This window comes from Mercurialis annua, linkage group LG1-X (genome assembly GCF_937616625.2).
Source record: "Mercurialis annua linkage group LG1-X, ddMerAnnu1.2, whole genome shotgun sequence".
Taxonomy (NCBI): Eukaryota; Viridiplantae; Streptophyta; class Magnoliopsida; order Malpighiales; family Euphorbiaceae; genus Mercurialis; species Mercurialis annua.
Genome location: NC_065570.1, coordinates 62,794,219 through 62,845,919, shown reverse-complemented (window position 1 = coordinate 62,845,919; position 51,701 = coordinate 62,794,219). Strand labels below are relative to the sequence as shown.

The window sequence follows — 51,701 nt, the reverse complement described above, 5'->3', positions numbered from 1 at the left end:
TTTATTTTCTGAGCCCAAAATGGTTAAAGCCGATATATTGTGTTTTATTGGCAAAACAAATCATAACATCTCACTTTTTGCGATTTAAGCCTAATGTTTAAAATGTTACAAAACAAATCTTAACCTTTTTAATTTTTTATTTTGTAGCCCAAATTGTTTTTCGCCATTTTTTGCATATGTGACAGCCATATTATTGACATATTAAATCCGAACGTTTAAAAAAATTACAAATAAAATTCAAACCTTTCATATTTTGGCACTTTGTAGCATAAAAAAGACAAAATAGCTGAAATTATAGACGAGGCTACAAACTGCAAAAATTGAAAAATTGGAATTTATTTCGTAAAATTTTAAACGTTAGGTTTAAATCGCTAAAAAGGTGAAATGTTAGGATTTATTTTACCAAGATCCCATATTTATTATCATAAGCATAGTATATATGAGAAATTACAGAAGAAGTATAGAATTGATCATTTTTTAAACAATTTTTTTTTGTTTTCTACGCTTCATGTTTTCACTTAATATCTAAAATTTTTTTACTTTTAAGTTTTATATAAGAGATGTATCGATGTATTAGTGATATATTGATGTAACAAATATGTATCGATATATGTTTTTAAAGACAAATATGTATCGATATATTTTTTATAGGCGAAAATAAAAATATATATTTTTTAATTTTTATGCGACTATGAATTTTTAAGCTTAAAGCGTATATTTGAACGGTTCTTGTGGGTAGTTTTGTGGTTTTTCCTAGTATATAAGTTTGTAAGTAAGTTTCAAAGAAAAAGTTTGTAAGTAAGTATTTCAATGTAAGTTTGCTATTTCAGTTTGGAACTGTGTGATCTATAAACTTGGAATCCTTTGGGTTCTCCCTCACTCTTTCGAAGATTTTTTTTGTTCAATGGATAATACTAATTTATTATAATGCCCATAAAAATTAGAGATGGTAATGGGGAGGGGATTCCCCAATCCCCATGGGCACTCGCCCCTAGTGGAGCGGAAATTTTTTACCAATTACCCTTACGGATACAGAGATATGGGGAAAGATTATTCCTCATCTACGGGGATGGGACGGGGGATGTAGTCCCCATCACATGGAGATCTCCATCTCCGTCTCCATGGAATTTGGTTTATTTTTATATAATTTATATTACAATTTTTAATATATTATTCACAATTTTAATAATTCAATTTAATTATTTAAGAGAAAATAATTACTTTTTTGTTTGAAAAATACTTTTTATTACTTACGAAACGAGATAAAAAAATTTAGAGAATTTTTTATTTTATTTTGATTACTTTTTAATATTTAAAATTACTGAATATTTTAGATGATTATTTAATTTTTGAGATAATTTAATTTTATAATATTTTATATTATTGATATTAAATAGTTCATATTTGTTTTTTCAAATGTTTCATAAATATAATAAAAATATTTAAATATTTATATTAAAATTATACAGGAATGTGAGGATCCTTATGAGATGGGAAATTCACGGAAATGGGGTTGAAAATGGATTAATCTCCATTAAATAAATGAAAATGGAGATGAGGATTCTCCATAAAAACAGGGACGGGAATGGGGATAGTTTTCTCATTCCCACCCCACCCCATTGCCATCCCTAATAAAAAAAATTGGTATATTTTATGGGACGAAATCAGCTGGGCAATTTGAAAGAGTCGTAACACCCGAATCTTTAATTAAAAAGCTACGTCATTTATAGATTTGGTCTAAAGAAGTTTCATTAAAATGGATTTTGTTTACAAGAGTTTATATAGTACCTTTTTTTATTCGGGTTCCGATTTCTTTTTGATTTCAGGTTGTATTCTTTTTGTAAGACTTTTGTAATGTTTTGTTTCCTCACCCTGAAACTCATAGTCGATTGTGCATAACCTTTCAATTGTGTTGGTTTGTCATTACTTATGGCGTTTTAATATAATCATTATCCATCAAAAAAAAATTATATACTTCATTTGTTATAATCTAATTAACATAATTATATTGGATATTATATAATGATAATAATTTTTTTATGTAATTTATTTACTCTCTTCAATTACTATCTTTTGTTAGAAATCTTCATTTAATGTAACATGAAAATATGAAATTAGCATTATTTTTTAGTATATTAGGTGAGAGAAGAATTTGTGTCAAGTAGAAGAATTAGAAAAATAATAAAAACAGTTAAAATGGAATTTAAAGTGTCATATTCATTGATCCATTTTTAATGGTTAATTTTAACAAGGAGAAAGACTTTTAACAACTTGCTAGAAGCAACATACTTATCAAACACTCTTGCACTCTATTTAGTTGCATTTAATAGTATATAATAAGATAATAATATCGCTGACTTTACTTGATTTGATTTATAGACATTGTCTAGTTGCATCATAACATTGCATTATTATATATTTTCTATTTTTAATGCTCATTATTTACTAACTTCACATACTCAAAATAAAAATGGAGCACATGCAACTAGTAGTTGGGATGTCAATATTTAACAATTGATTATAATTGTTTCAACAGAATGTAAATATAATTAAGGCTTAATTCCTTAAAAAAACCCCACCTTGCATTTTTTTTTCGTTTATACCCTGACCTTGTAAAAACACCATTTGTACCCAATTTTGAGTTTTTATGTTTCATCTCTACCCAAAAGCATTAAATTGTACTCTTTTCATTTGAAAAAAAGTTTAAAACAATCCTTCATTTTTAACTTATATACTAATTAGATATTAATATTATTAATAATACAAAAATACCATCTTTTTCAAAAAAATTAAAAAATAATAATAATTTTTTTTAATTTTTTTAAAAAATATTTCGAGTTTTTTTTTAATTTTTTTAAAAATATTTCCGACAAAAAATTAAAAATAATAATAATTTTTTTTATTTTTTTTTATTTTATCAAATTAAAAAAAATTAATTAATTATTTGGATGTATTTGATTATTTTTTAAGTTTAAGGATTTATTTGTATATTTTAAAATAGAAAAAAGTATGTTTTAAACTCTTTTCCAAATGAAAAAAATACAATTTAATGCTTTTGGGTAGAGATGAAACATAAAAACCCAAAATTTGGTACAAATGGTGTTTTTACAAGGTCAGGGTATAAACGAAGAAAAAGTGTAAGGTGAGGGTTTTTTAAGGAATTAAGCCTATAATTAAAAACTAGATTTTGAAATCAAAAGTAAGATTAATGCTATTTAATTATTTTCATATCATCTTATTAAAACCTTTGATACATTATTTTACTTATCTAAATTGTACACTTTAAAAAAATAATAATATACTACATCAATCAGGAATAATATTATCAAAATAAATAACATTTTCATATATAAATGAAGAAGACAAATAAAAGGAAAAAATATACTTTTAGAGTTGATCTTCTAGCTAGCTAGTTCATATGTTGATTGGGAGTGTTGATCTGCATAAAACTATCAAAATAACTTTATTTTATTTATTTGGATGTCTTCTAATCTTTTAATAATGATGATTAACAAATTAAGCCATGCTATTAGCCAGATTTTAGCTGTTCTAGGGATTTAAATTGTACGTCTAATCGGCCCTTAGTTTAAGGAAATGGTTTGCTGTTTAGGAGTATAGTCTAATACCAAAGGAAAAAAATACACCAGTGGTTGTTAATTGTTTTACTAACCAATTGCTAGCACCAGTCCAAGAAATAGTTATTGGACTCAGAATGTGACACAGACAATGACTTGATAAAAAATAAAAATGAATGAGCTCATCTGAAATTTCAGCTTAATAAGAACTATATTTATTTTTAGTCCTTTTATTTATTTATTTTTTAAATAAGAGATTGAATCTCATTAGGATTAGAATTTGTAATTAAGGTTGTTCTCTATAAGTTGTTAGGACCATTGTATTTTTATCAACTCATCATTAGTCAAAAACTAAAACTCAAACTTGTTATCCTCGAAGATTGAATTTTAGTTTACGAGTAGAATTGACATTAATCTCACTTGAATTTTGGGATTTCCAGATTAATACTGTTAGTTAAATCGAACGGCGGTAACGTCATTCACAATTTGGGTTACGTCACTCAGATTCGGGTTACCTCATCCAGAATCTAGATACGCCATTCAGATCATGTTTACCTCATCCAGAATCACCCCGGTTACAGCATCAGTACCTAAACTTATCCAATTATAAATTCAAAGATTCGAGCGTCAATGAAAACCTCGCGAATATCTTTTGGCGACTCCACTGGAGACAATTTATGGTCAGCACAAAAACCGAAATTTTTCAGGACGATTACAGGAAAACTCGGTCTCAAAGCCGAGCTAAGTTGGAAAGGAAGGTTGAGTTAGCAAAACATTTCAACCCGAATAGCATAGCAGTCATGGCCAAAGGCGATAAGCAACATCAACCAGCGAAAGGAGTCCAAAACACTCACACTGATGGAATTGTATCTAGCACCAAGTCTAAGGAAGATGACATTAATATCGAAAAGGAATTTGACGATTACTTACGAGAAGTCCCACCAACTAGCCCATCGCTATCTAAAGCCGATTTTTTTCGCTATGAGAGACGAAATAGCTCAGGAGAATCGGCACATGTTCGATGGGGCGATGCAACATATGTCCAATGCCATCAAGGGAATTTTGGCCGATCAGACCATCGTACAACAATCGATAATGAAAAAACTAAACAATTTGACGGACTCAATGTATAATTTAGGTAAACTCTTTTCCGGACAATCTATGGCCGATTAGAGTTACCGAAGGACCGCTTATACCTCAACATCAAATAAGTTTGGCGTCACCGGCAGTTCAGCCGAAACAGCGATCAAAATATTATATACATTTTATATATATTAATTGTATTCTTTATCATAGCAGTAAGGTATTTCTATCATTATCTGAAGATTAATCTTACCATCTCCTTTTTTTTTTTGTAATTTCTCAACATTCACAACCCACATTTCTATTAAATTTTCTTATATTAGTATAAGAAAAAATTATTAAATGAAAACTTCAGAACTATGTGTAGCTAACATTTATCGCTTGCCTTACTGATCATAAAGTTGTGTTTATAAGAGGAGGAATTGGTAGGTCTATAGACTAAATTTATTTTGTGAGGGACCAACACTTCACTGTCATGCTCATGCTCATGCCATTGCCTCTCTATATGTATTAGTCTCTAGCTATGTCACACTATATATACTTATGAGTGTGCAATATTGGATGAAAAATTAAATTCACCGTATGAAACTAAATCAAATTGATCTATAAAATTTCATTTAATTTAATGTTAAGTTTTAAATATTTAGTATTTAGTTTAATTTATTGAACTGATCAGAATATTATATACATTTTATATAAATAATATATATCAATTGTATTTTTATCATAATGGTAAGGTATTTCTATCATTATCTGAAAATTAATCTTACCATCTCTCTTTTTCTTTTTTGTAATTTCTCACATATACTATGTTTACGAAAAAAAAGAAATATATAGACACAATACATCAGCTTTAAGCTTTTAATCATAGCCCAAAAAGAAAGCCAAACTCTTAAAAAAACATAAAAATTTAAACTTTTTAATTTTATCCAAATTTGTTTTGAAACACATGATTTCGTTTCAATTATATCCAACTCCAAATTGGCACACAATTTTACTTATATGGTGTCTATGTGACGCTGATATAGCATATGCCACACATATGCCATCATGGCAAATATTAATTAGGTAAAAAGTGCAAATTAATTTTTAGAAAGTGTATGTTAAATTTTGAGGGTATAAATATTTTTTTAAAAAAATCTAATTTATTTATATTTTTTACCTAAAATTTGCCATGTTTGCATATGTGTGGCATGCCACGTTAGCGTCACATAAGCAAAATCGCGTGCCATTTTAGAGTTGGACATTATTAGAAAGAATTTATGTATTTCAAAATAAATTGGATAAAATTGAAAAAATTGAATTTTTATAAAAATGTGGCTTTCTTTTAATCATTTAGCCTTAATCTTACCATCACCTTTTTCATTGTTTTACTATTTCTTTCATTGTTTTCTTACAATACTAGAAATAATTTATTTTTTAGAACCAATATAAATAATAATAAACTTTGCAGCCATGAGACTAACCATGGGAGTAAGGAGATTTATTTGTGCATTTATCAATAGATCATAAATGTACTTGACAAAATGTTCTTTTATATACACAATCTCAGCCATTTTATTAAATATATTTTTAAATATTAATTTGAACATTCCGATATGCCAATTTTATAAATTAAAACAAATATATAAAAATTATCAATTTAAATTTATTTTCAAACACATAATATCCATTTGAAACCAAAATAGCTCTTTGTAAACTAGTATTAAAGATAAATTATGTAAACTAGTATTTATAGAATAAAAAATTTATAAAAATAAATCTAAAAAATAAATATTATTTGGTGTCTAATATTTTTAGCAAAAACTGCAATAATAGTATCCCACCAGTAATATAAATTGGAAGATTAAGTATCAATCTCACAGAGATAATGAACTTAACACATCGATTTCGTTTATTTCTTTTATCGGTTAGCAAATAGAGATTTTGAATGTTTTTGTAACGGAAATTAAACAACTAAATAGAATCAAACTGTCAAGCATGAAATCACGTCTTTCCTCAGATTAGTGAATGTCTCGAACGAGACATTAGATGTCTCAAACGAAACCTTAGATGTCTCGAACAAAACCTGTACAATTTTGGCAATGTTTCGAATCACCCAAATCCAAAAATTCTCGTCGGAAGGTCTTGTTTGAGACCTATCAAATTTTTTTACATCTTTAATGAGAAGGGTTGTCTCAAGCGAGACACTCTTTTTTACTTATGCATTTACTAATTTCAAAACTTCACAATTCAATGTAGAAATCTCTAAATGCGTTGGTTTTTGATGCCTTGAAAAATTTTAAATGTCTACTTTATTTCTTATAAGGAACACAAATTTGTTAAAAGTCTCTAAGTACAAGTCGACCCTCTGATAATTAATACACATGGTGGATCAAAATTTTATTAATTATTAGAATTATTAATTTATTAAATTTATATAAAAAAAATTATAAAAGATATTTTAAAGCATCTACATTAATAAACCTAATATTAATATTATATTATAAAAAAACTAACTAAATACACTACAATCACTCAATTTAAAATAAATAATTTTATATTCAATTTAAAAAATATCAATTGATATCAAACTAAAAAATAATTATTAAGAAGTTGTATTAATAGAGTCAAATAATTTTTAATATTTTTTATACTAGAGATACTTTACTTACTTTAATTTGTTTCTCTAATAACTTCTTTTAAAATTTCTTAAAAGAATAAGAAAGTCATAATTTGATGATATTTTAACTTCCACTTTATGAATTAAGGTTAATATTGCCTCAAATAAATCATCAATTGTTATATATTTCTTTAAAAAATCTCTCTAATAATTAATATTTATGTAGAATACATTTTAAATTTTATTAATTATTAAATAATAGAATTATTAATTATCCGACGTGGAACGAAGTTGGTTCTCTCAATTTTCTATTAATTATTAGAATTATTAATTTATAGAATATTAACTATTAGAGGGTCGACTGTATACCAAATTTATAAATTATGCAGCGGGGTCAGATTCTCATATATGCAAATGTGCTTTCCGCGTCTCTTTATTTCGGAAACCTTTAGAATTCTCAAATTAAACCCAAAACTTATCGATTTTCATGAATTTAACATAAAACACTTAAACACAACAATAAGACCCGGAATAAATCAATTATAATAATAAAGGCACATTAAAGAGACCAAAACCGACATAGAAAATAGGAGTAATTCTACTCATATCAAATATAGTTATCCAATTCATAAAATTGGCAGACCAAAATATTCAGTTTTAAAAATATATTTGACAAAATGGCCAAAACTATGGATAAAAAATCATTTTTCTATTTTATTTATATAATTGAGTAAAAACTCCATTGTTTACAAATTTTTAATTTCAATAATTGTATTCTAATCTTAAAAAGGGATTCTTTATATAATACTCTACTTTTGAACCTTAAGTTCATGTATCTGATTTTTTTGACCCATTTACATTTTATATTTTTTTTTTATTTTAAAAATACTGTTTTTGCATGTCTTGATCGAGACAGGACAATGTCTCGATTGAGACATATTTTATAGTGTATTTTAATAATGTATTTATGGTGTATTTTTTGTGTTTTAAATTAAGACATTTCTCAATCGAGACATGCCTGTTCTCGATGGAGACATGAGTTAAAAGGAGTTATTTTTGAAATTATTTTCCAAAATTGGATATTTGGTAAAATTAGCAAGGAAAAAATTTTGTAATTAAGTTTCAAAAGTCGGATAGTTTTGAAATTATCCCTTTTAAAAATTGACAACAATTTTTTTAATGTTAATAATTATAGAATTTGATATATATTATTAGTATTTTAAATGATGAATTTAAAAAATTATATTATATTATATATATATATATATATATATATATATATATATATATATATATATATATAAACTGCATTATTTTATTATTTTTACATATACAATTTCTAAAAACTAGCTATTTAATGCACACTTTTGTATATCAATTAATAATTTTTTAAAATTAGGCTAAAATCATTGGAATTCAAAGGTTTAGTTAAATTGGTAAATTCAAAAAAGTAAAAAAATTCAGCCAAACCTTTATAATATATATAAATTACATATTTACTATTAAGATAGTAGCTCAATTTTACTGAACTTATCTAATTTTTTAATTCGGTTGTTTGATATTTAAATTTGTTTAGTAAGTAGTTGTTTTAGTTTGTAGTTGTTGTTTTAGTTTGTGAACCAAACCGATTGATGCTCACTCTTAGATACACCCTCAAGGCCCCATGTTTACCTTCCCTAAACACCAATTATTGTGACCCTATAAATTTACAAAAATACCCTTAAAAAGTCTTCTTATTTTTGCTTATTTAATAATTGTTACTTGGCCTTTATATTATTAAGCCAAGGCATGAAATCTAAAGGCAACCCCATGTTCATCTCACAAAGCTGAGTTGCTTCTCTTTAGACCAGACCAGGTCTCAACTTTATCTATTCCTTTTTTTATTTTTATTTTTTTATTATGTGAATGAACTGTCAAAAGAACTAATGATTAAATAAACAAATCCTTTTTTCAATAATAATAATTAAAAAAAATCTTGAAAATTTCTACTTCAATCTTCTTATTCTTTTTTTAGTGATATATTTTATAAGAATGAGATGCATATTTTATCTTTACTAATTTTCTTTTCATAATCTGCCAAAACTCCAAATCTTTAGATCTCTCTCATTTCTTGTTCTTTCTTCTCTCTTTCCATTTCTTTTGTCCATATTCAAGAAACCCAATTTATTTTCAGTTATACAAATCAAGATTTCAAGAACTGAAGTTGTTCTTTGAATAAATTAAAATGAGAGATATAGTTTCTTGTTTTAGTGAAAATGCAATACAAATATCTAACCCTTCTTGTTCTAGCTATTCAAATAATATTTGCATATCTCCAAATTTAATCCCATCAATTCAAAATGCAGTTACTTGTTTATATAAAATCATTCTCTCAACTCAGAAACAGCTCTTGATTACTGTTACTTGGTGCAAAAACAACACAATTCAAGGACTTAACATAAATTTTGGTACTGATCCTTCAACTTCTTTCAAACTCAACACCAACACAGGCTTATTCAGGAAGAAGAAAGGTAGCAAAATCGTTGTCGAATTGGAAAATTCGAAGATTGAAGTCTTTTGGGATCTTTCTTCTGCTAAATATGACGTCGGACCTGCGCCTGTAGACGGGTTCTATGTTTTGGTCATCGTTGATTCAGAAATAGGTCTTGTTCTCGGAGATATTGGAGGTGAAACTATAAGCAAGAAGCTTAAAATTAGCACTCCGGCGGCGAAAACGAGTCTTATTTCCCGGAAAGAACATTGTTCGGGTAATACTTTATATGCCACGAAAGCACAGTTTTGTGATACGGGAATTCAACACGAGATTTTGATAAAGTGCAGCGGAGAAAATGAAGGGCTAAAGTATCCGGTTTTATCAGTATGCATTGATAAGAAGACGGTGATTCGTGTTAAGAGACTGCAATGGAATTTTCGAGGGAATCAAACGATTTTTGTTGATGGTTTGCTTGTTGATCTTATGTGGGATGTTCATGACTGGTTTTACAATTCCGATTCTTCTGGTTCAGCCGTGTTCATGTTCAGGACGAGAAGCGGAATGGATAGCAGATTATGGTTAGAAGAGAAATTGACGCAGAAAGATCAAGAAAGAGTTGAATTCTCTCTATTGATTTATGCCTGTAAGAGTCCTTGAAATCAAGAATTAAAAAAAAAAACTAACTTTATATTCATTTTCTTGTTCTTGAGATCTTGTTCATTTTTCAATCTCTGTTTGATTTTTTTTTAGTTATTTCCTTAATTGTTAACTTTGAAATTGTTTTAAACACTTAGCAATCATATTTCTTAGTTGCTTAGTGCTGTTATGTTAATTGAGATATATACAAGAATATTGTATTCTGTTATTAATTTTGATGCTTATGTATTTTTTCTCAAGATCAACAATTGCATTGATTTTTCTAAAGTTATATTATATAGCTAGGGTTAAAAAAATTACAGTTATTACTATAGTTTTTTTTACAAAACGGTTATACCATCGCTTTATTTATGATATATTAATAATTTAACTTTGGTTTTTACATTAATGAGAGGCTACCATCGCAATGCAAGTCAAAAATTGCTTATGTGGCAACGAGAATTTGTATAGTTATCCAACATATTTGTCGCCGGATAAGCAATTTTTGACTTGAATTGTTGTAGTAACTTTATGTTGCTCTAATTATAAGAATTAGTTATTAAAATATAAAAAATAAACGATAGTAACCCGTTTTGTAAAAAAATTAAAGTTTAATAACCGGAGAAAGCTTTAACCCTATTACAGTATATGTATCTACATGAGTTTGAATTATTGAGGAGGTTCAAAATTGTATAAAAAGGTGAAAAAACAGATAGGCAAGTGAGCTTTTAGGGGAATTTTGAAGAATATCAATGAAGATTTGCTAAAAGGGCACTAAGAAGATGTTGAAAGATATCACTGAAGATTGCTTTTGGTCTTACAAGGACAAAATAAAGTTGAATTACATGAGAATACAATGCATTGTGAGTATAATATAAATTTTTGCTAAATTTACTCTAAGTTCATCTCATTCTATTTCTATTATTAGTACTTAAAATTTAGAATTTAGATTTATGACGACTTTAATCAAATTTTGAAATAGTTGCTATAGAATGTAGGGTTGATTACAATTGTTCCTTGAAATTTAGCATGCTTAGCAGTTTTTAATTTGAACTTTTACTTTGACACTTTAAAATACGAATTACAAATTTTTTGCTATTCATAATTCCCCTTTCAATAAAAATTATTGATGTTGATGTCGGAATATGGTTTTTTTATCAAACGAATTGTTTGCTGTTCCAAATTATAAAAAATATAATTTTATATTTTAATTTTTTGGAAAATTCGCATTTATACCTGCAAAATTTATCTCATGAGAAAAATTTTGAGTTGAATTTTTTTAGACGAATCGAGTTCAGCGTGTAATGTTTATAAATTTTTTAGTGCAATTATTAAGTTCACAAAAAAGTTTATCTCATTGGAGCAATTAAAGCTAGGAGATGCCCTCTAATTTAACCAAGTTTGAGGAAGCTTGTGAACTTTGGTCCCTTGGATATGACACAAGACAATTTCAATTTAATTCAATGAGCCTTTCATTAATTTTTGTTCAATGTCTTTGTTGTCTTCACTGAGAGGTAATTTGGATGCACCAATTATGTCTCCTTGTACAGTAATGGTCCCCCAAGTTTTTATTTTGTCATTTGGACCACAAATAAATGGCAAAATTGCAGTTAATCAACTGTAGATTTGTACTTAAAAACTTGTAGACAATTTGTACTCTTTAACTCTGTTCACAAAGGCACAAGATTCTGTCTATTATGGGGTTTCTCTTTACACATTGTATTTATTTGGGTTTCTCTTTTTGGTTTATTGACCTACAATGTCATTATCTTAACACCAAAACATAATTGGCATCTTGAAGAAATGGACAACATTTGCACCTATGATGCTTGAGCTTTCTTAAATTTACTTTTTCAGTGCTTCAATTTTATTCTTTCAAATTGGTATTTCAACTTTTAAAAGGCGAAATTGTTTTTAATTATCCTCAATTTTGACTATTTTATCAAATATATTCCTAAAAACTAATTTAAACATTCTTGCCGGTCAACTTTTTTTGTTTTGATAAATATACAACCTTCAATTTAAACCTACTTTTAAACTCATAATTCTCATTTTAAACCCATATAACTCCTTTTAAACTAAAATAAAAGATTAATTATATAAAACAGTCATGGAATAAAATAAGCTACAAATATAAATATAATTTAGAGTTTGGATATAATTGTTTCAATTTGCAATATTGACGGATCAAAATATTCAATTATTTTTAAAAATATATTTATAAAATGATCAAAGTTATATAAAATTATTTTGCCCTTTTAATCTATGAAATAAGAGTATTTATACATTTTTGGTCACTAGTACAAAAATAAATAGTTTAGATAATATAGTTATAATTTCAAAATACTATAGATACTAAAATATCATATTAAAAATAGTTTAAAAGCCATTGATATAATTTCTTTAAAATATAAAAAAGATCTTACAGAGGTCGAGATCAAGGGTAATTCGCGAAAGAGTTCAGATTTTTCTTTTAATCATTAGAGGTTTATAAAAAGAGATATATTTGTATTTAATTGTATAATAAAGAATGGGATAAATTCATTTTATTGACCCGCGATTTTAAATTTTTATACAAAGAGTCATGTGGAATTTCTTCACATCATAAAGAGTCATGTTGTATGAAATTTCATCAAAAAATATCTAATTTTTATAATAATTTATATATCTTCTAATAAAATATACTTACTGATATAAATAAAATAAATTTTAGTCACTTAATTTATTTCAGTCTAAATATAAATATAAATATAAAAAAACTACAAAGACAAACTATAATTTTTATTGTTGAATTATTAAAAATAATATAATTTATTAATATATAATAGAATTGGACATGTTTTACTAAAATTTCATACCGCAAGACGCTTTGTGATGTAAAAACTTTCATATAATTTTTTGTGTCAAAAGTTAAAATTACCGGGTAGTTAAATGAACTTAACCATTAATAAATTGACGGATTTAAATAAAGATGAGTAGAATAATTTAATAGAAAATCAAATTTGTAGAGGAATGGTATTGGTACTTGAAGTTTTAATCTTTGCAAGGACAGTCAAGTCTGATGATACTTGTGGACCATCTCTAGTTGAATGTAAATGGAATTTGAACAATTGTGTTTCATTTCATTGACAAGCCAAATATCTCTTCCATAGGGGAAATTTAACTAACTATTTCTAACTGTCATGATATTTTTTTCTGGTTAAGAATTGAAAGTGAAATCTGGTTACATTGGCCTAAATAGTTTATAACAATTTTAATTTTCCTTACATGAAATAATGAAAAAGAATATATTAATAAAAAGTGAGTTTTTTCTTTTATTTCATACCATAACTTGTTATTGCTTTTGCTATTATAAGTAGAGAGGTGTGCGCAGTCAGTAATTTTGGTTGGATAGTAGAAATATTTAAACAGACTGATTTAAAAAAAAATCGAGTTAAAAGATAAAATTCAGTTTGGTACAATTTGATAAAAATATAAGAATAATAATTTTTTTATTTTAAAGATAAAAATATTAAATTTAGAAATTAAATCTAAGCTAAGTTTTTTTTATGATTAATCTAAGCAAATTTATAATAAATTATATTGTGAGTGGAGGATGTGCCTACTGAAAGAGCCCGGTTCACTTAGAATATGGTCACATGGCTGTTTAAATTGGAACCTCGAGTCACCACCTAGTCAAACTATTAAATCCTTTTTTTTATTGACTGAGCGTCTCACTTGCTTATTGATGTATAAGACGCCGTGCATCGGACCAAAAGACCAAATTTGTATTTGATTTATTTATTTTATTAATTTAGCATGTATATCCCAAATAGTTAAATCCAAGTTATACATGTAATAACAATCTCATCAAATAAAACGACTAGAAATAAGTGTTGGAAATAAATAACTGGATATAACTGCGGAAATAAATGTAGACATGCATTACATTCATGAATGACATCTAACTTTAGAGGTTTCTAACACATATTCCCTCAAGTTCATAATATTTGTCGCATTTGGCCATTTCACATGGATTAAAAAAACAATAAATGTGTCTTGATATGTATGTATTTTTACTGAATTGTCCATATTTATTTATATTATTTTTATGTTTGACTAGTCTTTTTTAGTTTTATTAAGGTATTTATTGTTAAAGATAAATTTGGAAAAACAACAATAAATACTCTCTTGTTATCCTAATGTGACAAATATTATGGACCAAAACAATTTTTCAAATGCGACAAATATTATGAACCGGAGGGAGTAACAGACAAAAGTGAATTTTATTCCAATCACATGCACAAAACCTAAACCATATATAAAAGTGAGATTGTTTGTAAAAATTTACCATCTTCAATATTTATATAACCACTAATTACAGATTTCATGGCATTCCTAAAGTTTTTATGTGTTTCATTAGTTTTGAATAATGTGATTATTTGATTAATCCTGCTAATATTGAATTTGGACATATACATTCAAAGTAATAAACACATTTTACATGCTCAATACAATAATTAATATACATATAAGATTAAAAATACTTTTAAACCTTGTTATGGAACGTTTGATAGTTATATTTTATTATTTTTTTATCAATAAAGGAAGATTCAGGATCTAATCAAAACATGAAAGTTATTCCTCTTGTCGATATGAGTTCACCACTTCAAATGAGGGTCAATTCAGAATACAGACAAAGCGGGAAAACGTCAAATCAAATTTCTGGATAGAGAACTCGCATCGACACATGGCGCCATAAGTGATGTGGCGCCATGACCATATGTGGCGGCAGCAAGAAGTTGACTAGACGGGATGAAGGTGACTATACGAGCTAAGATGGATTGGCGGCAAGGCCAATATAACTGACATCTAGAGGATGAACATGCATCGATGCTAGTTCAAATTGGCATCGACGTTGGTTCTCCTCTGTTCCTTGGAAATTCGATTTTTCACTTAAAAACACGTAAGTATTTGAGACTAATATATGATTAATAAAACTTATAAAAATCATTAAAAGCACGTAAATGTTGATTTAGGAGAAAAATCAATGGAAATCATGGCAAGACATTTAAGAATACAAAAATTCTAAACATGCATTTTAATGGATTAAAATTGAATTCATATGCAAAATATAGATATTTTTGTGTATAGGACTGTTTGGATCCTTAAAAATACCGTTCTCAGATATAGGGTCTTTTTCTAGTGATCCAAAATGCATAATCCATTATACAATACTATAAAGCGATTGATTCTTGAAAAACCGGAGCGTGAAAGCTTGATTTGATTGAACTTGTATGTATAATGATGGATGAAAATAGTGGTGGTGGATGAAATTTTAGTTTTTTTTTTTAATATCAATAATTTTTTTTTATTTAATCTGGTGTATTAATTGTCCACCCCTTTATTATATACATATAAGGTGGTATTATAGATTTTAAGCTAAGATTATTAGCTAGGTTTCAGGCTAGGTTAAAACACTTATTTTAGGTTAATTAAAATTAATTTTAGATTAATTAGTGTATGTCATGAAAATGGTGGCAAATAGTCCATTTTAGTCTCTAAATTGACCAAAAGGGTCTTCAAAGTCACTAAGGTTAGAATTTAGACAATTTGATCTATCAAACTTACAAATTGGCCTATAAATTTATAAAACATTGTAATTAATCAAATTGTTTTGACTTTTATAACAAGATCTTTGGATTTTTATGGGTTATTTTGGACAAATATACTTACATCCTTTAATTTAACTGATATACATCAATCTAGTCCACTTAAATTCTAACGAGCGGATCGTTAGCTCGTCATCTGGACGGTGTCTCTGAATCTTATCATCGGACGCTTCAACCCCTTATTATTTTTCTACCTGTTCAAAAAAGAGGTGCCTATATATATATATTTATATATTTTAATTATTTGAACACATAAAAAAATCTATTATTTTAAGGATATATATATTTTTCCAGTCTTCTAAAATTAAAATCAATCGAATAAACTAATTATTTTAATTTATTTTGGTTCAATTTTTTGTTTGGTTTGGAAAACTTCCCTAATATGAGACATGGAATTTTTTTGTAAGTTTGATTCCTGTTGAATTTTTGGAATTGAACTTTAATCTAACCTTAGGCATATTAATAGGAAAACGTCAATAAAATGTACCAAAATAGAAGCTTCATCATTCAAGCATGTCATAAAAAAAAGTCATGGTTAGGTCTTTTAGCACAAGCATAGAAAGTGTGAAGCAATTCAAAGTCCTTTTACCAAAATTTATAATTTTATTCAATATATTGAAAAACAAGTGAAATAATTCATGGGTTACTATAAAAAAGGGCAAAAAGAGAAATTATGAAAAGTGAACTTGAATGAACGTGCTCATTTGGTTGAATAATTAAGAGCATGCTCTTTTTTTTTCCCTTTGATTTTGCTCATTCTAGTTGACAAGTGGTGGTGCCGTTCAATCCATGGCAATGTACATTTGTTATATTTTTTAGTGGCATTGTACATTTGTTGTCTCATGTCCTTAGCTTATAAACTTGAGGAGTACTTGATACCTAGAGGTGCATTCCGTCGATTCGATCAAAAACAAATTATTTTTTCTAACATCAAATTAATTGATCGATTGAATGTTTAAAATCGAAACAATCGAATATGAATTTTGAACTAAATTTAAACCGACATAAATCCAAAATTTGAAAATTTCTAAACCAACCTGGACCAAATAGATCGGTAATTCAGTCAGTTCGATTAAACCGACAGTGATGATAGACTTTGAAAAAAAATTGAAATTTGAAAGGTTAACAATGGCAGTTAATGGAAGAAAGAAGAAAATGATGAGAAATAAGGGGAAGAAAAAACGACAAGCTACATGTGTTGATCTCTCTAAAAAAAAACTAAAACAAACCGACACGTGTAAGGCATAGATGTATAACATGTAAAAAATTTATGTTATTAGCTAATAAATGTAAACCTTTAATTAGTATTGATGAAAGAAAATTAAAAATTTAGCATTTTCGTAATAAAAATCCGCATTAAGCTCAATTTTGTAATTTTTCCAATATTTTTTTTTCGTTCGAGCCCAACGCACACCCGAATCGTCAACTCTACGAATCAACAAATTTTATAAAAATTACTAATTTGTAAACCCTAAACACTTAATTAGAAACTTGAAATATTTAAATCGCTTCATATAGAAAAAATGTTCGCTAGTTTAATATTTCAACTATAGTATATGTGGAAATAATTTGCCAAGTATTACCTTGGAAACAAAAGTTGATGCTAACTAGTTGATTTCTTCACATCCATATCCTGATCTACGACTCCATCAACAAGTACATTTCAGTTGAAATGTTGAAATTTTCAATTAGAGAAATTTGACTAACTCTTAATGATTAGGTATCAATTTGGGAAGAAGCACAATGAATATAGGGTTAAATCCACATTGTAAGGCAAGCCAACAACGTGTGGGACTTAACTGACTTCTTGTAAGCACTTTTTTTTTTTTATCCACTTGTAAGCAGTTGAATGATGAGAATTTAGTTCAGTTTTTTTAAATACAAAACCAGTGCGACTACTGATTTATGATTTGTATTGGTTTATTTAGTTCCACAACTGGTTCAATAAATAAAATGAAAAATAAGGATATTTAGTATATGTACTAAAAAAACTATTAAATGAACCACACTCTAATTAATGATAACTATTTGTGTGATTCAAATTCGACAAACATGGGATCTAAATTTAAACATTATGTACTTTCTCTTTTCTCCAATTTGAAAACTTTAACCATCAAGAGTGTTTTTTTTTTTGCTCCGACTGTCGTTAATGGTTTATTTTTACCGTTAGCGGTAGTCATTTTTTCATTACTCTACAATAAAATAAATAACCGTCTCCTTTTCATTTTTTTTGTTTTTGTTGGCAAATCTGTCGACGAGGCGCATCAATTTTAATATATATACAAATCAAAAATCAGAGATAGATCAAGACTTTTCAAGTCTGAAGATGAAATCGTTTATAGGTTATATTAGTTTTTTTATATCTTTATTACATCGATTGTCTTTTTTTACGAAATTTTTGATGTTCCTTTTCTATGAAAGATTTGTTTGTCTTTTTTATGAAGGATTGGTTGGACTTTCTAGTAGACATAGAAGAATTAGATCTTATCGTCATAGAGCAGTTATGTAATTTTTATTTTTATTGTAAGACGATCTACAAATTAAGATTTTACATCTTGTTCTGTGTCAAGTCATTAAAAACGGTCATACCCAGCTTTTTAAATTTTTACACTTATAACTGTTTAATATTAATGGAAGATTATTGGGTTATCAACAAAATTCGACAAATAGACTATTTTATAGGTTTAGTAGTTTTGGTTTTTGCAATTTTTTCGGTTCAAAAAAGTTGAACTACATTTACAGCTTTTATAAAAAAAATACCAAACTAACCTAACTTTGGATATGCTATTAATTTGGTTGAACTGATAAGTCCAGTTCTTAAAACGTTATATGTAAAGTCATAATTTTTATTCTCCGGACCCGAGGGGCACTTGAGTCAGCAGCCGGCGCCCGACTGCATCTTGACCCCTATCCAATTTTTAGGCCAATTCCTTCTTTATACTACCAAAAATTGAGATTCTTGCCGAATCCGAGTTTGCTGCTCCAACCATTACCAAACTAATACCTATTCCGTTTAGCACTTCAGGTACTTCTGTTGCGTATAATGTAAATCCCATAGCGGATCAATTCCAACAAGCCCTAAATTCTCTCACTTGTCTGGTCCATACACCGGTAGTAGGACTGGTCGTTAAGGTCTTCCTGTCGTCTAGGAATAGGCGTGTGAGTTCTCATAGCAAGTGAAATAGCTAGCGATCTATGTTGGTAAGGCGTCTGAAGAATTCCCTTCCCGTCTTGAAGAATGGGACCTCTCAATAGAAGGAAGGAAAGACTAAGGCTAGCTAACTACCCCTTTTTTTGCTTGGTTCCCTTCCTTGCCTATAGGGTGACATGGGCTCTGTAAGACGTCCTATGTTGCACACTAACTCGAAATCTCCCACATCCATTCCCGCATCATATTGCCAAAAAGCTTTTTCACTAGAAAACTGGAACATTTCACCTAGACATAGAAAATAAAATGTTCAGAGAGATGAAAATAATTAATTACCTCTTACTCTGCAATTTATTTAATTTGTAAATAGATTTATTTTATAATACATTTAGATTAAATATAATAAATTCTCTAAAATTTAAAAATAAAATTTCAATAAAATACAGCACATTTACAAAATATGATTTATAAAATTTTAAACAAAATATTAAGGTTTGGAGTTTAAATTTGTTTTCTTGGCAATAACATGTCTATGATTGCTTTGGGAAATGGGCTGGACTATCTTATTTGATGAGACCCACTAGTTCTAAGTCTTTTCAAGGCATGGGCCTGAGCTATTTGGTTCATAACATGTTTTTGCGCTGTTTAAAACGAGCATGAAGACTCAACAGAGTTTCTAAATTTAATAAGCACAAAGATACCCCTAAACAATTCATGATTTATCCAAATACATAGAAGTTCAAATTATAACATTTCTACTTAAGCACGCTTAAAATTTATATTTTATATCAATCCACTAAAAAACACACATGAAACACACAAATAATAAAGTGTCAAAAATGGGTCAAAACGCGTCAAAACACGTCAGCAACACGTCTAGAAAACGTATCAGAAAAACGCGTCAGTTACACATTAGCGTGTCTTGGCATGTCAAAAATATTTAAATAAAAATTATATGTATCATCAATGGCGGATCTATACATTTTATATAATGGAGTCTATATAAATATAATTTTTTAATTATATAATATTAAAATAATAAAATAAATTTATTGTAATAATTCTCGAAAAAATTATACTATAATCTTTTAAATTTTAAATTATATAATATTCAAAAAATAAAATATTATAATTATTTCGATGATTTTTTTGTCTTAAAAATATTAAATAATTACATTGTTATCACACTATTAAATACACATGTATGTTATTAAGTCAATTATTAATAAACATACACTTTTAAAATATAATAGCAATTGATAAACAAAATAGATGAACCAATATGTGTAATTAATTTTCTAAAATATTTATATTATACATATAAATTAAAATTAAGATTTAAATTTAATAAAAACTATATATTAAACACTAAGTATATTGAATTTTTTATTCTTACCAGTTAGAATTTTAATTTGCATTTAATTACTTTTATTTTTAAATCAATAAAACATATATGTAGGTTTTAAATACATGTCTTTTGAAAGAAAATTCAATATCTTAAAGGTTTATTAAGTTTTTAATGGATATATAAACGTTTCCGTGCTACGTAGCAGTCTCGGTTAATGGTTGCCCTTCAGAGAACTTTTTCATGGAAAGAGGGATTAGGCAGGGAGATTCCCTTTCTCATACGCTGTTTGTTATTTTTTTTATTTGCTAAACATAACAATATATAAATGTATAAGAAGAAAGGTCATCTCCTGAAGATGACGAGCCATTCTTAAACAAGAAAAATAAAAGTGGACTTTGCGGCTACTAATTGAGCCATCAAAATACACATTCGTTTAACAAATTAAAATACGAATACGTGAATAATTTGTTAAACGAACGGTAACAAATTATAGAGTTATAAAACTTTTTAAATAAAAATTACTTACCATTGACAGCGACTAAAATAATATAAATATTACCTTATTTTTATAGAACGCAAATCCCCTTTCTCCTATGTTGTTTTTTATTGCAGTTGAAGTTTTGAGATCTCTTTTTGTCAAGGCGACTACAAAAGGTCTCTTGAATGGAATTTCAGTGGAAGGTTATAGCACTCCGATCTCTATTTTGCAATTTGCTGATGATACTCTCCTCTTTGTTCCCAATGATCTAGAACAAGTTAGAAATATTTTAAGAATTCTAAGGTGTTTTGAGCTAGTATCGGGTCTTCAAATTAATTTTCAAAAATCTTCTTTAATTGGGATTAATGTTGACAGAGTTTCTTTAGACAGTGCGGTTGCTATCCTGAAATGCCAAATTGAAAATTTGCCTATTACATACTTAGGGATGCTTTTATCGTTATGGGAACTGGTGATTCGCAATTTTTCTTCTCAATTATGTACTTGGCGAGGTAATCTTTTATCTCCTGCAGGAAGGCTTATATTGATAAAATCTGTAGTGCTCACTTAATATCCCTCATTCGGATGTTTTGTGCCCGAAAAAATATATGAAACGTTTTTTTTTGTTTGGGGGGGGGGGGGGTTGCTTACGTTTAGCGGAGGGTGGATTAAATATTAAATATTTCGAATCTGCAGATCACCAAATATGTTAGTGAGTGATGCTTTTGATTGGCAGAATCAAGCTTTTACTATCAGCAGCTGGGCCCGTCGTCCTCGGGTGGGAGAAGCTGCAGACTTAGCCCGTTTGCAGCAGCAAATCTCAGTTGTTTCTCTTGTTCATGGGCAATCAGGCCGGTTTTGTTGGATGAAGTCTCAATATTATACCTCTTCTTCTATGTCCAAGCTGTTGCGTGAAAATGGAGATTCTACTGCTCTAATAGGTTTAAACATGGAATTACATTTCGTTCGATTGATTTGGAGAACCAAACTTCCCCCTAAAATTCAATTTTTTTTCTGGCTTTTGGCTCATGATAGAATTTCTTGTTAATCGGTTTTAGCTCGTAGGGGAATCATTCTTCGTGAAAATAGTGGTTGTTTATTATGCTTGCAAGAAGAGACGACTGCTCATATTTTCATGCATTGCAATTTTGCTTGGAGAATTTGGTCTCATATATATGATGAATTTAAGCAACCAGATTTTGGCCGTTCCTAGTACAGTCGATTATTTCTACTATTTTTGGTCTAACCTTTCGAAGAAAGGTCATAGAATCCTTTGGAACTTGATTTGGTTCTTCACATTTTGAAATATTTGGAAAATAAGAAATAGACGAGTCTTCAAGTTCAAGACATCTAAGATTGATAATCTTGTTTTCATGAGCGTTACTCAGTCGGTTCTATTTTATTAGTCATTCCATCCGACTTTTACTTATTTTTGCTTAGACGTTTTTAGAAGTTTGGATTTGTTCTTTAGCCATTCTTGATTGTAGTAGTTTTTTTGCCTTCCATTTTTTGTAGTTGTGCTTATACAAATATTTTTTATCAAAAACAAAATACAGACTATACAAAATTACAAATGTTTAATCCACTTTATAGTTTAGCATTTTATGTCGTTTGTTTCTTAGCTATAATGTATAGTATAATACTAGTGCTACGGTGCTGTTTTGCCTAATGTTGGAAAATATTTAATAATGGTGAAAAGTTCACATAATTATTTTTCATTTGAAGCTTAATTTGGTGAGATCCTCTTTGAGAAAGTATCAGATTTTGGTGTTTTTCCATTTTTAAAATGATTAAAACGTGAATGAGAATTAGTAATAAAAAAATCACTAGCGCAAACAACGAAGAAGTTTTTGCCCCATATTAGCTAGAAAATTTGGTTTCAAATGGTTGTCATTGATTTACAACTTATTTTTAAGAGTTGGTTCTGTTTTTGTTTGTATTTTTATTTTCAATTCAAGGATCTTATGATACATGAGCAAAGTGAGAGAGAATAATGAGACAAAACACGAAGTATATATATATATATATATATATATATATATATATATACATGTCATATGACGATCAGATCTAATACCAACTATCATCTTCGCAGTAAATTAACGTTTATATTTATTTTTTCTTTCACTTTTCTTTCCCCGTCTTATAGTTCCGTCGTTGTTATTTTTAAAGTAATGCTAATTAGACTACTCATCCAGCATTAACGCATCAGATTCGACAAAAACTCTGAAATTGAATGCGCATGAACAAGAACAATAATAGGATGGACGACGTCCTGGAAAATCGTTGCGTTACATCTCTTCTAAAAATATAAAACATTAGCGCAAGTGATGTTGAAATTCCATAGAGTTTAAAAGGAAATAGCCAACAATAAGTATCAAATAATAGTACATTGATGGACTCACATCACAAGTAACATTCAAATACCATTCAAATACTATATGTTACAGATCATGCAGATGGAGTTGGTTTAATCTGAACGGCTGAGAAACAAAGAACCAGAATTTTCTCAATAGCAGCTGAAAAAGTAGCAGAATATTCAACATGATTAGGGTGGGTTTGAAATGCAGCGTAGTCTTCTTTCTTGTCAAATGTCATTGAGAAAGAATGAGTGTAGCCTTGTGTCAGCATTTCTGGGCCTTCCATATCCTGTCCCCTGTTTATCAATTTCACCGAATAATATTTTATCAATATCTTTATACGAGATCAGCTCGATAAAATTTCGAGATTTGGTTCAAATTTCTTTGAATCGAGCTTGATCTCGAGCTTAATCTCGAACCTGAGTTTGACTATCAAATAAAGAAAAAGTTTGCAAGTGTTGGATTCGAACTTATAACTCGCGTCGAGAGTTTGAGTAGCTCGGATTTCATTTGGAGTTCGAACTCCGACATAAAAGTTTAAATTCATTCGATTTTGGATGACATTTTTAAACTCTAGCTCGAGCTTAGCAAATCGAATGTTCCTTTACGCCCTTGATTTCTCGGTTCTATTTTTGTATAAACCTCATTATTTAGCACGAAAACGCAAACATCGAAATAGAAAATACTGAAATCTAAGATGTGTGTAGTTCTTTTTTATTATCGTACAACTTTATGTTATTCGTAAAATAAAAACAAAAATACTAAAATAAAAAAATGCGGAAATAGAAAACATCGAAACATATCGATCATAGCGTGGATTATTAGAAGAAGGTAGCTCAAGATTGAAGTAAAGATGAACTCACCATTCAAAAGATTTGACAAGATCAACATCAGCAACAAGTTTCTCCATTCCTTTAATGATATCATCCACAGCAGAACCTTCCTTAAACTTAACAGTCACCAAGTGCTTGAACCCTGCCATGGCTTGCTATTACAAAATAAAACCCTAATATCATATATATATATATATATAGACAATTTACTGTTCATGTGTCAACTTCAATAATACTATCTGTCTACTGTCACTGTCCCATGACACATTTCACGCAACCCTAACCTACATTTGAACAAGAGTAAAGGGTTAATTATTTTATGAACATAGGGTTAACGCGACTCTCAAATTTGTGTACCGAAATCAAATATATATATTTTAGTTTTTTTAAATCAATTACATCTTTAAGTTTATATTTTGTAATCAAATAAATCATTTAGTCAATTAGGTTTTCAAATTTGTATCTCGGAATCAAATATTAATAAAATATACAATTTTGGAATTATTTGACAAAAAAAGAGAAATTTCGAAAATAATTAGCTCATAAATTAAAAAGGGTTAATTGCAAATTAAATCACAAACTTTATCCTGATTTGCAATTAACACGAACTTTGAAATTTGGCAACATCGGTAACCAATTTTTACTTTTTGGCAAATTAGTACACAAAATAAAAACAACATTAACATGGACTTTGTAATATACAGTCGCATGTTATTGCATTATTACTCGGTGTACCAAAAATAAAAGTTAGTTACTGACATTGACAAGTTTCAAATTTTTTGTATAATTATCAAAAAAATGTGTTATAATTGCAAATCACGTTAAAATTTATGATTTAATTTGCAATTAACTCAATTAAAATGACATTTTTGAACCAAAAATACAAGTTTAGGGATGTAAATAACTCAAAAAGAGAAGTTGAAATATACTTATTTGATCCCGAGACACAGGCCGAGTTGACCTTTTATTCATTATTTTATATTCAACCATATAATGTTTACATAACTATTATCGGTATTTAATTGGTCAAATTATCTTTCGAATTTAAATCTTTGCGTTTTTTTATTAATTATGATCAAATTTCTTCATTTTCACGATTATATACAATTTAAAGACGAATTTTACTTATGTTCAAAGGCAGAAACAGGAAGAATTTATGTTGGTTAATTGCCTACTTTGTTATTCTTGAGAGTTTGAAAAAATATTAATATTTAATTTTATATTACAGTAAACTTATAGCATTATTCATCTTAAAATATATATTTGTCAAGTTTGCACGTCTCACAAACTTTCAGTGCAGTCTTATTGACTTTATAAAAAAAAGGTCTGCTACTGCTTATGTCGTAATTCATCGATCACGTAAAACATTCACAATTTGTCAACCATATATATAATATTGACCTGGTTGATTGTGCAATTTTTTTAAAATAAATCGATTTTGTTATTAAAATAAAACAAATGATATTTCATAACGATTTTATAAAAATATTATAGTTGAAGAATTACATAATTATTTAACCCTAAAAGCTTTTTTTATATATATAGTGAATATATAAAAGTATATTAAAATCTACAAAAAGTAGATAAAACTCCTCTATTCAAGAGTCTACGAATAATGAAGGAAACAACTCTGAGATAAGAGAATATAAAAGTCGAGATAATATAATGCAATCCAAATTTCTATAAAAATCAAAACAAGAATAAGAATATGAATTACAAAAGCATTTATAAACAAATTCAGCGGATATTAAATTCCTTGAGTTGCTGAGTTATTTATAAATTATAAAAAAATATTGAATTAATTTTCATTAAAAAGGGATACTTATTTATGATTTGATTACAACTGGAGGTTACTGTTGTAAAAAAATGTCACTAAATTTATCGTGAATTATAAAAAAAGGTATTGAGTTATATCTCTTGTTAAAAAAAATGATACCAAATTATACCTCATTTTGAAATTTTGGCATGACACGTAAGCAAAAACAATGTGTTTTAAGCATTTTTCGACGACAGTGATTTCCGTTAAAACTATAACCGAGTGACCTTTTTGTAACGAAAGTTAACTCGGTATTTTATTTGTAATTTGTGGATAATTCAGTAATTCAGGGACTTTAATATCCCAAATCCAGCTCTAATAAAACTATTGTAGACCAAATTTGTCGATGTAGTACATTTCTGATCAAAATTCCATCTGTTATGACTCTTAAATTTTTCAAATTAGCTCATTCTGCAAAACTTACCAATGTCTTTTTTTATGACCGCTATAAGAAAATAAACTCGGCCATTGAGCATAAAACTCTTCCAAATGAAAACAAATACAAATAAAATAATGAATATGTATTAGTAAAATGTATTTTATAATTTAAGCAGGATTTAACTTTTAATTTTTATAATTTAAAATATATATGTTTTTATAATTCGAATCGCTGATTAAAAATTTAAGCGATCGGTACTAATTTGAACGATGTAATCCATTTTATCATAATTTTCATTTTTAGATTATAATGTTTTACATTTATGTCAATAGATCAAATTTTCCAATCGGTTGTTTGAATTATATAGAAAAGGATTCTAAACTTTTAAGAATTGTAATGATCAACAAAAAAAAAAATTTAAGAATTATTTAAATTTAAAATTGAATTATAGTTCATAATTTTATTTTGTATGGAGGCTTGTAAACAATTCTAGGAAAGTAAAATATATGGAATGGTGCAATGGCTTAATATATAGTTTGACTCCTGAACTTGTACCCTTTTACCCATCTAATCCCTAAATTTAACATCTCACCTATCGAACATCTGAAGTTATTAAATAATCCGATTTAACCCCTGAACTTGATAAATATGTAAGTATTGAACTCTTCGTGTCCACCTGTTACTTGAAACGTTCTAGAAGAAATTGTGTACGGAGGGGTTAAATGTTTACGTATTTATCAAGTTCGGGGATCAAATCGGGTTATTTAACAAGTTTAGGGGTTCGATAGGTGAGACGTTAAGTTTGAAGGTTAGATGGGTAAAAGGGTACAAGTTTAGGAGTCAAATTATGTATTCAGCCATGGTGCAATTATAGTGCATAGTGTATTGACCCACTAGTCAGCAACTTCTTTGCTCCACCTTACAGCAAAATTTGTCCCCCATCAATATTATAGTCTTTCTAACTTTTGCTTTTGCACATGAAATGGGGTCCTTAATGTGTTGGTGCATCCTACATTTTCTTGAAATTTGAATTCCATAGGTTATCATAGCATGACAGACATTTTATATTTTAATCAATAAATACATAAGTTGAATTTCTTTTTTTAATAGAATTTAGAGTGAAAAAATCAAACGAGCATCTCAATTATTGATGGAAACCAATTCCACATGAATCTTAGTGTGCCCAGTCCCATGGAATCCATCCAACTGAAGTGAACTTCATAGTGTTGGAAATTTTTAATTCCGATTTATTCATTATGGACTTCGTTAGTGTTTATTAAATCCGTGTGATCAAATAAAGAAAGACTAGGCTTTAATATGTGTGTGGAGGATAAAGTGTGGGTTGGAGTTAACGGATTTTAATGGGAGTCCGTTCAACTCCTTGACCAATATAAATAGGTAGGGCATTTCTTAATTTTATAAGAAGCATTCTCTAATTTTTTTATAAAGTTCAAAGAAAATATAAGGTATACAGAATAGGGTCATTTTCTGATTGAGATCGTAAGAAAGAAGAGCATAGCTTCTGATCCAAATGGCATCAAGGGATCAAGAACTATACGTTTTCATATCAGATTTTGTTTTTTGATCTCATATCCAATTCAATTGTTTTATGTGTTTTAAGTAGCATGCATATTGATCCGGCTAAATTAAAATGTTAGATTTCTAACACATAGGACTTGCCAAATCGCCATATAAGGATTGAGACTCATTGGACTCGTCCATGAAGGACCGAGTCCTATGGATCTGCCCAACAAGAAAATCGAATCTCAAAGAACTCGGTACGCGTTGACACTCCAAAATATCAGGATAAAAGATCTAAGTTCAAACACAAATTTCATCCAAACTTTAAAAATCTAATCCAAATACAACACCGACAATATAGAAGATTCTACACTCATTTAGAAGATTTAAACCTTCTAAAAGACGACTATGAAAATTGTATTTCCATTATGAATTCTTTTCCTATTCGTACTCTATTATGTATGAGCTACTATATAAAGAGTTTAAGATATACTTAAAAGTTAAAACATTACATTGTATTCACTACAATTACACTAAGGCTAGTAATATTATGATAATGTTATGGCACTGCTATGAAAATGTTATCTACTTTACATGAATTATTTAAAATATTTTATGTAAAAAGTTATACACCAATTTATGATAAAATTATGAAAAAAGTATAATATAAATAATAAATAATAATTTATTATTAGTATAATATATATATAATTAGCATGTGTTTTATAAATAAATTTTATTTAATTTTAAGTATTTAATTCAGTTTATATAATTTTGTAAATATATTATATTTTAAATTTATTAGAAAAGTTTGATAATATTTAAACAAATGAAAAAGAAATGTTAAATTTATTGGTAATATGCACATTTGTTAATTTAAAGAATTGAAAAAAAAAGGAATAAAGAAAACAGAGTAGTAGAGAAAAGAAGTTCAAAGTTAGAAGTAGGCACGTGCACAGTGTGTGTGTGTATATATATATATATATAGAGAGAGAGAGAGAGAGATAACAAATTAAAACAATAATAAAGTAAAAACTATGATATTTGTAAATTTTCTGTGCTGATGTATTATTTACAAATATAATTTTATTTTAGGTTAATTTTTAACTCTCTTTTATAAATTGGACTATTTTCCATTCAAAAAAATCCTTATAAATGACTTATTTAAACTTTTTTCCATTTAAAAAATTCAAAATAACGACTTATTTAAATTTTTTTAATGAAAAGGGATCAATTTAGTACTTGTGACTACAATTGAAAGTGAAAGGTGTGTATTTGCGTACAATTGGCGATTTTACAATGTCGGGATGAAATTGAAAAGGGAAGGTCGAAGTTTTCTGGGACATTAGACCAATTCAAATCTGAAAGTTTCCAACTCAAATCATCTCTTATAATCGAAATTAAAAACATTTATATTCAACATTGCACAAATCAAATCCTATTAAAAGAAATTAAATTAATAATAGCATATTTCAAAGTTTAAAATCTTCAGATTACGAACACTTCAATTTTAAATACTGCAAAACATTTAAACTAGATAATATACCTTGTTTTAAAGAAAATGTGACAAAAATATTTATACCAACCCAGTGCTATTTAATGATAAAAGAAACCGGGTTTCTGGGGTGATTAAGATCATTATACCTCATAACACAAGTTCTCTATACGTTCTGCTTGACTGCATTTTAAATTGTGCTGTTGAGACTTCTGAATACGAGAAATTCGTTTTCGATGCCCACGGCCCTGTTTGTGTTGTTCCCACTCGTGAGCTCCTCTTAGTACTCTATCTCCACACGCCTGCCAATGGACAAAGTTGCACGCGCACAAATTTTAGAGGAAAAAAAGTAATTTTCGAGTAAAAAGAATCGGAAACAATAGTGTTTGACAAAGTAATTACAGCAGTGTGTAGTGCTGACCTTGCATACGTATTGGTTCCACAAATTCCTTTCAATAAGTCTTATTCGAGCACTATCAGAAGCATCAGAAGCTACCTCTGAGCACTCCTCTCCACTTAAAAAAGATCTGATGATTTCCACAGCTGGTCGGACCACTTGTGCCTCCCAAGATTCATCTGATTTGCCTGAAATATATACAGTTATGCAATGTAATTCAGAAAATAGGCCAAATGCTTTTCCCTTCTAACAAGAGCAGAGACAAACGAAAGTTAGTACATAATATGGATTCTGTTGCATCAACGTAATGGATGTTCCATCCGAATAATGTTGTAAGCCGAGTTAACATCCTCTTCTGTAAAATAACAACATAACGAGACAAGCATTTTAAATAAGAATTCTGTCTATCAAATGTGTATATCATACATAGTTATTAACGTGCGTGTACACTCACAAACATATAAAAGAAATGACAGAAAGAACTTACTTGTCGACGAACAAGTCTACGAGTATTCAATTTCACTTTGTCAATGGCTTCAGCTAAAAGAATTTTGGCTTTGTCATCATCAGAAAAACAAAGGATCTCCTTGGTATATTCTTTCAGCATCTTGTTCTTGTTTGGGGACACCAGGAAGAGAGATTCGTCCTTTGAATGGCTTGCTTTGTCAATCATGTCTTCCAAAAGGTAAGCTTTCAAAAAATCATCAAACTCACGCACACCAATGGCTTGCCGCAAGCCTCGAGAATAATTTGCATGAGGATTGTAAACGTCATAAACTTCGCCAAGTAATCCAGCATCAATCATGCAATCTACTCTTTGCCCCACATACTGGTCGATCACGGGGATAGCAGCATCAACACAAATGAAACAGCAATCATATCTACAATCATCAATACGGCCCCAGTTCTGCCCTGCCACATTAAAAATGTTACTAAAACTTGGGATTTGGGAAACCTTTATCATCAGTTCAATAAAAAAATGGTCTTTAATAGGTGCAGAAGTTTGGAGCAGATCATGATCATCACGATTCGCATATATTGCATTAAAATTCTTCTTTGTGCTTATGCAATGTGCAGAAAGTTTGTGTGTCAATGGTAATTATACAGTTTAAACCAGTCTTTAATATGACTACAGCCCTAGCAAGAAATTTAATACGAAGATACACAGTTAAGTGATGCATAATATTCTTCTTCGGAGAACGATTCACTAAAACGAGCAGATTGCCAGAATTACAATTTTCAGTTTGTAAAATAAGATAATGTCCTAGCAAATAGAATAAGCAACATCAAGGATTACCAACCTCTGCAGCCTTTTCCTGATAAAGTTTGCTAGGAAGAATACCACAGCGAGCATGCAAACTAAGATACTGACTAATCTGCAAAAAGAGATCCAGTTTCAATAAAATGTAAGGGATGAAAAAATAAGAACTGTCCACTAAATTTTGAGTTATTTCAGACTTAGATATGAACAAGATTACTGTGTCTGCTGCATGTATAAATTATTAGAGTTGAAATCTTGATCAGGCACGATTATTTAAACAAGCTATGCGTGATAGAACCAGCATAATGCTATGAAACAAAACATGCATTTAGTTATACTAAAATGATCAACCTTTGTGAAAGACAAGCTCCGAAAGAAGCTGAATGAATGATAAATAGATGGAGAAAAAAATTACTGTAAAACGTAGGAACAAAGTTATAAGTCGTTCCAGGCTAGGAAGAGAGAATGTAGCATAATGATTTAATCAAAAATGGTAAAAAAAAAATCACACACATAGCACAACTTATGTCTATCAAAACAAGTATAAAAAATGCACATTTTAACATAAACGGCAAGGACTAAAATAAGGTCCTGACCCCTTTCCCTTACCCTTCTGTGGTTATTTGGATGGACTCGGTTAGCTGCAACAGGATCAAGCTGTTTAAGATAATCATAGCTATTAAAACCATTTCTTTGAAACTCAGACCCCTCATCGTTCTGCTCGTCTCCTGTAAAACCATAGACGATATCAATATCGTAAAGTTGTGACTGTGAAAACTAAATTTGACAGTAGTAGTAGTAGTTGTTGTCACATACCAGAAGGTGGCTCGTTTTGTAAGCTATCATTGAAATCTTCCGCTGTATCAATTAATAAGAAAGGACTTACAAGAGCCTGCAAAAAACAAGCAATTAAACAAGAGTGTAAAACACAAGCCAAACATTGCTAAAACAGAATGTTTACAAGTATGATTGAATTATTCATTGTTGTACCTGAATATAGTAATTAGTACCGCCAACAATAACTGGCAAGCAGTCCCGCGACAGAATTCCGTCAATAATCTAAAATACAAAAGTCATTCCACACTGGAATTAAAGAAACTTTATCAAATTAAGTGTCTTGAAGTGAAGAAACTCACAGGAATAGCAGAATCCCGGAACTCTTTAGCTGTGAATTCTACGCTGGGACTTACAGTTCCAAGAAGATGGTGAGGAATTCCTGAAAGAGCATACAATACAAGGGGGAAAAATCATTCAAAAAAAAGACTAAAAAAGTGAGATAGAAGATGCAGTGTAAGAAACAAAGAGTACCCTTTTGTTCATGAAGAGGGACTTTGTTGGTGAGAACATCAAGGCCGTGGTAGACTTGCATTGAATCAGCGTTGATTATTTCAATATTAGGGCAATGAGTTGCTAAATCAATGGCTAGTTTTGATTTTCCCGAACAAGTAGGACCCATTATCACCACCACCTTCCCCTTCTTCTTCATCTTCTCGCCGATTCTTAATTCTTCTTCGTTTGTTCTTGTTCCGTAATTAGGGTTTCGCACTTATAATTGATTTTCACTGCCAATTTCCAATTTTTGTTGCCATTTGATTTCACTCGGCTCTGTGTTTCGTCCCATTCATTTTTTGAATGACGTGGCCTTTGCCACCTCTGTACCTACGCTTCCGCCTATATGCCAGCTCAGAGGACTTTACATGTGACACATCATCAACAAAGCCCAGGTAGGGAGTAATTATCCCATGCATTGGTTGTGGCATGTCATACTTACAACAAGCTAATGAGCATTTGCGATAGGAAATTTTTTTATTATTGTTTCATTTTTTTATCATTAATTTTTTTATATGGTTAACGCATCATTGATTTGTTGCACGGATGACATGGCACATCGGTTGCGTACAATAATTTTTTCAGGTAGGACATGTACTGTCAATTTTGCTGACACGAGTTGTGCTAGATCATCACCATTTACATGTTGCAAACCATTTACCAATCTTCCGATGACATATCATGGGACGGCTAATATATCATATAATACAACAGCTAATAATCATTCATGGCCCCTCATTTTATAGCCCCTTTATAAGCAATCCTTAAATTTCAAAAACTGTTACGAAATCCCTTAAAGTTTATGTTGACGCTCGAACCAAAATATGACTGAAATACCTCTAAAAATCTAAAATAAAAAATAAAAATTCTAACCAAACCAAACTCAATCCAACCAAATCTGAAACCACCCACTCAGCCCCCTATTCGGCATTCACCCACCCGCTGCACACCCACCGGAAACCTTTGTCGTCGCCACTGTATGAGGAGGAGCATATCTGCCCTACTCGCTTGCTCCTCCTTGGATGGTGGCAGTAGTAGGTATCAGAGGCGGCGGCAGTTAGAGTTAGGTGTCGCTACGAGTTAGGGGTTGGGTGGGTGGTTTTAGATTTGGTAAGATAGGGTCAAACTCATTATTATCAAAATGATTTGAACTTTTTCAAAGACTCAACATGCATGGTTTGGTTTGTTCATATTTTTTAATTATAGATATTTAGAGGTATTTTAGTCATATTTTAAACTAAAGGGGTTTTGCTGGCGCCGACATAAAATTTAGGGGGTTATATGGCCGTTTTTAAAGTTTAAAGGTTTCTTATAGGAGACTCTAAAGTGAAAGATCATGGGTGATTATTAGCCGTCATGTCACACATTATCATTTAGGCAAACCACATTTTCTAATTCCACAATCAAACTTTTTTGAATTAGGTCCTTTTATTACAACTAGTATCTTTACGTGTTTCACACATGACTCATAGTATAATTTGTCGAAAAATGATAATTATATTTATTATGAATAAAGATAATTATATTCATGTTTAATTAATAATTACTTTTATAATTATAAATTATATTTAAATATCAAATATCAAATAAAAATTTATTAGAAATGGATTATTAGTTAGAATTCTGAATTATTAAATAAAATTAAATAGTGATAATTAAATATTAAAAATAATTTATTTTAGTTAATACCCAATAATTATCCTAAGCCCAAATGATAATGAATTAGAGTTTAAATAAGAAATTAAATTTTATTTATGAAAGAGGTAAAATTTAAGTGTTCAAAAAGATTGCTAGAGACAATTTTAGAGAAATTCGGTTTACATTAAAATTTATATTCACTGCTCAATGAAAAATTGAAATTTTATAATTCACTAAAACTTTAAAGAAGTTACAAGTTGATGCTTATAGTTTAATGAGTAATGTTATATAACCTTTTCTTTTAACCCATCTTCTTTAACTCACCTGACGTGGCAACAAATTAGTGCATACATTAAAAGTTGTTTTTTGAGATATACACTTTTAGAGGGGAATTAGACGAATTAAATGCTGCCACGTAAGGAAGGGCAATGAAGGTGATATAAAATAGTGGGTTAAATAGCATTTTTCTAATTTAATACCTAACTTTATACAAAAGAATTTTTCTAAATTTAAACTCCAACTTACAACAATTGATTTTTAAAAATTAATCAAGAATCCACAATAAGAGTGAACAATAAATATTACCAAAAAAACAAAGCAATCATTACACAATTGATGCATGATAAATAAAATTGAGTTTAAGTGGTTGAGAGGTTTGATTGTGTAATGTTTAATATGTTTATAATCTATACACAATTCAAATGAGTATGTATATTTATAAAAAAAAATGAGTATGTATTTATATTCAGTAACAACCCTTTGCTGAGTCTTTTGAATGTTGAATCTTTTTCTGTCACGATGCATGTCGCGCCCGTAATACCAAGGGGTCGCGTTTGCGACCTCAGCCTCAAATTTGATTTTTTTCAACGGTCACTGAAATGTGGCAGGCTCTCATTGGAATATTCAAAGTCGTTTGTTATAGTCTCCAACGGTAATACTGGCCGGGCCCGTGAATCTAGGAGGTCGCACCCGCAACATGGCATTCAAAATCCATGGTTGTTCAAATGATTAGGTCACACCCCTGGCAAGCATAGTTCCTGCCAGGTAACTATGGATCTCACCCGTGATCAACGATGGTCGTCCTCGTGAAAAACCTTTTGGCCGAGTTGAAATTAAATATTTGGATTTTTTTTTCCAAATTGTGCCTTGAGTGTTTTAAGATGTTACTATACACTTAAAATATGATTAGAAGTTTTTAATTGATTGTCAAAGTCAAAACTATATAATCTAAAAAATGATAATCAAACAAATACACGTTGGGTTAGTTTGCATTAGCTCAAAAACTCTCATGTTTCGACTATTTCAAAACTCCCAAATAATACGAATTCAAAAAGATAACTGTAATTTTACATTAACTCAACTTGGAAGCAAAGGCACCCATTGGTTTAAGAAATCATAAAGAGTTCATTGTTACACTCTTAAAAACACACGTTTTAAAATGATTGCACAAAATTGCAATGCATGAAAATACGTGCTTGAGTTTTGATATGATCGCATAACCGACATTCCAGATTATCAGTGGTGATGATGAGACGATGAGCCATGAAAACAAAGATAAAACTCAATACATTTTCAATCAATTCCGACCATGGGGAATGTACAGCTTCGCTTGTGAGTGGCTCCACCACTGAAGTTCGGGACGGGAACCAATTTGCCAAGTGATAGCATGGGTTATTAATTAGCCAAACCTTTACGCCTCGTTTCAAAGTGGTATCGTTATTTTAAATTTCTTTTGAAACTATATATTTTATTTTATTTCTGACCATTTTTAAAAAAAATCAAGCTTCTTACATCTGATATGATATGGCGACTAGAATGAGAATATTCCTCCACATCATACAAACATATAGTTGCCAAGTCATTAAAATAAAAGTGTGGCATCTTATGTGGAAAAATATATGAAAATATTTTTCGCTCGGATTGCAGTCGAAATAAGATCTCAAACTAATGGAGTAAAAATTAAAATAGCGATACCGATTTAAAACCAGGTATAAAAATTTAGTACCATTTTGGCTTATAACTTTGATAACGTGGGAAGCAATATACTTATATACAGATAAATATTTATTTATTTGTTTACTGGTATAATAAGAAATAATCTATCTACCTAATGCAAATTGCAATTTCATGATTGAACAAACATATATCTTACAACTGAAAACAAAAATTAATGAGAGATTAAAAATCTTGAAAAATAAAATGAATAATCAAGCTGTTTGGAGAATAATCTTCTTTTCCTATATCAGCAAACTTGCAAATAATCAAGAAACACTGAGAAAGGAGATTACAATACAGATAGAAAATCACAAGAGTATGCACCAAACCAAGAATATGATTCTGGTTAAATCAAGCTTAAACATATGTGTTATCATTAATATTAATATTATGATTATCGCGTTTAATTAGTTAAGAGTTTCGATGTTCTTGCTCAACTCCTCCAGCTTCTTCATCCTCAATCTTTCACTTTCACTCACCAGCTGACATTTGCAAGTACAAAAGAGAGATGCTCAGCTACTATTTCATTAACACTCACGCAATAGTGCGGAATCACTATAATTATATATTTATATTACCATAAATATAGCTCTTTTGCCAAATGTATTATAATTTTAACATTTTAACAGTTTGGTTAATTATTTTTTGATTTAATGTCAAATATATCCACAACTCGTTTGGAGTTGGCATGACGCGATATTATATGCTCATGTGTATAAAACTTATTCTACTTAGCATATATAAAACTGTATCACGTCAGCTACAAAAACGCTCAAAAAATAATGGATCAATCTGATAAAATTTCAAAATCATGGTATATTTGGAAAATGAGTTAAACTTGTGGATATAAAATAAATTTTGATTAGTTTAGTTTATATTATTTCTCATGAATTTAAGTAAATTCAAATTCAAATTAAATTACATTAATTTCAAAATAATAAATATTTATATATATTAGAAACTCAAAAATACTTTGTCGGTTCTTTTAACTATACAGATACATAATCAAGTAAAATAAATTAAAACTTTAATTTAATTTAAATCACTTTTCTAAAAGTAAAAAAAAACATAAATTTAAAATTTGTGAAAAATGCTAGTATGTTGTGTTAAAGTGGGAAATCCCACATTGGTTGTGTGTGTGAGTGGACATATGTTTATATATTAGTTGGGCACCTCCACTTAACACCAATTGGTTTTAAGATGGAATCTAACATGGTATCAAAGCCTTGTCCATTCACACAATTTGAGTTTGGCCCGGCCCACGTGAGATTTACGTGAGGGGGGACTTTGTTGCTCGGCCCGTACACGCTACGCGTGAGGGGGAGTGTTAAAGTGGGAAATCCCACATTGGTTGTGTGTGTGAGTGGACATATGTTTATATATTAGTTGGGCACCTCCACTTAACACCAATTGGTTTTAAGATGGAATCTAACATGTTGTCCTCTAAGTTATGTATTTATGTAAATTTAAAATTTATGCTAATGTTTTTGTTGGTCATTTAAATTATATAGATAGATAGATAGATAATAAAAAAGTGTTATATTTACCTCTAGCAATTTGGAGACTAATTGTGATTTTTCCTTATTCTTCTCATTAAAAGCTTCAAGTACTTCTTTATACTCCCTCTCCTGCCATCACACAAAAAATTCTTGATGCCATTAAGTGATATTTGACTAGCTTAATTCTATGATAGAATATGATCAATATTTTCAAAATTTATTTACTCAAATCAAACAAAAGAAATTATTTAGGAAAAATAATTTTATATATCCATCATTTTAATTATTTTGACAGATAAATTTAATTGTTTGGTTTGGTAGTTAGTTTTATAAATTAGAGTAATTATATTCATAACTCGTCTGGTTTGACGTTGATTATTTACCTGAATTTACTTGATTGCTCTTGTTATAGATGTAGAAAATTGTTTGGTTAAATTTTTACTATGTAAATCAAATATAATGTACTTATATAAATGAATTTCATATACCAATGAGATATAACTTAAATTTTATAAGCATTAGGCAGCAAACTGTTAGATCGTCGGTTCAATTTTTTCTAAAAGCGCTACACCTTTTCAATTATCAAAAAAGAAATGAATTTCATATAATTATGGTAAAATGGTCTATGTACCTTCTTATGGCAGGTGAATCCAAGAGGCTTCAACTCTCGGTTAAGTATATCAATTTTCTTTCGCACCATTGAAACTTCCTTCCTCAATGGATCCGATAAATCTTCAAGCTCCTGCAAAATTATTGGATAACAACTTACTTCTATATGCTTAATGGAAGTTCTTGTATTCAAAAATAAAATAAACACTTATTTCTCGTATTTCAGCTAAGCGTTTTGTAGCTTCTTCGGCCCGCCCCAACTGAGCCTGAACCCGATCTTTAACCTCCGTTTTCTTCCTCTCAATCTCTTCTTCTTTGGCCTGCCACATTAAAATGTTACTAAAACTTGGGAAACCTTTATCATCGCTTCATTAGAAAAATGATCTTTAAGAGGTGCAGAAATTTGGAGCAGATCATGATCATCACGATTCGCATATATTGCATTAAAAATTCTTCTTTGTGCTTATGCAATGTGCAGAAAGTTTGTGTGTCAATGGTAATTATACAGTTGAAACCAGTCTTTAATCTGACTACAGCCCTAGCAAGAAATTTAATACGAAGAAATACAGTTCAGTGATGCATAATATTCTTCTTCGGAAAACAGATTCACTAAAACGAGCAGATTGCCAGAATTATAATTTTCAGTTTGTAAAATAAGATAATGTCCTGGCAAACTGAATAAGCAACATCAAGGATTACCAACCTCTGAAGCCTTTTCCTGATAAAGTTTGCTAGGAAGAATACCACAGCGAGCATGCAAACTAAGATACTGATTAATCTGCAAAAAAGATCCAATTTCAGGAAAATGTAAGGGATGAAAAAATAAGAACTGTCCAGTAAATTTTGAGTTACTTCAAACTTAGATATGAACAAGATTACTGTGTCTGCTGCATGCATAAATTATTAGAGTTGAAATCTTGATCAGGCACGATTATATAAACAAGCTATGCATGATAGAACCAGCAAAATGCTATGAAAAAAACATGCATTTAGTTATACTAAAATGATCAACCTTTGTGAATGCAAAGCTCTGAAAGAAGCTGAATGAATGATAAATAGACGGAGAAAATATTTACTGTAAAATGTAGGAACAAAGTTATAAGTCATTCCAGGCTAGGAAGAGAGAATGTAACATAATGATTTAATCAAAAATGGTAAAAAAAAAAAAATCACACACATAGCACAACTTATGTCTATCAAAACAAGTATAAAAGTTACACATTTTAACATAAACGGCAAGGACTAAAATAAGGTCCTGACCCCTTTCCCTTACCCTTCTGTGGTTATTTGGATGGAGTCGGTTAGCTGCAACAGGATCAAGATGTTTAAGATAATCATAGCTATTAAAACCATTTCTTTGAAACTCAGACCCCTCATCATTCTGCTCGTCTCCTATAAAACCATAGACGATATCAATATCATAAAGTTGTGACTGTGAATACTAAATTTGACAGTTGTAGTAGTAGTTGTTGTGACATACCAGAAGGTGGCTCGTTTTGAAAGCTTTCATTGAAATCTTCCGCTATATCATCTAATAAGAAAGGACTTACAAGAGCCTGCAAAAAACAAGCAATTAAACAAGAGTGTAAAACACAAGCCAAACATTGCTAAAACAGAATGTTTACAAGTATGATTGAATTACTCATTGTTGTACCTGAATATAGTAATTAGTACCGCCAACAATAACTGGCAAGCAGTCCCGCGACAGAATTCCTGAAAGAGCATACAATACAAGGGGGAAAAATCATTCAAAAAAAAGACTAAAAAAGTGAGATAGAAGATGCAGTGTAAGAAACAAAGAGTACCCTTTTGTTCATGAAGAGGGACTTTGTTGGTGAGAACATCAAGGCCGTCGTAGACTTGCATTGAATCAGCGTTGGTTATTTCAATATTAGGGCGATGAGTTGCTAAATCAATGGCTAGTTTTGAATTTCCCGAACCAGTAGGACCCATTATCACCACCACCTTCCCCTTCTTCTTCATCTTCTCGCCGATTCTTAATTCTTCTTTGTTTGTTCTTGTTCCGTAATTAGGGTTTCGCACTTCCAATTGATTTTCACTGCCAATTTTGCTCTTATCCTATTTCAATTTTTGGTGCCATTTGATTTTACTCGGCTCTTTGTTTGGTCCCATTCATTTTTCGAATGACGTGGTCGTTGCCACCACTGTACCTACGCTTCCGCCTATGTGCCAGCTCAGAGGTCTTTGCATGTGACACATCATCAACAATGTCCAGGTAGGACATGTACTGTCAATTTTGCTGACACGGGTTGTGCTAGATCATCAACATTTACATGTTGCAAACCGGATACCAATCTTCCGATGACGAAAAATTCTTAAATAGACGCAGTGTATCACGTTATCATTAGATGATAAGCCAATAACATAGAATCGTATGTCTGAGTTCGAAAATCGGATGTGAAAATAAAAGACAAAAGAACAGATAGTTAGCAGAACTCAACCTGTTGGGATTACTGTTAGTCTCTTTCATCAGAATAAGAGTTCTTTCCAGGTACCTTTCACCGATCTCTTGAGTTTCGGCCTTGCAACCGTAATCCCCAGGCGGAGTGTTTCATGCGTTAGCTGGGGTCCTGATCCGCGTAGACCAAGGGCGAACACGCATCGTTTACAGCATAGACTACCAGGGTTTCTAATCCCGGCCTTGTTGCTGTGAAGGACCAGGAGTTTTCTTCCTACAGTCACTTATATGCTCATGGGCCGAAGCAAACATTTGTTGACGCGAAACAACAGCCTGGTGATCCCTAGGTTGCAGCACGCCCGATCGTTAACTCCTCGTGCCACTGCCACCGTTTCTAAGACCGACACACGAGGTTAGAATATGCTCGACTAAAAGGTACGTAGTTGCTCGAACGAAAGGATCGATGGAGTGGAGTTCGAACGAAGTGAGAGGTTAACGAAGGCCTGAGCAAATCAAGGGTTTGGGGCTTCTTGCTGCGCTACTTAACTAATGAAATCTCTTTTTTTAGATATTAAAAAAACGAGATTTCATTTAACGTTTGATTCAGAGAACTGCGCTTAGCTCCCTACTCATGAAACGGCTCTGCAGCAATGGCTGGCAGTCGAGATGCATTTGTTTTTCCAATTGATCAATTTCCGGCCCTGCTCGAAAGCGAACAACCCTACCACGGCTGCTACTAAACTACCTCTACTACAACTAGGAAAAGGAGAGTACCACCCCTCTCTTCCTATTCTAAAAAACTCTTGGCTTAACAAACATTCTTGTCCCTAATCGCTTACACGAAGCATATGAAATTGGAGATTAAAAAAGTATAGTGAGAAGGCAGAGATAATTCGTTTCCCTTATCTTCTCTTTATCATATGTCAATAATTTCTTTGAAGCGGCTAAGCCATATTCCCTACTATTGAATCTATTCTTTCTAGTTGTATTATATGAGTTTTCCAATACTTATCGTGAAACACCGTGAGCAGCAGGATGTCAAGGTTGGAAATTCGAAGTGAAATTTTTAATTTGCCCATTCCTAGTCGTCATGGAAAAGAAAGGCAGAAATAAGAGACATCTCTGATCGTTCACCTCTAATGTGACACATTCCCTCTCTCTGTTCACGCGCTACTAAGCCGCACACGGGATCTTAGACAGGTTTCGTCCCCTTTTGGGAACACCTTCTTACTAGTAGGGCTAAGCCTGATGCAAATGTACCGAAAAAAGAAGATATCTATGTTCGATTCTACGAAGAGTAGCTTCGCCCCTTTATCCCTAGCTCTGTTCGTGGATCCATTCTAAGACTCAAAATTTCACTATTCTTCTCGTTATAACTAAATTTCCTACTTATTCTAACTTTTCCACCTACCAGCTGCATTACCGTGCAGGTCTCCCCGCATGTGACTCACGCCATTCCAGGTGGTCCAGCCCAGCAAGCAACTATTCCGACACATGAATCCATAATAAAGAATCAAATCCATTTTTTGACCTATTGGTCCTAGTATCATAGGCGACCGGCCAAAGAAGGTGATAGCCCTGTAGATTCGTTCCCATGGTTCGATCCTTCCCAGTAAAACGCGGCGTGTCCGGACCGCTTGCTGGGATTGTGATCTCCATAAAAGGATGCTCATTCTCCAAAGCCGACACCACCGATGTTGAAACATCGTTTTTTTCGCGGCCTCTAGCTAAAAAGCTTAGTCTATCCCAATCTCGATGGACTTCCTTATTGAGGACGAACGACAATTAGTGGATTACAAGGTCTCCATTGCTGGGAATTCAAATGGAGAGCAATTCCACCCCGAAAATATGGAATAGAGTATATAGCGCACAAGTTGGGTCACTCGATCCTTTAGTCTTTCCTTAGCAACAGCAGTTGCAGACAGCACTCCACTGCTATCATCAAGTTTGGACATGGTGTAAAAAGAAAGATAGGAAATGAATTAACAGGAACGGAAAGGGATTTACAAAAAATTGTAGATATATATATATATATATATATATATATATATATATATATATATATATATATTTGATATTTATTAGCATTAGATTTTTTTTGTCATTAGATATATTAATAGTATCATGTTATACCAAAAACAAAATTTATCAAAAAAACTAATTTTAAAAAAAAAACAAAAGTACATGTATCTAATTCAAAAATATAAATGTAAAAAAGTAAAAGCAAATTCTTTTGAAGTCTTTATATATTGTCATAATTCACAATTCCGTCCTTTTATTTAAAAATCCAATAATATGGTTTGATTTTTTCAATAGTCATTGAAATGTGGCAGGCTTTCATTGGTTAATATTCAAATTTGTTTGTTACAGCCTCCAACGGTAATATTGTTCGCGCCTGTGAATCTAGGAGGTCATATCCGCGACATGGCATTCAAAATCCATGGTTGTGCAAATGATTAGGTCGCACCCCTGGCAAGCATAGTTCCCACCAGGTAACTATGGGTCTCATAGGTAATTAACGGTGGTCGCCCTCGTGAAAAATCTTTTAGCCGAGTTGGAATCAAAAATTTGGGTTTTCCCTCTATATTGTGCGTTGAATGTTTTAAGATGTTACTATACACTTAAAAACATGATTAGAAGTTTTTAATTGATTGTCAAAATTAAAATTAAAGAAATTTAAAAAATATTATCCAACTTACATGTTGGGTTAGTTTGCATTTGCTCAAAAACTCCAATGTTTCGACTTTTTCAAAACTCCCAAATACAAAAAGATAACTGTAATTTTGCATTAACACAACTTGAAATCAAAGCCAGCCATTGGTTTAAGAAATCATAAAAAGTTCATCGTTACGCTCTTAAAAGCACTCGTTTTAAAATGATTGAACAAAATTGCAATGCATGAAGATATGAGCTTGAGTTTCGATATACTTGACATTCCAGATTATTACTGATGATGATGAGACGATGAGCCATGAAAGAAACGATAAAACTCAATACATTTCAATCAACTCCGACTATTGCGAATGTAAAAGCTCGCTCGTGAGTGGCTCCACCGCTGAAGTTAGGGACGGGAACCAATTTGCCAAGTGATAGCATGGGTTATTAATTAGCCAAACCTTTATGCCTCGTTTTAAAGTGGTACATTATTTTAAATTCCTTTTGAGACTATAAATTTCAGATCAATTTTGTTAAAAAAAATCAAGCTTCTTACATCTGATATGGCGACTAGAATGAGGATATTCCTCCATATTCCTCCACATCATACAAACATATAGTTGCCAAGTCATTAAAATAAAAGTGTCAAGTGTGGCATCTGATGCGGAAAAATATATGAAAATATTTTCGCTCGGATTGCAGTCGAAATAAGATCTCAAAATAATGGAGTATAAATTAAAATAACGATACCGATTTAAACGGGGTATAAAAATTTAATACCATTTCTGCTAATAACTTTGATAACGCCAGAAGCAATATACAGATAAATATTTATTCATTTGTTTACTGGTATAATAAGATATAATCTATCTACCAAATGCAAATTTCAATTTCATGATTGAACGAACATATATCTTACAACTGGATACAAAAATTAGTGAGAGATTAAAAATCTTGAAAAATAATGAATTTAGTTGAAAAGCTGTTTGGAGAATAATTTTCTTTTCCTACATCAGCAAACTTACAAATAATCAAGAAGGATAATTGATTTTGGAGGTCACTGTACTTGTAAAAAGTTGCAAAATGGTGACCGAACTTCAAAACGTAACATTTTAGTTACTATACTATTTGGTTATGTTAAGATAGAAGGATTTTTGGTTACCGAAGAAAATTATTTCAAGTCGATTTTTTGTTGATTGTGTGTATATATGAAATATAAGATATTATTTGTTATAAATAATCAAAATTTGATTACTACGTATGTATAATTTGACCGTAAAACACTAAAAAACCTTCCAAAATCACATATTTGAAAGTTTAGTAACCAATTTGTTACGTTTTGAAGTTCGGTCACCATTTTGCAATTCTTGAAAAGTACATTGACCCCTATAATCAATTACCCAATCAAGAAACACTGAGAAAGGATATTACAATACAAATAGAAAATCACAAGAGTATGCACCAAACATGGAACAAGATTCTGGTTAAATCAAGCTTGAACATATGTGTTACCATTAATATTAGGGCTGATCTTTTTTTAATAGCAAACTTTTGAGAATTTTGTCAGTTATAACCAAATTTTTTAAAATTGTCAAAATTTGCCCATTTTAGATATTCAAAATCTTTTATAGCCAATTTTTGAATTTAACTCTAAATTATTACATGTAGGATTAGCCTAAATGGGTAGATTCTGAATATTCTAAAATGGGCTAGTCCTGATGATTTTGAAAAATTTGATTATAACTGATAAAACTAGCAAAAATTTGGTATTAAAATAAGATTAACCCTTAATATTAATATTATGTTTAGCGCGTTTAATTAGTGAAGAGTTTCGATGTTCTTGCTCAACTCCTCCAGCTTTTTCATCCTCAATCTTTCACTTTCACTCACCAGCTGATATTTGCAAGTACAAAAAAATGATGCTAATTCATTAATACTCACGTCAATAGCGCCGAATCACAATAATTTATTGGCAAAATATATTTATATAAGCATAAATATAACCCGTTTGTCAAATATATTATAAATTTAAAATTTTATCAGTTTAGTCAATTATTTTTTAATCTTGTCAAATATATCCACAACTTGTTTGGAGTTGGCATGACACAGTAACGTTCAAGTACTAAGCACATTCTATTTGGCATATATAAAATTAGCTACAAAATAACATAGATATATTTGACAACGACTAAAAAAGTGGTGAACCAAACTGATAATATTTTAAAATTGTATATTTCAAAAATGAGCTATTGTTGTGGATAAAAAAAATTGATTAATTTGTTTTATTATTTTTATTATTTCTCATGAATTTAGGTAAATTTAAATTTAAATTAATTAATATTAAATTACATTATTATTAAATAATAAATATTTATATATATTAGAAACCCAAAAACACTTTGTCGGTTTTTTTGATTATACAGATATATAATCAAGAAAAACAAATTAAGACTGTAATTTGAATTAAATTACTTTTCTAAAAGAAAAAAAATAATTTTTATAAATATAAAATATGTGAAAAATGCTAGGTTGTCCTCTATACGTTATGTATTTTTATAAATTTAAAATTTATGATAGTAATATTTTGTTAGATCTTTTAAATTATATACATAAATAGTAAACAAGTGTTGTATGTATACCTCTACCAGTTTGGAGACTAATTGTGACTTTTCCTTATTCTTCTTATTAAAAGCTTCAAGTACTTCTTTATACTCCCTCTCCTGCCATCACACAAAAAATTCTTGATGCCATTATGTGAAATTTGACTAGCTTAATTCTATGATAAAATATATTTAATTTGCCAATAAATAATTTATTTAACATAAAAATGATCAGTTCCAAAATTTATTTAAGCTAAATAATATTTTATATCCACAACTTTAATTATTTTAACATATAAATATAATTGTCTGGTTCGTCAATTAATCTTATAAATTAGAGATATCATATCCATAACTCGTCTGGTTTGACGTAGATTGTTAATATGAATTTACTCAATTATTCCAGTTATGACGTACATCGAATATACTATATATATATAAATGAAATTTCATATTCTTATAGAGAAATTCTTAAGTAGACTCATTCCACCACGTCATCCATGGAGTAAGCGTATCACATAATGACACGTCATTAAAATGATGGCAATCTTGTAATATTACTATTCAAAAGTGTAAATAAGTAATAAACGAATTTACAAGATTGTCATCATTTTAATGACGTGTCATTATATGATAAGCTTAATCCACGGATGACGTGGTGGACTGAGTCTACCTAAGAATCTCTCATTATTATAATAAAATGGTTTATGTACCTTCTTATGGCAGGTGAATCCGAGAGGCTTCAACTCTCGGTTAAGTATATCAATTTTCTTTCGCACCATTGAAACTTCCTTCCTCAATGGATCTGATAAATCTTCAAGCTCCTGCCAAATTAATAGTTTTCTTCATTTAGAGAAAAACATAGTAAATGTACAATAGGCAAAACGTATTAATATATCAAAATTGACGAATATATTATGAATAGAAAAGTATGTTCGTTTGGTACGATAGTTATAAAATATATGCCAATTATATATATTCAACAAAAAAAAAATACGTCAATTATATTTAAACACGAAATAAAAGAAATGAAGAGTCTAATTGATAAAAATAAAATATAAATATTAATGCATTAACTTATGTTTAGGATAAAGTAGACCATATTTGAATAAGAAGTCTCATAAAAAAATTATGAAAAATTATCTACTCAATTTCATAAATTTTTTAAGTTATTATCACTTTTGACGTAATTCCTATGTTATTATCAGAAAATTGTAAATTCAGCTTCAATTATGAACTATTTCGTCATATAACAACTATATTAGTGAGTTGTATCTTATTTTTATCAATTTCGACTTTACTGTTTATTTGTTTGTGTGAATGTAATTGACATAAAATACAAAGTTAATAAGCCATTTACATATACTTGCAAATTAATAACCAAAGGAAAAAAGAAATAAAAAGATTTTCACAGAGTGATTCTTGAGTCGTTCTAAATTGTGAAATCTCGAGAGTTTGAATCCGGTATAATTTAGTAAAGAAAATAGAAATAAGTGAAAATTAATTGATCCTCAACGAACTTAATCAAGACTTTTACAGAAAATAAACGAGTTCTTGATTACTTAATTAATATAGTATATCAACTTACTTTTATATAGCTTAACGAAAGTTCTTATATTTTGAAAATAGAAAAAACTTGCCTCACGTATCTCAGCTAAGCGTTTCGCAGCTTCTTCGGCTCGCCCCAACTGAGCCTGAACCCGATCTTTAACCTCCGTTTTCTTCCTCTCAATCTCTTCTTCTTTGGCACGAAACATAGCCAATGCGGATCTTGAAATTTCATCATCTTTATCCTCTTTTGCTGGACTTCTAACGGTATTGGTAACCATAATACCTGAATTCTTCAATTTTTGCATTTGTAATTGTTGTTGCTGATCCAGAATTTGCTTCTGGCTAGTCATATTGCTTACAGCTATAAAAATTCTTTTTTACTTTCTTGAAAATATTTTTAATTTATGTTTTGGTATGATTGTTCTATTTATCTTTGGTGTTGTGTTGTTATATAAATAAAAGAAGATTATGCTTTAAAGGTATGATATCAAACCAACTTGCTTACTTTATAACAAAACAATATACTACATTGAGCTAAATTACCAGATTGCCTTAATTAATTTAAATCACCTTTAAATTTAATCATGAAGGTTTTAAAAGATGCTTTCAACTTTGTTGAATGAAGACCTAATGCTTTTGAAAACCTTCATTTAATGTTCTTTAATTTCACCTTAATTTACTCTAAATGAAACATAATCACACTTATATGTGGGTAATAGATTATGACCGTTACCGTATTTGTATTTATTTTAATTACCATATTTTAATTTATTTTATTTTAGTGACTAAAAGTTTATTCATTTTAATAAGAAGGATTTTTGGTTGCTAAACACATAAATATTAAATTGATTTTAGGCTGACTATGTAAGGAATAATTTTACATAAATAATCAAATATTAATTACCACATACGTATAATTTGGTTGAAAATCACTTAAAAATCTCACAATGTCACTTAAATAAAAGTTCAATTATTAAACAAAAACAAATTAAAATAGAGTTGCCAAAATAAAACAAACGCAAAATACTGTGACATACATATTCTTATATATATATATATATATATATATATATATATATATATATATATATATATATATATATTTATGTATCACATAAAATCTTTAATACTCTATTGGCAACTTCACTTTCAATTTTATATATTATATAATATTAATTAGATGTTCTTCTTTGGTAGATAGGTACTTTCTGAGTTGGTATGTTGACAAAGTCAGCTACCTACTGTTGTTAGCGCCCCTCTGTATGCAGAAAGTATAATATGTTTATACATGCTGATAGTAAAAGTATAAAGGCACATTTTCAATGATAGCATCTGAATTTCTTTTTTCAGTATAATATCTAAATTCCAATTTCTAAGTTAGGATACACTGCTGGAAAACCCGTGTTTAGCGACGGAATAAATACGGTAAATCCGTCGCTAAACCGTTCACTACTAGAAAACAGTCATTTAGCGACGGAAAAACTACTAGAAAACAGTCATTTAGCGACGGATTTTTCCGTCGCTAAATGACTGAAATCCGTCGCTAAACACGTTTAACGACGGATTTGCGACGGAAACAGTCCGTCGCTACATTTTTGGTCGCAACGTTTGACAACGACGGAAAAATAATTTAGCGACGGATTTTGGTCTCGGTTTTAGCGACGGAATTTTAAATCCGTCGCTAATTAGCGACGGATTTAGCGACGGATTTTAATCCGTCACTAATTTTAAAAAATTTAAAAAAATTTAAAGTTACATCGTAAAATAAATTTTATTTAATTAATCACTCATCCGCGCCCTCCGTCACTCACCCACCCGAGTTAAATCACCCACCCGCATCCACCTATCAATTTTCGCTAACTTCCCAGTAGGTCACCCATCCTTCCATTGCTCCCACTCAAGACTCTTTAACCTTGTAGTTCTCCCGCGCATAACTCCACCTTAACCAGCTCATATTCATGTTATATATTTATGTATATTATACTTAAATGTTACAAAAAACCACAAATATTTGTTTTCATAATTTAATCCCGCATTCTAAGATAATTTTTTTATAATTAATAATTTTTTAAAATATTTATATACTTTAAATAAATAAATAATTTGTAATTTTTATTTTATAAATAAGGTTTAATTATTAATTTATAAATAAAAACGTTATAAATTTAATTAAAAAATTAGTTTTTATTAAAAAATTTAAAAATTATTTTTTATTAAATACTATCTTAAATAATATTTTTAATACCTTTTAATTTTTTTTGACAATGCAAATTAACGACGGATTTGAAATCCGTCACTAAATTCCGTCGTAAAAGGCGTAATTTAGCGACGGATTTTAAAATCCGTCGCTAATTGTGGAAAACAAAAAGGCGGGAGTACTCCCGCCAATAATTAGCGACGGATCTAAAATCCGTCGCTAAATTTTACCAAAACAATTGGCGGGACTACTCCCGCCAACTTTAGAGACGGAAAATCCGTCGCTAATGTTGGCGGGATCAATCCCGCCAATTTAATTGGGCGTTTAGCGACGGATTTTAGATCCGTCGCAAAACCCGTCGCTAATCAAAAAAATAGCGACGGATTTTAGATCCGTCACTAAAATCCGTCGCTAAAACGCTGTTTTCTAGTAGTGGTTTAGCGACATATTGCTGACGAATTTTATCCATCGGCCCATTCTTCGTCGCTAAACGGTATATCTGCCAAGTGAAATCCCTCGTTAAATTTAGGCTACATTTTATCCGTCGGCCCATTAACGGCTACATTTAGCAAGGGATAGTATCCCTCGCTAAATTTGCCAAGTGAAACGCAACGTTTCACTAGGCAGTCCCTTTAGCTAAGTATTTCACTATCCGTCGCTAAATTTAGCTAGGGATAAGAAAATCCCTCGTTAAAATGGTCAAGTGAAACGTTGCGTTTTACTTGGTCAGTCCCTTTAGTGAGGGATTCTACTATCCCTCGCTAGGGATGGGAATATCCTTGCTAAAGGGGAATTTGCATGGGCGCGAATTTTCCCGCCCGTCAGTTTCTTCATTTTCCTGATGGATTTTAAAATTCCTCACGAATTTCGCGACGGATTATAAAATCTGTCGGGAAACGGCCTCGTTTGCTTGGCGGGAGTCATCCCGTCAAGCATTGGCGACAGATTTAGCGTCCCTCGCTAAATTCCGTCGTCAATCGCTGATTTAGCAACAGACTACCTATCCGTCGCTAAATCAGCATTTTCAAGCAGTGATATACTCGAACTATAATTTTATAGCAGTAAAGTATTTTTCATTATAAATATTTATTTCCGACAACAGTATTTATAATAAATTTTTATATGACATCATGTGAAATCTCCATATGATGTGTGTTTAATAGAATTAAAATAAAATTTTGTCGAATAGACATGATGTGATAGCCACATTCATTTATTTTAACAAAAATAAAATTAAGTTTACTATAAAAATATTTTTTTTTTATAAAATTACAATTCAGACATAATTTAGTTATGACTTAAATATCTCTTTTAGACATATTATATAACTATAGAACACCCAATAGTTTAAACTTTTAAATGAGACTTAAATATTAGTTATCATTATCTCTAACACATTTTCACAGTTCACTTGGTTCGTAAATGTATACTTTCCGGGAAGTTAATTGCTGAAGAAGTTAGTAGAAAGGAAATTGATAATTGTTTTGCTTGGTTTACTTACTAACTTCCTGGGAAGTTGTAATTTAATTTTAATTAATTAAAATTTAAAGACGATATTATCCTTAATAACTAACTAGGCTAATTAAATGTAAGGATATAGTTGTATTTTCTATCAAGTTAACTAGGAAAGTTCTACTTAGGTTTGGTTAGGGAAGTCACTCCCCTAGTAAAAGGGAAGTCAAATTGCTAATTTTTCGAAAAATAACACGTATAAATTGAACCAAATAAGAAAATCTTGCTATTTTCCGGGAAGTTAAACTTCTCTTACTCGCTTACTTCCTACCAAGCGAGGGATATTGAACAAATATATACTCACTTTTCTTTTGAAAAGCATCCAATTTTTATGCATTTAATTAATTAATTAATGATCATCAAGTATCGAACTCTAAACTTTTCAACCCTATAGATTCGGATACTATGTTAAATAATCAATTTATTCAATAATTTAAACTGTTAGGTGATAGCAAATTCATCAAGTATCGAACTCATTATCTCTAACCAAAAGTTCAAATATGGCTAATAAAATTTTCAAAATGTAAACTTGATATAGTGATTGTTTATACATAATAATCATATAAAATTAGTTTATACATGCATTCACACCATACAATTTACCATCTCTTAATGGATATTTGGACAATATTACAAACTAAAAA

At 29.9% G+C, this 51,701-nt stretch overlaps 5 protein-coding genes across 8 annotated transcripts; 1 reads left to right on the top strand and 4 right to left on the bottom strand.

Moving 5' to 3' along the window:
* Nucleotides 1-9,052: 9,052 nt before the first annotated feature.
* On the top strand, nt 9,053-10,598 carry LOC126676971 (uncharacterized). Its single transcript, XM_050371358.2, has one exon. It carries the CDS (start codon nt 9,485-9,487, stop codon nt 10,388-10,390), a length of 906 nt encoding a protein of 301 aa, XP_050227315.1. The 5' UTR covers nt 9,053-9,484; the 3' UTR covers nt 10,391-10,598.
* Nucleotides 10,599-23,309: 12,711 nt separating this feature from the next.
* LOC126664558 (stress-response A/B barrel domain-containing protein At5g22580) lies at nt 23,310-24,374 on the bottom strand. The gene is made up of 2 exons (XM_050357004.2): nt 24,215-24,374; nt 23,310-23,647 (listed from the first exon to the last, which is right to left on the bottom strand). Exons 1-2 carry the CDS (start codon nt 24,331-24,333, stop codon nt 23,443-23,445), a joined length of 324 nt encoding a protein of 107 aa, XP_050212961.1. The 5' UTR covers nt 24,334-24,374; the 3' UTR covers nt 23,310-23,442.
* Nucleotides 24,375-29,329: 4,955 nt separating this feature from the next.
* LOC126654933 (tRNA dimethylallyltransferase 2) lies at nt 29,330-32,656 on the bottom strand. 3 transcript variants are annotated; one of them, XM_050348945.2, is made up of 10 exons: nt 32,362-32,653; nt 32,190-32,269; nt 32,044-32,112; nt 31,870-31,945; nt 31,663-31,781; nt 31,094-31,168; nt 30,280-30,699; nt 30,072-30,147; nt 29,817-29,980; nt 29,330-29,697 (listed from the first exon to the last, which is right to left on the bottom strand). In XM_050348945.2, exons 1-10 carry the CDS (start codon nt 32,537-32,539, stop codon nt 29,539-29,541), a joined length of 1,416 nt encoding a protein of 471 aa, XP_050204902.1. In that variant the 5' UTR covers nt 32,540-32,653; the 3' UTR covers nt 29,330-29,538. The 3 variants fall into 3 exon arrangements, with proteins under 3 accessions (XP_050204902.1, XP_055960277.1, XP_055960278.1); XM_056104302.1 differs by having other exon boundaries at nt 30,280-30,621; XM_056104303.1 differs by having other exon boundaries at nt 29,560-29,697; nt 29,798-29,980; nt 32,362-32,656.
* A 3,549-nt stretch (nt 32,657-36,205) lies between these two features.
* On the bottom strand, nt 36,206-40,247 carry LOC130014471 (tRNA dimethylallyltransferase 2-like). 2 transcript variants are annotated; one of them, XM_050348994.2, is made up of 9 exons: nt 39,929-40,242; nt 39,778-39,836; nt 39,604-39,679; nt 39,397-39,515; nt 38,827-38,901; nt 38,336-38,443; nt 38,146-38,256; nt 37,563-37,643; nt 36,206-36,497 (listed from the first exon to the last, which is right to left on the bottom strand). In XM_050348994.2, exons 1-9 carry the CDS (start codon nt 40,104-40,106, stop codon nt 36,423-36,425), a joined length of 882 nt encoding a protein of 293 aa, XP_050204951.1. In that variant the 5' UTR covers nt 40,107-40,242; the 3' UTR covers nt 36,206-36,422. The 2 variants fall into 2 exon arrangements, with proteins under 2 accessions (XP_050204951.1, XP_055960279.1); XM_056104304.1 differs by lacking the exon at nt 37,563-37,643 and having other exon boundaries at nt 39,929-40,247.
* Nucleotides 40,248-44,064: 3,817 nt separating this feature from the next.
* LOC130014470 (uncharacterized) lies at nt 44,065-47,798 on the bottom strand. Its single transcript, XM_050348999.1, has 4 exons — nt 47,438-47,798; nt 46,511-46,621; nt 45,837-45,917; nt 44,065-45,090 (listed from the first exon to the last, which is right to left on the bottom strand). The coding sequence occupies exons 1-4, from the start codon at nt 47,696-47,698 to the stop codon at nt 45,016-45,018; spliced, it is 528 nt and encodes a 175-aa protein (XP_050204956.1). The 5' UTR covers nt 47,699-47,798; the 3' UTR covers nt 44,065-45,015.
* Between the last annotated feature and the right edge of the window lie 3,903 nt (nt 47,799-51,701).

What these genes read in the sequence shown, in the direction of transcription:
- LOC126676971 (XM_050371358.2), top strand. Translation starts at nt 9,485, where the DNA reads ATGAGAGATATAGTTTCTTGTTTTAGTGAAAATGCAATACAAATATCT.
- LOC126664558 (XM_050357004.2), bottom strand. Translation starts at nt 24,333, where the DNA reads ATGGCAGGGTTCAAGCACTTGGTGACTGTTAAGTTTAAGGAAGGTTCT. An exon ending in CTTGTCAAATCTTTTGAATG is followed by an intron (nt 23,648 to 24,214) that starts GTGAGTTCATCT and finishes ATTGATAAACAG; the next exon opens with GGGACAGGATATGGAAGGCC.
- LOC126654933 (XM_050348945.2), bottom strand. Translation starts at nt 32,539, where the DNA reads ATGAAGAAGAAGGGGAAGGTGGTGGTGATAATGGGTCCTACTTGTTCG. An exon ending in CCCTCTTCATGAACAAAAGG is followed by an intron (nt 32,270 to 32,361) that starts GTACTCTTTGTT and finishes ATGCTCTTTCAG; the next exon opens with GAATTCCTCACCATCTTCTT. An exon ending in GTAGACTTGTTCGTCGACAA is followed by an intron (nt 30,148 to 30,279) that starts GTAAGTTCTTTC and finishes GTTATTTTACAG; the next exon opens with AAGAGGATGTTAACTCGGCT.
- LOC130014471 (XM_050348994.2), bottom strand. Translation starts at nt 40,106, where the DNA reads ATGAAGAAGAAGGGGAAGGTGGTGGTGATAATGGGTCCTACTGGTTCG. An exon ending in ATCCAAATAACCACAGAAGG is followed by an intron (nt 38,902 to 39,396) that starts GTAAGGGAAAGG and finishes TCTTTTTTGCAG; the next exon opens with ATTAATCAGTATCTTAGTTT. An exon ending in TAGTCTCCAAATTGCTAGAG is followed by an intron (nt 36,498 to 37,562) that starts GTAAATATAACA and finishes TGCAAATGTCAG; the next exon opens with CTGGTGAGTGAAAGTGAAAG.
- LOC130014470 (XM_050348999.1), bottom strand. Translation starts at nt 47,698, where the DNA reads ATGACTAGCCAGAAGCAAATTCTGGATCAGCAACAACAATTACAAATG. An exon ending in GATTCACCTGCCATAAGAAG is followed by an intron (nt 45,918 to 46,510) that starts GTACATAAACCA and finishes GTGTGATGGCAG; the next exon opens with GAGAGGGAGTATAAAGAAGT. An exon ending in TAGTCTCCAAACTGGTAGAG is followed by an intron (nt 45,091 to 45,836) that starts GTATACATACAA and finishes TGCAAATATCAG; the next exon opens with CTGGTGAGTGAAAGTGAAAG.